This window comes from Haliotis cracherodii, unplaced genomic scaffold (assembly GCF_022045235.1).
Source record: "Haliotis cracherodii isolate W230 unplaced genomic scaffold, xgHalCrac1.p SCAF_25, whole genome shotgun sequence".
Classification (NCBI taxonomy): domain Eukaryota; kingdom Metazoa; phylum Mollusca; class Gastropoda; order Lepetellida; family Haliotidae; genus Haliotis; species Haliotis cracherodii.
In genome coordinates, this window is record NW_027266281.1 from 8,967,111 (window position 1) to 9,039,199 (window position 72,089).

At 39.4% G+C, this 72,089-nt stretch overlaps 2 protein-coding genes and 1 pseudogene across 2 annotated transcripts; 2 read left to right on the forward strand and 1 right to left on the reverse strand.

Moving 5' to 3' along the window:
- The first annotated feature begins 1,165 nt into the window (after positions 1 to 1,165).
- On the forward strand, positions 1,166 to 7,045 carry LOC139472777 (BTB/POZ domain-containing protein 6-like). The gene is made up of 3 exons (XM_071255246.1): positions 1,166 to 1,272; positions 4,083 to 4,375; positions 4,800 to 7,045. The coding sequence occupies exons 2-3, from the start codon at positions 4,101 to 4,103 to the stop codon at positions 5,866 to 5,868; spliced, it is 1,344 nt and encodes a 447-aa protein (XP_071111347.1). The 5' UTR covers positions 1,166 to 1,272; positions 4,083 to 4,100; the 3' UTR covers positions 5,869 to 7,045.
- A 15,525-nt stretch (positions 7,046 to 22,570) lies between these two features.
- LOC139472752 (uncharacterized) lies at positions 22,571 to 30,890 on the reverse strand (annotated as a pseudogene).
- Positions 30,891 to 55,121: 24,231 nt separating this feature from the next.
- LOC139472779 (zinc finger protein 227-like) lies at positions 55,122 to 62,685 on the forward strand. Its single transcript, XM_071255249.1, has 2 exons — positions 55,122 to 55,216; positions 59,680 to 62,685. The coding sequence occupies exon 2, from the start codon at positions 59,932 to 59,934 to the stop codon at positions 62,647 to 62,649; it is 2,718 nt and encodes a 905-aa protein (XP_071111350.1). The 5' UTR covers positions 55,122 to 55,216; positions 59,680 to 59,931; the 3' UTR covers positions 62,650 to 62,685.
- Positions 62,686 to 72,089: the final 9,404 nt, after the last annotated feature.

Sequence of the window (72,089 nt, forward strand, 5' to 3'; positions counted from 1 at the left end):
AACAACATCACGGCGGGGGCCTCTGAAATGGGCTTCACACATTGTACAGGTTGGGAATCGAACCCGGACCTTCAGCGTGACGAGCGAACGCTTTAACCACAAGACTATCCCACCGCCCCTAACTTCATGAGGTGTCCGCAGTAATTACATTATACTTCACTCATATCTAAGGTCAGGCCATTTGTAATAAGGTAATAATTGATTATCTATTGTCAAATAACCCAGGAGCTATAGGATATTTAGTACTTGATCAATAAGATGAAAGTTATATATAGCGTTATTCAGAAATCCGTAATAAATTAATTCTGGCTTTTTGTGTCGAAATACGTTAGAACATAAGGACATTGATAGTCGAAAGTGAAAACAAAATCTCGCGGCAATCCTGTATTAATGATAAATTTTATATGAAACAGCTAAAGCCTTTGCTCATGAGGTCCAAATCTCATTTGACTACGAGAATATCCGTGCCATTGTATAGCATAAAAGACAACTGAAACAAATGGGTTCCCTTTCATTGTGATCGGCAGCTATGTCTATTCGTTGCTTTACGCTGCACTCAGCAATTTTCCAGCGAAATGACGGCGGTCGAGTCTCGACCAGACAATACAGTGATTGACATCATGAGCATCGATCCACGCAATTGGGATACGATCTTGTTTAACGCAATCGAACCACACGCATCCTGCGCTCAGGGCAGATAATTAGCGTGGGCCGATGCTCATGATGTGAAACGGGACTTGTAAAAAACTTATTTTCTGAAATTTGACAGCCACCGAGGGTGACTTTCCTCATCTGCTACACGAAGATTATTGACAAAAGAGATTAATATTCTCCCATTGACTTCTAAATACCCCTGGGATTTTATCGAAAATAAAATACATTGTTTGAACAAAAACTGCTTGAACAAAAGTTCAAGAGACTGTTGAATTTTCTTTGGTCTGCCACAAAAGCATTGTTGCAAGATATTTGAAATACATATACGTTTTCAATTTTAAAGCTGTGGCTGAAACAATATACAGTCCCTTTACAAAATCCCAAACTCCCTTCCCGGCTGGTCGGTCCCAAAATAGCGCAATATAACTATCGTTCCACTTCAGATCACACTAAGATGAATGTGTCGTGCTAGTTGCAATCGGTAGCTTATATGTATTGTTTACTTTCTCTTTCTGAGAACAGGTGGTTCACGTAGGTGTTCTGGGAAACGCAGAGTGACATTAGTACACCCAACGCGACAGCGGGACAGATCAGATTGCTGTGTCAGGGTTACCACGGGTAAGATGGGTTTACAATGTCTCGTAAAACTTTATCAGATATGCATGTCCTTGTTTCGCAGGTTTTATACGTATACATGACTGAATATCATGTCGAACTTTAACAGGGAAGTCTCTCGCCGATACCACAGCCAGCTGCACTCGGCGACTGTAATATTTTCTTCCCGGTGTTTATACAGCAAGTAGTCAGGACTAAAAAGTGAGGTCGCTATATCCGTCAGTTCGTTATAAGCGTGTTCGTTATAACCGTAGATGACTGTATTTTCGCCCGGGTGTTTCTTCCGATGGAAAGCGCTTGGAGAACACCCAGTGTTTGTTTAGACTGTACAGTCATTGTCGTCATTTGCGTGAGCGATGATCAAAGTCCGTTTGTAACGTACAAAGATATACACCGACATGAATTGTTGATCAGTAGCATGCAGTCAAAGTTTGTTTGTTTGTTTGTTTGTTTGTTGTTTAACGTCGCACTCAGCAATATTCCAGCTATATGACGGCGGTCTGTAAATAATCGAGTCTGGACCAGACAATCCAGTGATTGACACATGCAGTCAAGGGACGTGACGTTAAATCGTTAATGTATATAAGGCATGTGTAGTTTTTGCTCTATAGGCTCGTAAAAGAAAAAAGACACCATCAGGTAAAATGATAGACGTTCATATTAGAGCTATATGGCTGAAATGATGCCGATGCAACGTTAAATTTTAACTCACTCACTCATATTACCGACAAATTAAATATGATTGTTTTGATCTGATTGTAAATAGACCCGGAAATGTGAAAATCATTTCGCTCAGCACACTGTTAATCGTTCAGTGCCGAGCTACATTAATATGATCGTTGTGATCTGATTGTGTATACTGTCTGAAATGTGAATAACATAATATTCAATATTGTTTACGTAAGTTTATTAATACATTCCGAGGCGAGATCAAACATGATCTTAAATAGTCTCGAAACGTGCGTGTCGTGTAATGCATATAGTTGACCTCATTCTACCACTTGATATTTCCTAGGTTATATCGACCTTTCAGTCACTACGCCCTACTGTGTTTGTCAGCGCTATGGTTATCTGTGCGTCTCTGTATAGCTGCGGGACAATGCCTGTTCACCAGGAAGTATTTCAGAGCAACTCTGTTTAAAGTCGAGTTCAATATTGTCTATTGATCCTTCGCTATGAGTGTGAGTGAGTGAGTTTGGTGTAACGCCGCTTTGAACAGTATTCCAGTTATATCACGGCGTGTCAGCTTAATGTGGGAGGAAAGCCCGAAGTGATGCAGGTCCCAGAGGTTTACCACTTCAGTGAAACCTACGAGCACGGGTATGGTGCTGACAAACCTAGAAACATAATCGGGGCGAACCGGGATTCGAACCCACAATCATAGGTTTCTGGCGTGCCCAAGGGACGCAACTCTGCACAGCGAATCGCGGCGCCTTAGACGACTGGGCCACCCGTGCCCCCCCCTTCGCTATGAACTTTTAAGGGGGAATGAATGTGCGTCATCACATGGGATAATGAATGCACTTCTACACGACTGAGAGATCGTCAAACGTTTTGTTTATGCAGTTCGTTTTACAAACGAGGACGACCACATGTGCCCTCGCGAGCCTTAAATTTGATTGTTTAACGCCGTACTCAGCAATATTCCGGCCTCTGTGGTCTAGTTGTAGAGCGTCCGCCCGGAGAGCGGAAGGTCCGGGCTTCGATCGCCGGCCGCGTCATACCAAAAGACGTTAAAAGATGGTACTTGTTGTTACCCTGTCTTGCGCTCGTCATTAAGAGAACTGTCAGCTCGGTGTCAGTATACTGTGTCTGAGTGGGGTATACATGTTAATCTGCGGCATGGTATCTCAGTCGGCTAGCACTATAAATCGGCACCAGTCCGAACTAGTACAAGCAGCCACACACACACGTACATGCACGTCGCTATGTAAGTGCAGTAATCTTGGAGGCGACGTCAAATCCCATTTCACCTCACCTCACCTCAGCAACATTTCAGCTATATGACGGCGAACAGTATAAATCGAGTCTGGACCAGATAATCCAGAGACTGACATCATGAGCATCGATCCACGCAATGGGGATACGATGACATACAACAACTAAGTCGGCGAGCCAGTCCACCTGATCCCTTTAGTGACCTCTTACGACTAGCATTGGTTGCTGAAGACCTATTCTACCCCGTAGGGTCCTCCTGGTGCCCCCTCCGGAGTGTTTCAGAGTGTGTTCGCATCCAATAATCTCCCTGATTATGATCACCGTCATAAAACATGCATACTGTTTATTGAGACGTTAACACAACTCACTCATTCACATCACGGCGACTAACGGGATCGGGTGGTCAGGCTCGCTGACTTGGTTGAAGCATGTCATCGATCCCAATTGCTTTGATCGATGTCCATGATATCAATCACTGGATTGACTGGTCCAGACTCATTTATTGACATACCGCTGTCATATAGCTGGAACATTGCTGAGTGCGGCGGAAAACAACAAACCAACCCACCAACCTTCACATCATATCAGGCCCGTGAAGATCCGGGAGAAAATAGGTCTTCAGCATCCCATGCTTACCGTAAAAGGTGACTATGCTTGTCGTAAGCGGCGACTAACGGGATCGGGTGGTCAGGCTCGCTGACTTGGCTGATGCATGTCATCGATCCCAAATGAGTGGATCGATGCTCATGATATCAATCACTGGATTGTCTGGTCCAGACTCGATTATTTACAGACCCCCTTCATATAGCTGGAATATTGCCGAGTGCGGCGTTAAACAACAAGCCAACCAGATCACATCATCTCACTAATTGCAGATATCGGAATCCACCACCATGTCAGGTTCGATAACAAGGGCGACAACTGCATCCCGGGACTGGCAAACAGGAAAGAACAGCACAGAGTGCAACAGATACATGCTTGAGCATCAGCTGGATTGTGACGTCACTTTTGAAGTTGGAGAATCACAAGAGATAATTCGTGCTCATAGTTATATATTGAAAAGTAGAAGTCAGGGCTTGTACGATTGTCTGTCCAGTTCTGCTGATGGAAATCCGAGAACACTTCCATTACCTGAGACCACAGCCCCTGCTCTGCAATGTGTATTAAGGTAGACGTTTGCATATGGATAATGACATCTGGTTTTTTTTTAATTTGAACATAAGCGGCCATGTTTCCAGCTCAAATGCGTTGTGCTTTAGATTAACTTACGGCATCCACCCGTGATGATCCCGGGTAGAATAGGTCTTCAGCAACCCATGCTTGCCGTAAAAGGCGACTATGCTTGTCGTAGGAGTTGACTGACGGGATCGGGTGGTCAGGAACGCTGACTTGGTTGATGCATGGCATTGATCCAAATTGCGTGGATCGATGCTCATGATATTAATCACTGGATTGTCTGGTCCAGACTCGATTATTTACAGCCCGCCGTCATACAGCTGGAATATTGCTGAGTGCGGCGTAAAACAACAAACCAACCAACTTCAGGAAAGGTAACATCCCCATTGTCATGTAGAATATTATCTTCCTTTCAGATATTGCTACACTGACGCCACCGGTCTCACCATTGAGACGGTGATTGGGGTGCTGCACTTGTCTAAGTTATTCAACATTGGAAGGTTGAGGGACTCATGCACCGCCTTCATCAGGTCTCACCTGTCTGACAACAATGTCTGTTACTTCCTGGAACAGGCTCACCACTACCAGGAGGTGGAACTCCGCAGGAGCTGTCTCGAGTTTGCCCTGAGTCATGGAGAGACTGTTATCAAGTCCGACGGTTTCCTAGGCTTGTGCTATGAATGTGTTGAACTTATCATTTCTGCGGACAGTCTCCATGCTAAGGAAGTTACTGTGTACAAAAGAGTTATTGATTGGGGGAAAAAACAACTGCGGCAGCACAACACTAGCACCTCTGAACTGAATCTCCGTGATGGGTTAGGACCATTACTTTTTCGCATCCGTTTTCCGCTACTAGGAATGAATTATTTTGCTTCCATGATTTCCCACCTCGATCTCTTGACAGACGCAGAGAAAGTTAGTATCTTCAGATATCTATCCGGAGCTGACAGATTAGCGGGTCAGTTTCAGATAGCCCAAAGAGTGGGTAGTCCCATCACCTTGAGCCCTGAAACAAAGATGTGTGTTCGGTTCTCGGAGACTGCGGGTCCTCTGGGAGACGAGATGCTCACAACAACTGATGCCAATCGCAGACTTGGACTTGCCTTTTCCTGCAACAGAATGGTGGCTCTTCGGGGTGTTCTTTTGTATAGAGGACGGACGGCTGAGTATGATGTGAAAGTCAAACTTTTCTCCCACTTAGGGGATCCCCTGCATGAAGAGTCAATACAAGTGACAACCTCAGAAGAGCATCAGCAACAGACGTCTCTTGAATTAAGTAGACTGGTGTTACTGGAGGCTGATGTGCAGTATACACTTAGTGTCCAGACATCCTCCTATAGTTGGTATTATGGTGCCAGAGGCAGCATTCAGATTAGGAACGGGAATGAAACATTTACTTTCTACGAATGCCCACTTCCTAGCCACTCTTCCTCCTTGTCCCAGGGAGATTTGCCTGGACTCTTGTACACAGTTGACGTTGTTTAATTGTGATTATCTTTGGAGACCCACCACGAGGAGGTCCGGAGATATTATTTGTTGTACTAGTGAGTTATGTACAACCTGAACAGAGATTGACAAACTGAAATAATATTACAGTAGAACACGGATGTAACGAACACGGATAGTGCGGACAAATGGATACAACGAACTGTTACAAAATCATCGATTTATCTCCTCTATATTATCATATAAAATGTGCGTATATAACGAACAATGTACATAACAAACTGATTTCTCCGGTCCCTTGTAGTTCGTTATATCCATGTTCTGCTGTATCTATCATTGTCTTCCATATTGTTATCCTGACAACATGGTCCTTGTACCACATCAATACAAGCAGTACCATCAAGACGAAATCAGATTTTCCGAACTTTCGGGGTTTTAAAGATAACGAAACCATGCACTTTATATGAATACACAATGTCAGGGGGTTACTCAAAGTACGTGGTCTAGACTACCAGTTGTCGGACTTCCATTTTTGTGGAAGCCTCGGTGGCTGAGTGGGTTAGATCGCTGACTTTGTGTGCTGGCGATTAGGTGCCTCACCCTGGCAGGTGTGGGTTCGAATCCCGGACGGGATTCAACCCAAAAAAGTACTAGAATCTGTACTTAACTAAGAAAGTGTTATCCCAAATATTCCATTAGATACATGTACTTTATAATTTGTGTATTTCTTTTCTCTTTGAGAGTTGCATGTTGTAATATGCTCTAGCAGGAAAACTTTTTTATTGTCTTATTGGCCCTGTGACTTTCTTTGCCTGAAAATCCACATCCTACAACTATGTTATTTTCTCCATCCATTTCAACCATCCCAAAGTGTCTATTTGGATAGACGGTGTGCGCGGAAGCTTCGGAAATGTTCCTTTGGCATCGTATTGATAATGCAAGGATAGAATTGACAATATAAAAATGTGTCGATTTTTACGTCTGCGACCTTTCAGCAACATTGGGTTTTCTATAAAAGAGATGTATGTTCTGTGCTAATAAATGGAGAAATATAGAATATCCCCTGAGTGTCGTTTGATGTCAAATATATCAATGAGTGTTGATGTATTTGATATCAATAGACACGATGGTGATATTTTATTTATCATCCAACATCAGTCTTCTGATAACAGAGGAATTTCATTGGTTTAAGCGTAAAAGGGTGAGGTCATATAAACCCCACCCACGTGGGCCTTTTGAAAACATCGACGCAAGTTTTAATGGGAATAAATATCCATCAAACGATTCCAAAACTTTTCAACAAACGTGTAGGTCTTGGGTTTCATAACCTTCCTGCCATGTCGTCTTCACATCTTCAGAAAATGATACTGTGGAATGTCCGCGATTCATCCAACACTGTCCAACACACAAATTATGGTTCTTCCCTATTCTCTGGACGAGAACGAAATACTGTGGTGTATGGTATATATATGCAGTTTATGAACAGCATTTCTTACAAACACTTGGTACTAGAATCTAGTTTATGAATTCATTTATGATGTAGATAGAGTCGCTTTGCTTCGGAAACGGTTTTTTAATAAACAACTGAAGAAAGATAAAGTTGACCTGGTTCTTTTATGACGGTGCAATGGTATATCTAGTTGGTTTTCTTTTATTAGATCAGTGCGCAATTTTCCACAGGGGCAGGAAAAATTGTGACACAAAATTAAATTTTATATTATTTCACGTCGGAATGGCAATAAATTACGGACAGCTTCTAACACATTCTAAACGAGTTTTAAATAAATATGTGTTCACATTAATTCTTTCATGTGCGTGAACATTTTCAACATTTTTTTAATCAAGCTTATTCAGGTCGCTGGCTACACAGATCATCCCTGTGAACTATACTTCGACATGAACACATGTTTGGTCTCGAAGCTCAAAGCAACAATGTTTCTCACGGATGCATTTTTTCTCCATCCATGACGAGCATCTGTCATCATGTCAATGCCTCGACAATCTTCCTGGTCAGTTGATGTAATACACACAGCCTCATTCACGCCATCACAAGATTCCTTCCAAATACCCACCACGTGATCAGGGGTACGGCCTTGGGATGAATTAATAAATTAACTTGCAGTTTTAGAAAAGAATGTTTGCCTTAATTTTATTTTTAAAAAACATCGATTGCACTGCGAATTTCTTTTAAGAACTTTGCAAGTTCGCTTGTCTTCAATATGAGCAACAAAACATTTTCATGTGGTGCATTATTTGACGGAGAATTGTTCAAGATGATCAGGGTGCTTTTAATCATTTCGATTATGACATTGGTGACTTTTTCGTGGCGAAAGTTCCAATTCAAGATGACATAATTCCGATCGTCAGCTCGAATGCACAAGATGGCGCTTCTCTTCCCGCCCTTGCAAGTGCAACAGAAACTTTTACAAATTCTGTGCCGATTCTTGGGATTAGTGAATCAGTGTCAGCGATATTTCATTGTGGAACCAGATGAAGCCGAATATGTATGTTGCACAGGCAATCCCAGTGAGGGAATGGTGCAGCCACCATGTTGCACAAATTCGTCTATTCGAAAACAGTGTGGCCCAAACTTCTCCACTGAGCTAAATTAACGAAGCGGTAGGAGAGATCGTGGATACTCGGGCTTGAAGAAATGGATGTTAAAGGTTGCAGCAAATGAAGGATTGGTGTGGAAAAAAAGGGGAAAGGGATCCCAGATGGTATTTTAAAACGTGTACGCGATGTGTATTCAAATTCCCTGAACTAAAAATATTAAGTGTGGATCTAATGATCAGTTTCGTGTGTGAAAATTATGTGAAAGGAAAGGAAATCAATAATTAAAGTTGTCTTGGAATATGTATATTAGAGTTATCTTTGATGACGTATTGATAAGTTACTTATGTGCATTGTTATGTTGATACACGTGACATAATCATATATTGTAATCAAGCTGAGAAATATTGTCGCAACTTCTGGTGCTTCAAATTAGGTCCTTCCTAAACACTAAATCTGTGTGATAATTTAAGTTTTTCAAATATAATCTGATTAGTGTGTGGTATAGATCTACCTGTAATCCAAATGACCAAAACTAAACAAATATGTGTAATTTTCGGATTGAAATGAAAGAGTCGTGTCGTCAGTTTCGTATTTATGTATCGTTAGTGTTACATTAACCGAAACTGTCCATTCCAAGGTTAAAGTCGATTATCCAGCCACCTCTCGACTCCCTTCCTTGAACCACACCAAAGGGGGAAAAAATGGATAAAAGGAGATTTTCCCCGCCATGATGATTATTCGGAACTGTGTTTTCTCAATGATGAAATACTTGAAACACAGTTCCGAACTGGGTTAATGACCATTAGTGAATACATTGTAAGGTGATGCGTGGAGTTTCTGTTGATCTTTGATCTTAGTAGGACCTGTTCATCTCTATTTACGCGGAAACGCATATCCAAGGATGGCGGACAAACATCATCACATTTTTTATGCTGGCAATACTATTTGCCCTTTGCCAAAGCAAAGAGATCAGCGGTCATTGTATTCATAGTCGATTAATCATCACCTGTCCCCCATTAGAGGAAGGATGGGAACACACTCTAGACAGAATATACATACACGTGGTGAAAATCAAGATCGAAGGACCATCAACCAAACTGATACTATCCACGAAACTCTTTCCGGACCTGAGTGAGTGAATGAGTATGGATTTACGCCGCTTTTAGCAGTATTCCACCGGGTTCACACATTGTACCCATGTGGGGAATCGAACCCGGGTCTTCGGCGTGACGAGCCAACACTTCAACCACCAGGCTACCCCACCCTCCTTTCCGGACCTGAGGGTTGTTGACGGAGTTGCTGTGTCTTGCGCTTCACTTCTAGGCAATAAACGAGGAATTCTAGTTAACAACGAAACATGTGGTATGTCGTTTGAAATATATTTAAAAAGGCTTCTAAATATCGTTCATAATAATAATGATAATAATCATCATTCCAAAGTGTAGACAAAGTTACAGATGATAAACCAAGGATATAAATTATCTTGAATATATTTCAACTACAATTATATGCAACCACTTTACAATTAATTATGGTTCACATTTGTATTCTTTCTAGAACTACTGTTTCAATGTCCCTTGTTAGGAAACCATACCAACAGCAGGACTACCACCCGGAAGTGGACCACCCCGTCTACCGGAGGACAACTGTCAGGACCACCAGGATCGGAACTTCATCTCCCACTATGGGTAGGAGGGTATCAGTCTTGTTATATCCTTCTTTTCAACTTTTCTTGTATGTAATATACTAATTTACTGTATTTGTTTTCATATATATATATATATATATATATCTGAAACATGCATTAGGGAGACCGTATGTAAAAACCAGCTTTAGGGAGACCAGGTGTATATTTTGTTGCACATATACTTTTATTAAGTTTAATGATGTATTTTAACTCTAAATCATCCTGGCAATCGATAGCTAAAAGATGAAAAAAATATATTAAAAAATACAAAATATACATGTTTTTGGGTCTCCTTAATTTTCATGCATACAGATTCAGCCTGAGGGAGACCAGCTAATATATATATATATATATATATATATATATATCTGAAACAAGCATTAGGGAGACCGTATGTAAAAACCAGCATTAAGGAGACCAGATGGTATATACATTTAAAAAACAGCATGAAAGGGTCCAGATGGTATATATATTTAAAAAACAGCATTAAAGGGACCAGATGGTATATATATTTAAAAAAACAGCATAAAAGGGACTAGGTGGTATATATATTTAAAAAACAGCATTAAAGGGACCAGATGGTATATATATTTAAAAAACAGCATTAAAGGGACCAGATGGTATATATATTTAAAAAACAGCATTAAAGGGACCAGGTGGTATATATATTTAGAAACCAGCATTAAAGGGACCAGATGGTATATATATTTAAAAACCAGCATTAAAGGGACCAGATGGTATATATATATTTAAAAACCAGCATTAAGGAGACCAGATGGTATATATATTTACAACCAGCATTAAAGGGACCAGATGGTATATATATTTAAAAAACAGCATTAAAGGGACCGGGTGGTATATATATTTAAAAACCAGCATTAAAGGGACCAGATGATATATATATTTAAAAACCAGCATTAAAGGGACCAGATGGTATATATATTTAAAAACCAGCATTAAAGGGACCAGGTGGTATATATATTTAAAAATCAGCATTAAAGGGACCAGATGGTATATATATTTAAAAACCAGTATTAAGGAGACCAGATGGTATATATATTTACAACCAGTATTAAAGGGACAAGATGGTATATATATTTAAAAACCAGCATTAAAGGGACCTGGAGGTATATATATTTAAAAAACAGCATTAAAGGGACCAGGTGGTATATATATTTAAAAACCAGCATTAAAGGGACCAGGTGGTGAGTGAGTGAGTGAGTATGGTTTTACGCCGCTTTTAGCGACATTCCAGCAATATCACGGCAGGGGAAACCAGAAATGGGATTCACACATTGTACCCATGTCGGGAATCGAACCCGGGTCTTTGGCGTGGCGAGCGAACACTTTAACCACTAAGCTACCCGCCCGCCCCGGGACTAGATGGTATATATATTTACAACCAGCATTAAAGGGACAAGATGGTATATATAATTAAAAACCAGCATTAAAGGAACCAGATGGTATACATATTTACAACCAGCATTAAAGGGACCAGGTGGTATATATATTTAAAAAACAGCATTAAAGGGACCAGGTGGTATATATATATATAAACATCAGCATTCAAGGGATCAGGTGGTATATATATTTAAAAACCAGCTTAAGGGAGACCAGATGGTATATATATTTAAATACCAGCCTAAGGGAGACCAGATGGCATATATATTTAAATACCAGACTTAATGAGCCCAGATGGCATATACAGTTGTATGTTTAAAAAGCAGTCTCAGGGAGGCCAGGTCATATACAAATATTTAAATACAAGTCTAAGGGAGACCAGAAGGATTATATATTTAAATACGAGACTTAAGGAGGCCAGATGATATATATATATAAACACCAGCCTGAGGGAGACCAGATGGCATATATAAATATATATTAAATACCAGCCTTAAGGAGACCAGGTGAAACATATATTTAAATACCAACTTAGCGCCAAGATGATCGTAACTCCCATACTTTAACATAGGTTTAAAATGGACCAGATGGTATACATACTTAAATACCAGCCTAAAGGAGACCAGATGGTATACATACTTAAATACCAGCCTAAGGGAGACCAAGTGGTATATATATTTAAATAACAGCCTATGGGAGACCAGAAGGTTTATATATTTAAATACCAGACTTAAGAAGACCAGATTGTGTATATATATATATATAAATACCAGCCTGAGGGAGACCAGATGGCACATATAAATATATTTAAATATCGGCCTTGAGGAGACCAGGTGATATACATACCAAAATACCAACTTAGCGCCAAGATGATCATAACTCCCATACTTTCACATAGGCTTACGATAGTCTTATCGCTAAGATTGCTTTGTGCAAAAGTGGGCCCAGATGGTACATAAATTTAAAATACTAACCTAAAGGAGACCAGATGGTATACATACGAGGGGTGTTCATTAAAGATTTCCCCTGACCCACTTCCGATGGACCTAGTGGAATGAAACTTGGCATAGGTACTAGTCTTTCTCCACATAGGAACCACCAAGAGTTACACACTTCTTGACTATGAAGACCTTGCGTGTAAAAGCCCTCATTTTGCGTCTCAAACTAGGACTTGACTTCAGAAATCAGTGTTTCATCATCTGTGAAACGTTTCCCTTCAAAAATGACTTCATGGTTGGAAAGAGGTGGAAGTCAGATGGTGAAAGGTCAGGAGAGTAAGGAGTGAGTGAGTGAGTGAGTTGGGTTTAACGCCGCTTTTAACAGTATTCCAGTTATATCGCGGCATGTCAGCTTAATGTGGGAGGAAAGCCCAAAGTGATGCAGGTCTCAGACGTTTACCACTTCGGTGAAACCCACGAGCACGGGTATGGTGCTGACAAAGCTAGAAACATAAGCAGGGCGAACCGGGATTCGAATCCACAATCATAGGTTTCTGGCGTGTCCAAGGGACGCAACTCTGCACAGCGAATCATGGTGCCTTAGACGACTGGGCCATCTGTGCCCCCCAGGAGAGTAAGGAGGATGTGGAAGGATTTCATAGCCACAGGACCGCGCTTCTGTCTGGGCAACATTGAGAGTTGTGTACTGGAGCATTGTCTTGCAGGAGACGGACACCCTTGGTCAGCATGCCACGCCTCTTAAGCTTGATAGCGGCCCGCAATTGCTGCAGCAGTGAAGCATAATAAGCTCCTGTAATTGTGGTACCCTTTGCCAAGAAATCCATCATCACTACTCCGTGCTGGTCCCAAAACACTGTGAGCATGACCTTGCCTGCAGTGGGTTGGACACGTGCCTTCTTTGGGGGTGGCAACTCCACATGCTTCCATTGCATCGACTGAACTTTAGTCTCAGGATCATAGTGATGGGCCTATTTGATGGATCAAAAAAGTTTGCCTGGTTTATTTGGCACATGCCCAAAAGATCCTTTGAGCAATTGACTCGTTCCTGCTTTTGCAAAAGTGTGAGCAACCCGGGAATCCATCGTGCAGACACCTTATGCATGTTCAAATTGTCATGGATGATTTTTTCCACAGACCCTACACTGATCTTGACATCTTGTGCTAACTGGCGAACAGTTTTATGTCGGTCTGCCAAAATGGCGGTCTCCACTTGATGGATAGTGTCCTCATCAATGGCTGAATGGGGGCGACCAGGGATGGCAGCTGTTTCCACAGATCTCCGACCACACTGGAACTGGCGATGCCAGTATTTAACACTGTCATAAGTTGCTTTCACTTCATCAAAAGTTTCTTTTGGTGTGCGACCTTTCAAATATAAATACCTAATCACTGCTCGGTATTCTACTGGCTGTAAAAGTGGTAAGATTAATAGTTCGGTGCTGCAAATTCAGACATAACCCATAGATATATGTATAATTACACATGTGAAATTTCAACCAAATATGATAACCCTAAGTGGTTTAGGGGAAATCTTTAATGAACACCCCTCGTACTTAAATACCAACCTAAGGGAGACCAGATGGTACAAATGTATATATATAAATGCCAGCCTAAGGGAGACCAGATGGTTTAAATGTTTAAATACCAACTTTAGGGTGACCAGATGGTATAAATATTTAAATACCAGCCTAAGGGAGACCAGGTCATATACAAATATTTAAATACCAGCTTTAGGGAGACAAGAGGGGATAAATAATTTAATACTAGCCTTAATGGGACCAGATGGTTTACATATAAAAATACCAGCCTAAGGGAGACCAGATGGTATATATATTCAAATACCAGCCTTAAGGTTGTTTGTTTGTTTTGTTGTTTGACGCCACACTCAGCTATATGACAGCGGTCTGTAAATAATCGAGTCCGGACCAGACAATCCAGTGACTGACATCATGAGCATTGATCCACGCAATTTGGACTGATGCCATGCATGAACCAAGTCAGCGAGCCTGACCACCTGATCTTGTGTGTCGCCTCTTACGACAAGCACGGTCGCCTTTTACAGCAAGCATGGGTTGCTGAAGAGCTATTCTAGCCTGGATCTTCACGGGTCTCCAGCCTTAAGGAGACCGGATGGTATATATATTTAAATACCAGCATAAAGGAGACGAGATCATATACAAATATACTCTTCAAAAAAAGAAACGTAAATTGGATATTTTTGGCAACAAAAGTACCATTAGCGGACCAAAAGGTGCAAAATGAAGAAGTGTAAAGTGTTATAGTGTCAGTGACAAATTTTCCCGATCTAAATGATCACAAGGACATGCAAATCATTAATCGGGAAACACATACAATTCGAAAAAACAAACCCAGCAAATTAACAAAGGGCCATTGAGTTGCACGTACTACACATGTAGCAGCACTATGAACAGTATTAAAGTGCAGGGTTTTTGATTGCCTGGCATCTGTGTCAATCGAACAGTGTCAGTTTAACAACATGCCAAGAGTAACAGAAGTGCAAAGAAACAACATCACAAGCCACTTGCAGGCAGGGGAACCCCATCAGCTGTAGCCAGGGAATTCAATGTATATGTTGGGGTAGGATGACACTCTATACATCAGTAAAGAAGCCTGACCTCCCCATCCATTTAGTTACCTTCCATGACAAGCATACCTATCTTCATAAAGAGGTAACACCTTGTGGTTTTGAGGAGATATCCTTTTGATGAAAAAAATATAAACAGAATTTCATGGTGTTGCTACACATGGCCTCTGCTTCAGTGTGGTTTCCTTAATAGTCTCCTTTACTTCTGCCTTTGATAATAAGTTGACACATTATTAACTCACATTGGACACAAAGGTTTCTAAAATCATATGCTCTTGATTTAAGAAATAAAACAACAAAACTTTTTCACCAGAAATGGGCTTCACACATTGTACCCATGTCGGAAATCGAACCCGGGTTTTCGGCGTGATGATCGAACCCTTTACCACTAGACTACCTGACCGCCCCAGTAGGATCACCAGGGTACATGGGATAAACCCAACGAAGGTTGCATAAAAACCCATATACCCCGAGTGATGCTGCTACAAATTATAGTATAAATACTTCTAACAGCATAAATTTTTGCTGTACCAAACCTCTTAAACAGTCTTAAACATACATACATTTAGACAATTTGTTGGGAATGTTTGTTTGTTTCATGCAGCAATATTCCAGCTAGGTGATGGTGGTTTGTAAATAATCCAGTCTGAACCAGGCAATGCAGTGATTGATATCATGAGCACCAATCTACGCAATTGGGATACAATGACAGGCATCAACAAAGTCAGCGAGCCTGAACAGCCTATCTTATGACAAGAATAGCCGCCTTAATGGCCAGTATGGATGGCTGAAGACCTTGTTGGGAATGAAACAGGTAGAGCCATTCACTTAAAGAAAACTAACAGAAGCAGTCCACATTCGCCACCACAAGCCATAAATCAACAGAGATCAAGGCTATTTCATCCCACCCGCCTACTATGAACTCATCAAACAATAATCACTTATCCTGTTTATTGGCTTCATGACCCTATTGGCTTTCAGCTATGTGTTTTCTGTCCATCGTGTTGTGACAGCACTATCCCTTTGTTGTCAACACCTACCTATGTTATCCGACTCATGTATACTATTGTTGTTACTGATAATCCTCTACTGTTAATCCTCCACCTACTATATATATTCTGCACTATGTCCCCCATTCTAAAAGAACTCACCGAATAAAATAAAAAATAAAAAATAAATCACCAATCACCCGAAACCAATAATGGAAGGACTAAATATTTTTCAGTGGAACGCCAACGGACTCACCTCCCACGGCCATGAACTAAAAACTAAATTTAAACTAAATAAAGGCCCTCACATTGCTTGTATACAGGAAACCAAATTCTCAAAAAAATCCAAATTCACACTACCTAACTACAACTCAGTTAAAACTGACAGAGCTAAACCGAAAACAAGAAGAGCCGCAGGAGGACTAATCATATTTATCAGGGAAGATATAAATTACGAAGAAATAAAAATAGACACGCCAAACCTAGAAGCCAACGGCATTAAAATCACATTAAATAACCGAAACATAAACATCATAAATATTTACCACTGGGCGGAACAAAAAGTCCAACCTGAGGATCTAAACAAACTACTCCAAATAAGAGATAAATCTACTATATTCCTAGGAGACTTTAACGCTCACCATCCTACATGGAGCATTCATAATAAAATAGATAATCATGGCAAATTAATCTCCGAATGGATAGAAACAAACGACCTAGTACTCCTTAATAGCAACCAACCCACGAGGTACGATAAGATAAACCAAAAAATGTCGGCTATCGACCTAACCATATGCACCGCAGATCTAGCCCAAAGCACTCAATGGGAAGTGCACGACGTCCCGCTAGGTAGTGACCACTTCCCCATAAACATAACCATAGGAAATACAAACGTACCAATCCAAACAGAAAACCAAGAACCAAAATTCCATTACAATAAAGCTAACTGGGACCAATTCCAAGATATCTGCAACGAAGCTAACTTAAACGAAATAGAAAATAAGGATCCAGAAACCTATTGTAAAAACTTAACAGACTATATAATAAACCCAGCCAAAACCTCCATCCCCTTCAAAACATCTAAGACAGGCAAACCGACGGTACCATGGTGGAATGAGGTAATAGAACAGACTAGACGAAAACGTAAATCAGCCTTCAATAAAGCAAAACGCGACTACAAATATTTAAACATAGCCCACGAACTAAACCACCAGGTTCAAAAACTAGACCAAATAGCCAAAAGTAGAGACTGGAAAAAATTCTGCGAAGGTATAAATAACCGTACAGATGCCAGAACGGTCTGGCGCAAAATCAACGCCATTAGAGGCTTAAAACGACATAAAAAAAACCTAACATTAACAACTCAACCAACCCCGCCCAAAAAGCAAATAATCTCGCCAACCACTTTTCGGCCGTTAGCAGTAACAGCAACTTCAGCCAAAAATTCCAAGATAAACTTAAAACAGAAAACAAACCCACAAAAGAATCAAACAATAACAATCTAGAAATAAATCAACCCTACACAATGGAGGAGCTCCTCTACGTAATCCAAAACAGGAAAAAGGGCACAGCTCCAGAATTAGACCTTACCTCTTACCAAATAATTAAAAAACTCCCCCTAAAACTACTCCAGGCACTACTCAAACTATACAATCTCATCTACCTAAACGGACAGGTTCCTACTCCTTGGAAACAGGCCCTAGTCATACCAATCCCTAAACCTAATAAACCAGCTAATCAAGCTAACTCATATAGACCAATATCCCTAACTTCAAACTTATGCAAAGTAATGGAATCAATGGCTAAAAATAGATTACAACATTACTTAACCCAAAATAACATCATAAACCCAGATCAAAGCGGTTTCACTCCTGGCCGCTCAACCCTAGATAACCTCGCCCGACTAGAACAAGATATTAAGACAGGACAACTTAATAAACAATATACCACAGGCACCTTCTTAGACTTCTCTAAAGCTTTCGACATGGTATGGCACGACGGGCTAATACAAAAACTTTAAAAAATAGGACTCAAAGGTCAGATAATAAACTACATCCAGGACTTCCTAAACAATCGTAAAATAACCGTGGGTATAGACCAAACTCTATCGGACCAATGTCCCCTAGAAAATGGCACTCCACAGGGCAGTGTCCTCAGCCCCACCCTCTTCAATATAATGATAAACGATCTATTCAAGGGCCTATCCCCTAAAGTAAACACATCAAAATTCGCGTATGATGGAGCCATCTGGATCCGCACTAAAAGCATGAAAATGGCCCAAAATTTACTCCAAAAATCTCTTAATAAAATACAACAATGGGCTGACAAATGGGGCTTCTCCCTTAACTCAGAAAAAACAACAGGAATAGTATTCAAACATAAAAACATGAAACCCACCTCCCTAATCCTCCAGCTAAACAATCAAACAATCAAATTTCAAAAACAAACCAAATTCTTAGGACTTATTTTCGATGAACATCTCACCTGGGATGCTCACATCCAAAACCTAACAACTAAATGCAGTAAAGACCTAAACACCCTTAGATGCCTAACTGGCTCTAACTGGGGAGCCTCCAAAGATACTCTCCTCTCTCTCTACATATCACTAATTAGATCAAAATTAGACTACGGCTGCGCCATATACAACACCCATAACAACTCCCTATCTAAAAAACTTGACTCAATACAATATCAGGCTCTCAAACTAATTACACGCACCCAACATGGCACCTCCTACACCTCATTTCAGGCCTTAACAGGAGAGATGCCACTAAGTCTACGCAGGGAACAGCTAAGCTCAAATTTCTGGGTCGCGTCCCAATCAAACCCTCTCATCCAAAACTTAATAAACCAAAACATCAGCCCTAAAAACCAAGCTCTAGCTCGTAAACACCCCTTACTTACCCCAATATCCCAAAGAATAACAAACTACCTAAATGAACACCAAATTAAAAATCTTAAACAAAACTGCAAACAATCAAATATCTTCACCCCTAAACTTAAAATACCCAAAATAGACACAACACTAGCTAGCCAAATAAATAAACAAACCGACCCAAACATAGCTAAAACTACCACACTAGCATACATACACGAAAATTGGCCAAATTGGTGTCACATTTACACGGACGGATCCTCAGATCCGACCTCAAAACACACAGGTTTCGGAGTCCATACCACAAAACCAACTAAAACCACACCATCCTTCCGACTCCCAAATAACCAATCAATATTCACGGCAGAACTAATGCGCATGGCCTCAGCCCTCCATAATCAAGAATCCAAAAACCACAAAAAAATTCTAATACTTACCGACTCCCTAAGTGGACTGCAAGCCCTCCAAAACAAAAATACCAAAAACCAACCTAAATTAATAAATCAAATACTTAAAAGTTCCAACGACCTAACTAAGGCAGGCAAACAAATAACCTTCTTGTGGATCCCCGCCCATGTAGGAATATACGGTAATGAAAACGCCGATAAAGCAGCTAAACTATCCCTCAAAATCCCAGAAATAAGCTTAAACTTACCAATTTCAAAATCAGAAATTAAAAAGTGTAAACAAGCAAAAAATCACCAAAAAATGGCATAACCTTTATTTAAACTCAAATAGCCAAATCAAAAAAGTGCTCAGCAAACCACTGACCAAACCAAAAATTCTCCATCCATCAAAATAATCGACAGAGTAATCACTAAACTCCAAACAGGACACACCAACCTAAATAACCACCTAAAAAAAATAAAAAAACACACTACAGGTAACTGCCCACATTGCAAACAACCAGAAACACCAGAACACGCACTCATCCACTGCACATACTACTTCACACATCGAACCGCATTACAAACCACCCTCAATCTAAACAAGGCTCTCACTCTAGAAGCAATACTAAACCCACAAAATAAACTAGAAAACTTCAAGGCCTTAGGCGTATTCTTAATCAAAACGGAACTAATAAAACGCATCTAAAAACATAATAACCTACCAAATCAAAATCACATAAATAAACAAACATCCACCATACCCAGCTCCCCTAGTTCTCCTCCCCAGCCCCATCGGCATCTATTCCAAATCTCAAAATTCCCAAATCATATATAAGCAACCCCTAAAGCCCCCTCTTAGGATTGCACAGGCCACCTTCGCCCCTTTCGGAAACACATTAAATGGCCTGGCCGGGCCTGTGTGCGAAATACGCATCAGTCGGAAAGCGCACGTTAAATCTCCAAAGTAAGTAAGTAAGTACCCCCATTCAGTCTTGCTTGACAACGGTATAAGGATCTATACCCAAACGTCGCTTTTCACAGTATCAAAGACGTTGTTATCCATAAAAATTGTGTCTATCAAGTACTCAATGGACATTATCTGGAGTCTTGCACAGAATTAGTAAAATCCTAATACTTTATTTTGTAAGTCCAGTTGATGCCGGATAAGTCTTATATATCTTAATCTTATAGCAACTTCTGCAAACGTTTGCTAATCCTTTGCCTCATTGTTTTTCTGTCATTGAAAAGTTTTGTTCTGATTTTCTTGTACGCTGCCTGCTTGTCGAGATGTATCAGGCAGTTGGGCCTAGACTGATCAAGGAATGCCATTATTTCCTTTTTACCTGTATAAAAAAGATCACACAACATTGATGAATTGATTGAATTAAAAAAGCAAAAACAGAAAACAGTATAAGCAATCTCAGAAAGAGTAGAATAAAAGTGACAGCATGGGTAAGTATCATTCTGAAATATCTTAACTATCCTGGTCAGTTTGTACATAATCATAGACCTGACCAGGCACACCAGTGGTTGACAGCATTATAGATGTAATCTTAATTTCAATCATTAATGACAAATATATACATGCGCAAATTTATAAACTTCGATAGTGAAATTGTTCAATTAATAAATAAAAGATTTAAAAACATGTGTTAATAGTCTTTGTATTTTTCTTCATTGGTTGAAACATATTTTCCTGCTGGAAAAATATAATGTTGCCGGCAATCTCACAATCTACTCGGTATTCCAAAAATGTATTTAATAAAGTAAAAATATCCTTTATACTTATCATTACTCATACTATTCCTTGGTGATAAGCAAAAGTATGAGTCAGCATAAGATAAAATTATTATATATTTTAACCTGCCACACTATGATGATCAGGCTAACCTACATGCACGTTCAGTCCTATAGGTTTCATTTCGACTTGTGAGTTGATAGGTCAGAACAAGGCAAATACTAGCAATATATATATTTTTCACTTAAGAATTGAATGCAGAATAGAGCCACCCTAGCTCACCTGAAAACATTTGTATAATTCAAACAAAGTTTAATCTTTCTGACCATTTTGATTAAAAACAAAGTTGGAAGCATGCTTGATCACAAATGAGATTAAGATAGATGGCCTCTGTAACATGCACTTAAAAAATATGCATATTCATCATTTCACTTCAAACTTGACAAAGTGCAGGATTTTGCAGCAGTAGCAGTAAAGCTCAGACAAAACTGGAGCATGGAGCTGTTGAATGATACATACATAAGAATAAACTTTGCCCTTGTGATCTCCATTTTCTCTTCCTCTGACAGAAAAGAAATCCCCAAAAAAGTTCTGAATGGACGCTGTATCCATTCTAGTCCATGTAACTGGAATGTTGATTAAGACCTTAGTATGAGGATGTTTGATTCTCAGCTCAGCTTCCACACAAAACATTGGTAAATTCTAAAAACTGAAATCACATTCAAGTGCAAGATTTTCAAACATACAAACCAGTCACAAGTACATGTTTTTACTTGTGTCATAGAAGGCTTTGTTCTCTTTTGGGACCAGAAATTTGATTTTCAAGGTGGTAGGGAAACATTGGCTGATTCTACTCGCCCCAACTTGTTACTTTCCAGATGAGTATATCGTTAATATACAGACTTAACTAGCTATTAAAGATTTACTAGACCTGGGTTTCTGTGACAAAAGTAGACAGATTGCCCAAAAGTTAAGGTATCATAAGGATTAGTAGAAATTAGCCCTTTTTAAGGGTTTTGCTATATATTATCATAAGGACTAGTGGACCAAAACTGTTAGTTTCTATTGCTGTTAATATGGCAAAACAAATGCAAACCACTGACCGGAGACTGCAGCTGTCTTTTGACCCACTGCACTGCCTTGACATTCTACCATGACAATATTCAACATGATACCTACTTGAAATAAGTATTAACTGATCCAGAGGAGAGGTAAATGTGCAGCTATTGTATAAATACATTTGGATTCAAATGTCTGATCCAATTATTTGTAAATGCTAGTACCAATGACATTAATGATGCCAAGTACTAAGTTACACCTTTTTTATTACTATACTAGGGAAAAGTAATGTGTAGCCTAAAGTTTGTGAGTAGGAGTTATGTATACTTATTTGTTTGGGAATGTGTTGCTTTGTGGTGTCTCTTAACTTAACAATAACATGCAACTTAGAGCCTTGTTTGCTGCCATTACAGGCAGCCCATTCAAATGAGTTTGCATTGAATCATGACAGAATGAAACAATAACCTTATATTTTGTTGAACATTAGTTCTCACTGTCAGTGTCAAAAGTGGAGGCATGTGCCCCTGTGGCTGGTTTTGAAGATGTGATGGTAGCTGTTGCTGCAAGAAAGTCAAATGTACAATATATACTAAAGGTAAGAAGGGGTGTACAGGGCATAAATACAGAAATTGTATCTGTATTGATTCATAAATTTAGAATATGTTGTGTACTTGGCACCAATTTCAATTCAGTCTACCTAATGTTCAACAAAATATAAGGTTATTGTTTCATTCTGTCATGATTCAATGCAAACTCATTTGAATGGGCTGCCTGTAATGGCAGCAAACAAGGCTCTAAGTTGCATGTTATTGTTAAGTTAAGAGACACCACAAAGCAACACATTCCCAAACAAATAAGTATACATAACTCCTACTCACAAACTTTAGGCTACACATTACTTTTCCCTAGTATAGTAATAAAAAAGGTGTAACTTAGTACTTGGCATCATTAATGTCATTGGTACTAGCATTTACAAATAATTGGATCAGACATTTGAATCCAAATGTATTTATACAATAGCTGCACATTTACCTCTCCTCTGGATCAGTTAATACTTATTTCAAGTAGGTATCATGTTGAATATTGTCATGGTAGAATGGAGCTAAGGCGCTTGTTTCAAATTATATGAGATATCTCAAACAGTGAGACTACCTCAAGTTTCAAAACGGAGTAGGTTTCTATTCTACATGACTGATTGTTAGTCAAATAGTCAATTTACTTCTGTGATGAAACACTGCACTAAAAGAAGTTAAGGCTTTGAAATCAATAAGTCAATCCTGTCATCACTGACACTAAGGTATAAACACTATTTAATAATACAGATACAGAAGGTTCATACTCCAATCACAATTTCTTACCTCAAAGGATGTAGACCTAGATCTGAACACAATTTTATTTAGTACGTGTGACTTCATGTTTACACTGACAGACATACAACAACCAGCTATATCGCTGAGTAAAATAGTTCCTCAAAAGGAGAGGTGACATGGGCGTATGGATGCACAACTTGCTCTTCAGAAACATCTTACGCAGCACATGTGTTCAAATCATATCCTCATTAGATGAGAAAGGTCTGTAAAGAACTACCTCAGTAAGTCAGTCACAATGACAGCGTGTCGTACCAGACGTCAAAATGGCCAATACGATAAACGTCACGGGAGATATTTCCAAAGTTGTTAATGAACCTGTGGCGGTTACATGTGTTAGTCATCATTCATCAACTGGCCGATCATTGAAAGGTGAATAAAGATGCGTCAAACAGACAAAGGTAAATTCATATATTGCTGGAGATGGTCAATGACAGCCTAGGCATTGATCGAGTCGATACTACGATAGTTTAGATGTGCATTTCTTCGTTTGTTCATTAGGATGGGCCGTAGCGAGGATATTTGTGAACAATCATGCAGTCACGCTCTATGACATTTCTCAAAGTATACTGAAACGCTGAGACCAAAAATAAAGGTTCTAAATGATCAGAAAGAATGCTTGTGCATGTTTTCGTGCTAGGGAATTCCGAGGTTTTTCCCCAGAAATGTGGAAGTACTCCGTCAGTGTTTACGTCATTTCAAGAACATGGTCTCATGAAAAACGTATTAATGTCAAATTGTGTCGTTCATACAGTTATGAACGTCAATTTTGCGGTCATGTGACCGACCTCTCGTCCAATGGAAAAGCTGCATATCGTGTAACCTTCAAATTAAAAAAATATTCAACAGTGAGACTACCTCAAATTTCAAAACACAGCAGGTTTACTTACTGTTTCGTCAAACTGTCATGATTTAGAAGAATTTCCTATGGGTGTTTATAAAATCATGTTTTGTCCCATGCAAACCCCTGTTACATAAATTCTTGTTAAATGATGTCTTAGAAAAAGTTACACTTACCATTATCCATGGCATTCAACATCCTGCCCATCACCGAAACCTCCCGTATTCCCATTGGGCACTGATAGTTGTCTTTGTTGATATGGGCTTCATGGCCCATATGGTCGAGGAAGGCTTTCTGGTCAGTGGGGCTCATGTCCAGGCTTGCGTAATACGTTGATATTCTGTGGCGATTAGGAGTGGCGTTAACCCACACCCCAGCTTGCACACATACATCCCTAACAGAATGCCAGCCAGAGCAATGGCTGGACGAACCTTTCGTAGCAAAAAGGAAGACGTTGGTGTCTTGTATTCCATTTTCTTTTCTTCCTTTAAGGAGTATTTCTGTTGCCGGGATAATGTCCTCTGGTATCAGTACTGGTACGAGTTTTCTACCCTTGCCTTATAAAAAAGAATTTGTGAAGAGTTGGTTTACAAACTGGTCATAAACGATGGGATTTTGTGTTTGCGAACTGAAATCTTGATGACCTAATTTCAACTTTCAACTTTCACAAAGAATAATTTGGAGCTGTTAGTCAATTTAACTGTGACAGTATAGTTAAATACCCAAATGAAGTGAAAAATTATTTTCTTTGAAGAAAATAAAAAATAAAACCTTCTATTATAACACACTATAAGATATGAGTGAATGTATTTCTTAAATCAAGAACCTTGGCAACATTTATATTGGTCATGGAGAAATAGTCATGAATTTTGAACTGCATTTCTGTATTTAGTTATAGTTAGATCTGCAAAAATCAAGAGCCAAAAGGCTCTGAAGCTCACCTGATTTTTTTGTATTGCAATCTTTTAGATAATTTCCAAATGCAAATAAGGATATATGCAAAATATTAGGGTGAGTGAATATTGTTTACTGCATGTCAGCATTATTCATGCTGTCATGGCAATCTGGACTAGACAATCAAATGATTGACATCATGAGCATCGATCTATTCAATTGGTATATAGAAACATGCATCAACCAAGTCAGCAGGCCGTCCCACCTAATCCTGTTAGTCACCTCTTACCACAAGCATAGTTGGCTTTTACAACAAGCAGGTTGAAGGCCTATTCTAACCCTATTCTAACCCAGATCTTCACAGGTATGTCTGCATGTAATTGGATCTAGGCAACAAAAATGATATATGCATTTCTGGTTGAATGACCCTGTCCCCAATTTCTTCTAATCATGTATAATTATTTAACACATGCTTCTCTGTGATAGTAGGTCACTGTGACCTTGTTCTTATACACAAGTCATTCAAAACCTTTCCAGGACCTATAGTTGACTTAATTTCCTGTGATCACTGATACATTTTCAGCAGCAAGTACTTGCCTTACTAATGGGATCGGTGGTCCGGCTTGCTGACTTGGTTGATGCATGCAATCTAAACCCAATTTCAAAGTTTCTCATGATGTCAATCACTGGATTGTCTGGTTCAGATTCAATTATTTACAGAATACTGTAGTGCAGCATTAATAAACAAAACAAACGAACAAAATCATTGACAAAGGAGTAAATGCTTCAACATAGTATGAATATGATCTGCCTAAACTGGATTAATCCCTATTTCTGTCAAATATGTTCCCAAATATATAATGTTAATTATCAAGTTCAATCTGCCCAATCTGGATTACAGCCTGAATTAAACAAGTTAACATTGAAATGGATGCTAACTAATCTCTATTAACCTTTTATACATGGGTGGATGCCATTGTTCATGACTCAAAACTTGTTATTCTATCGACTGCACCACTATCCATTTATTGATATGTTTAATTTGCCAATGTTTCAACAATTTTTCAAATTGCGGGGAAAAAATAAAAAGACTGCATTGCTGTTGCCATGGACACATATAAGATGTTCTGAGAAAATGATTTTGATATGATAATGGACTTTGAAGTTCAGTAACAAAGAAAGATGGACAAGTCTCCTGACAAATGCTCAAATTTCTTTCAGCAAAATGAGCTAACAACTGTTTTGATAGAAACATAATTCTTGTGAATACCAAACTTTTTTTACATCGTTGCCATAATCCTGCATTTGAGGTGTCATCACACATAATGAATGAATTGATGAAGGTAGTTAGTAGTGTGACCCAGAAGCAAGATGAACTCATGATGGGGACAGACAGAAGCGTCGCAGACAACCAAAACATAAAAGAAAAGAAGTGACTTTTATGAACCATATGGGCACCACACACAAGGCAAAACACAGACAGAAGCGTCTTAGACAACCAAAACACAAAAGAAATTTCTCCACTTCATTTGAGACAGTTACTGTTATCTATGCACCTAACATATGAACTAAATTATAATTGTGCAGAGCAACTTGAGATCTTTCTACTATAAGCTTGACTGGTGGTGTATATTGTACAGCAAGTGTTGGAGCATGCAGGAAGCACTCCATATTATCAACCAGGTCAACGGGACCTTCAAGAGGCTTCACAGTGAAGATAGATTACTTTAAGTTAGTAAGGTAGAATGTTAGTAAATGTTGGTACCTGTAAAGAAAGTCGTCAAGTCATCATTGAAGAGCCCCCTTCAAAGGCACCATATGTTGGATTGAGTAGTTTTAGGCTTTGGGATGAGTCATGGGATGAGTCATGAAACCGCATCAGACAGTCGTCTCAAGCCATGTATAGATTGTGTCACTCAATATTCAGATCCTGGCTTATATTATCCAGGACGGGATGGTCAGTCTGGGCACAGTTCAGGCATCAGGCATAGGAATCAAGAAATAGTGAGTGAGTTGGGTTTAACGCCGATTTTAACAGTATTCCAGTTACATCACGGCGTTAATCAAGAAATAGATTCTGTTCACAGTGAAGAAAATTTACAGTCTGATGAAGCCATGTTGATTTGATTAAGAAGCGTGATTTTAGGGCGACCATCACCAGCTCCGACATAGTGATTATGTCAAATCATCAGCTATATAGAAACTTCAAAATGGGCCCAGAATTGAACACTTTAGGACAAAGAATATCACATTCTACACGGGATCCAATTAGTGCATGACTCCCATCTGAGACACAGTCAGCAGCATGGACACAGCTTGGAGGTCAGATGTAATGAGAATTGGGACCCGGTTCATCTGCAACAGCTGACTATGAAAAAAGACACTATTTTTCAGTTAACAGAAGAAGTTCAATACATTATGTTGGGTCTCAAACTGAGTGAGTGAGAGTAGGGTTATTCCACTATTAGCAATATTCCAACAATATAGTTTTTGCTTGTCAATCGGGACAAGAATCAGCTTTCACCAAACACAACTTTTCTGATTCAACTACATCATGTTGGAATATGACCAAATCAAGACAATCATATTGCCAGATTCAGGGAAATCCTATGTCTACTGGAGCATCGTTAGCTCAACATATTCAAAACACTACAGATGTGACACAGATTCATCTACTATGGTGGATATATTGCTAGGGAGTCTGACATACATACAAGTCATAACTTACAGTTGAACATTTCAACTTTGTCTCATACTGGTGTGTTGTCCTAATATTTCGTCTGCAAACATTTTAAGTATCCCATTTGGTGAACATGACAATTTAATGTCTTGAAGGGCATTTTATTTGTTTTCAATCTGCCACTTATCCCTCCCCAGACTCGATCTTTGTCATGGGATGGGGTAGCTTATATATCCTGCCTGGGAGACAAATGGCTACAGAATGGTCTCTCCAACACCTGGAGGTTTTCCATTTATTAATAATAACCAGCATGAAATACTCATATCCTCAACCAATACGACATGTCCGGTTCAAGATCTCCTCCTGAAACAAACACTACCACAGTTTTGAGTCAAAGTCAAAGTTGTTGCCACGATAACTTTTCAAAAATCCCAAACTATCAAAAGGAACCAGTTCACCACTAGACCTATCTATGTGCCAAGTTTGGTTATGATGTCTCTTCTCTTTTACATTTCTGCTCCTGAATCGAAACATTTCAGATGGACAGACAGCACCCATTCCTATATGTGGGTGGTTGCTCAAAGTGCACACAAGGAGTTGTATAATAATACTTAGAAGTATGTATTAAAAAGATAAGTCTTGAGTTTAGCTTTGAAAACAGAAATAGAAAAACAGAAAAAGGACTTGAGGCTGACATTTGGAACAGTGAGAAGCCTCTTCTTCTCAACTACTGATGGTCTGCTAAATAGGTTGGGGCCAATCCATGGCATGAGCTGAAGGTAAATGTCAGTGCCTTACATTCCATCATTGCCAATGTAATGACCTCAGAATGGGAGTGACATGTTCTTCCTTTTTGCATCAGCATTTTGCACTTGGTGCAGGTTGTTGCAGAGATCCTGTCAGATGTTGATAAGTAGACTATTACCATAGTCAATGCTGGATAGTACCACTGATCTGACAAGATGATTTGTAGCCTCAGTTGTTAATAACTGCCCAGACACACTTCATCACTGTCACATCTCAACAAGTTCCCATTTTTGCCAGTTGAATCTGGGAATGATGGTTTGATGATATCATTCTTCCTGGAGTATGATAGAACTCAACATACTTTAATGAACTGCGTTGTTTGAGGATCATTTGAGGGGTGTTCATTAAAGATTTCCGCTGACCCACTTCCGATGGACCTAGTGGAATGAAACTTGGCATAGGTACTAGTATTTCTCCACATAGGAACAACCAAGAGTTACACACTTCTCGACTATGGAGACCTTGCTTGTAAAAGCCCTCATTTTGCGTCTCAAACCAGGACTTGACTTCAGAAATCAGTGTTTCATCATATGTGAAACGTTTTCCCTTCAAAAATGACTTCATGGCTGGAAAGAGGTGGAAGTCAGATGGTGCAAGGTCAAGAGAATAAGGAGTATGTGGAAGGATTTCATAGCCACAGGGCCGCGCTTCTGTCTGGGCAACATGCGAGTTGTGTACTGGAGCATTGTCTTGCAGGAGACGGACACCATAGGTCAGCATGCCACGCCTCTTAAGCTTGATAGCGTCCCGCAATTTCCTGTGTGATAAGTCCGGTAAAAAAGTTTGCCTGGTTTATTTGGCACATGTCCAAAAGATCCTTTGAGCAATTGACTCGTTCCTGTTTTTGGAAAGGTGTGAGCAACCTGGGAATCCATTGTGCAGACACCTTATGCATGTTCAAATATAAAAACCTAATCACTGCTCGGTATTCTACTGGCTCCATTGTCACACCCTACTCGATCATAACACCTGTAAAAGTGGTAAGATTAATAGTTCGGTGCTGCAAATTCAGACATAACCCATAGATACATGTATCATTACACATGTGAAATTTCAACCAAATATGATAACCCTAAGTGGTTCAGGGGAAATATTTAATGAACACCCCTCTTATATCAACAGCTTGAATTACATTATAAGAAGTGGAGTTATACAGTCCAGCTGGAATGATGTCATCGGAAATGAAAATAATGACTAAAAAGCCAGTAGTGATGTCATCAAGTGACTGTCTGAAAGATGGCCACCAGCTGATCACTAGATGTCAGAACCCTCCAGTCCCTGTGGCATATTCAGGCAATGATGTAATAAAGGTTTGGTATACACAAGAATTATCTCATTGTTGATAATGCTAAGAATACTACCACTATTACATCAGAAGTACTCCCTCACATCTCCCTGCTTGGGGCTTCAGCAAGAGTTGTGGGCTAAGACATGACTTCTGAAGATTTAGTTGGGAGTTTTTACAGCCAAAACAAATATAATGGCAATAATATAATTAAGGTAGTATGTTTATAATTATTAACAAAGATAACTATTGTTTCATTTTACTTTAGGAATTACCATGTAGGTAAGCCAATTTGAATTGGCCAATCAGGTACTTCTCGGCCTCATCTTTATTTCTTCAATTTGATCAGAAGGAACCCACACTCCATCCATGGCTTCTTCCCATTCCTTTTCTTACATTCGGGATGGCTCATTCCTACGCCTGCCATTATAAAGGATGAGGCGAGCCACCACGAGGGATCTGAGCCAGGCATAGGAAGGTTGCGGGAATTGCTTTAAGTTGCAAAGCCGCAACACTTCCTTTGCTATGAAATCTCGAAGTAGCTTTAAAGATTCTTCATGGGGCAGGTTGCTCGGCCTCCTAGCTTTGTCCAGGGAAGTGGATATTTGATGATACCTCGATTCTGAAAAGATTTCTGGTGCTCGAAACGCATAAGCAATTTGAAATTTTTCCAATTCCTTAAATTTTTCATCCTGGATATTTTCTGTAAACAGGCCCTTCAGTGATTTAATGCTTCTTTGAATGATAGCATTGAGATTGAGTTTCAGCCCATGTTTTTCTTTTCCATTATCTGATTCAGCATGTTTATTGATTGCTTCTCTTAGTGTTGGCAATTTTTTTCTTAAGAACATGTCTTCTGTTCGAACATGATCAACACTCAGGTTTTGAAATTTGATAAACAGACGGGCCAGCTCCCTCATTTCTGTCATGACACATTTGCGCATTTCTTCTCTTTTCGAAGTTTCCGATTTTCTTAAGCTGAAGTGTTTATACCCGACTTGTTGTATCAAGTCATCAGATTGGCAGAGCTTGCCAACTTCTGTGTCCCTAAATTTCTGCAAAATTTGCTCATGAAACTCATAATCTTTGTGCCTATTGATTGGAACCAAAAATTTGGGGGACACCAGATCTGCTGTGTTGTTGTCACATGTTTTTCTATGACGATAAAAAGTTCTATTTGACAGAAAACGGTTACACTGACTACACATTTTTAATGAATCTTCGTGTTTTGGTTTTCTCTCCCTCATCAAAAGGATGTCTTTTTCTTCTTTTTGATTTCTAAAAAGTTCTAAATTATATTCCACCATTCCTTCTCTCCGTTTTGGATAAAAAAAATTGGTGCGTTCCGTTTTAGTTTTGGTCAAAATGACCTTGACTTCATCAACCATATGGTGCTGTCTTATGATATGTCGATTGAGCTTCCCCCGCTCACAATCTTCTTGCAGAAGGTGCAGAATCTGTCAGGTTTCTGAGAAAGAAAATCTCATTTACATTGTACTGTAAAAAAACAACCAACGATATGTCATTGTACATTGTATCCAAGTGGGTAATCAACCCAGACGTTTGGTGTAACGAGCGGACGTTTTAACCACTAGGCTACCCCACTGACCCAAGTAACATACTAACGACACACCCAAAATCAAACTCTTCACAAGTAATTTCATGAATGAATGACCTTCAAAATGACTGGTATTTTACACAAACTAGACATGTGTAGTGTTTACTCATATTTACTCTTGTGGCCTTGACCATATGCGAAGGACACCCAAAAGAATGTATTAAAGAGATCAAATACTAGCGATCATCTTTAAAATCTCTAACATCTGTTGGGAAACAAAATGTGGCCTTAAAGCTCAACTTCAAGAAAACATATTAAGTAAGCGCAATACCTTGGAGAATAAACGGAACATTTTTGCTCCTTACATGAGCCAAGCTTTACATAATTGCCAAGAACTAAGATGCCATTGTACATGGTTGGCATCTGACCTCACTTTGATAACCACATGATACACTGTAAGCAGACCTGACCTGCTTACTTAAGAAACACTTGTCTGAATGATAAATTACATTGTACTGGATCTGCGTCATGTGATTCATTTTATTGTTTCCAAAATACTCTCCATTATTTCCAGATACAAATGGGACACATTTCTGCATTGATTTGCAGCAGTTTACAAAATAGGAAACACTGCATTATATCATATCTATCATGCTGCTTTGTCCCTCTTACAAAGAAACTCTGCAACCTATTACCATTGCATATCAAATTTCAAAGGAATATTATTATCAAACTATGTTGGAACTGTATAAGCATACCATTTACATCATATTTATGCAAGTAAGGTTCCAAAAGAATTCATTTTCCCACTTCATTTAACTGTCACAAAATACTTTCACATTTCTATTTACACTAACTTAACTAGGTTTTTCCACATATGACTTTGTGACGCAATACAAGAAACCATTTTTGTGCCTATTGATTGGAACCAAAAATTTGGGGGACACCGGATCTGCTGTGTTGCCGTCACATGTTTTTCTATGATGATAAAAAGTTCTATTTGACAGAAAACGGTTACACCGACTACACATTTTTAATGAATCTTCGTGTTTTGGTTTTTTTCTCCCTCATCAGAAGGATGTCTTTTTCTTCTTTTTGATTTCTAAAAAGTTCTAAATTATATTCCACCATTCCTTCTCTCCGTTTTGGATAAAAAAAATTGGTGCGTTCCGTTTTAGTTTTGGTCAAAATGACCTTGACTTCATCAACCATATGGTGCTGTCTTATGATATGTCGATTGAGCTTCCCCCCGCTCACAATCTTCTTGCAGAAGGTGCAGAATCTGTCAGGTTTCTGAGAAAGAAAATCTCATTTACATTGTACTGTAAAAAAACAACCAACGATATGTCATTGTACAATGTATCCAAGTGGGTAATCAACCCAGACGTTTGGTGTAACGAGCGGACGTTTTAACCACTAGGCTACCCCACTGACCCCAGTAACATACAAACGACACACCCCAAATCAAACTCTTCACAAGTAATTTCATGAGCGAATGACCTTCAAAATGACTGGTATTTTACACAAACTAGACATGTCTAGTGTTTACTCATATTTACTCTTGTGGCCTTGACCATATGCGAAGGACACCCAAAAGAATGTATTAAAGAGATGAAATACTAGCGATCATCTTTATAATCTCTAACATCTGTTGGGAAACAAAATGTGGCCTTAAAGCTCAACTTCAAGAAAACATATTAAGTAAGCAAAATACCTTGGAGAATGAACGGAACATTTTTGCTCCTTACATGAGCAAAGCTTTACATAATTACCAAGAACTAAGATGCCATTGTACATGGTTGGCATCTGACCTCTCTTTGATAACCACATGATACACTGTAAGTAGACCTGACCTGCTTACTTAAGAAACACTTGTCTGAATGATGAATTACATTGTACTGGATCTGCGTCATGTGATTCATTTTATTGTTTCCAAAATAATCTCCATTATTTCCAGATACAAATGGGACACATTTCTGCATTGATTTGCAGCAGTTTATATCATATCTATCATGCTGCTTTGTCCCTCTTACAAAGAAACTCTGCAACCTATTACCATTGCATATCAAATTTCAAAGGAATATTATTATCAAACTATGTTGGAACTGTATAAGCATACCATTTACATCATATTTATGCAAGTAAGGTTCCAAAAGAATTCATTTTCCCCTTTCATTTAACTGAAGTCCATAATGAAAGCAAAAAATAATAATACTTTCAGTGCCAAATATCACAAAATACTTTCACACACTTCTATTTACACTAACTTAAATAGGTTTTTCCACATATGACTTTGTGACGCAATACAAGAAACCATTTCAACTTTTACTTGGAACTTGTTTCAATGCCTGAGATAGACTTTCATTACATACTTTCTTTGACGTTGTCTTTGACCATCCTCCAGCATCACTGGCATCCTCCTGAATCATGGTAAGAGGGACACTATTGGGCATCTGCACACAAGAGATGATGTGCAGACTTGCATACATACTGTGGTTTGGGACACACAGGCTAGCTAGACAGTTCAGCTGCAGTGTTATAGCAGTAGTTGTGGTTACATATTAGTAGTAGCTGTAGTAATAGTAGTAGTAGCTGTAGTAATAGTAGTAGTAGTAGCTGTAGTAATAGCATCAGTAATTGTTGTAATAGTAGTAGCTGTAGTGATAGTAGTAGTAGCTGTAGTAATAGTATCAGTAATTGTTGTAATAGTAGTAGCTGTAGTAATAGTAGTAGTAGCTGTAGTAATGGTATCAGTCGCTGTGGTAGTTGTAGTGGTAGTGGTAGTGGTAGTAGTTGTAGTTGTAGTTGTATGTTCTTAATTGAGTAACCTTCTCTGCTCATACTCTCATTTGGGTTTACCTTTCAATTTATTAAACTCATGCTATCTATACATTTGTGAGTAATAAATATCACAATACATTTAAAAATTCTGTTACATACAATTATCATATAATATACCTACATATATTGTGTATTTGTACTACAACATGACTTATTTGTCAAATATGATCTTAAAGAAAACACACACTAACCAGTTTCTAAATGCTAATCTGATAATTGATAATCATCCCCTGGTCTTTGTTTGTAGACACTACATGTGTAACCAAAAAATGATCACGGTTACCAAAACATTTTACAAATCAAACAAATCATTTTTTGACAATCATGTCATTGTTATTGATTGGTTCATTGAAAGCAAATTTATTACCAAACAATATTGTGAATGCCACCTGCAAGAAAATACAGAGAAACCACAAAGCAACACATTCCATCACAACTCAATATAAATGTATTGTGTTTCTATTCTCTAATTTCTTCTTTGGGATCTTCATTTATAGCATTAACTTTCAACATGAATCTAATGACAAGGATCCTGTAATTTCCATGCTTAATTTCAAACTCTGCGGAAATTGTATTTTTTTAACTAAACTGATCTTGTTCATGCCAAAAAAATGGAAGATGAATATAGCTACACACATGTATTTATCTTATTTCAACCTACCAAAGCAGTTTGGCAGGCAGAAAGCTGTAAACAATAAAGTCTGTAAAGTCTCAGTTACAGGTTATTTTACATATACCTAAGTAACAAAGTGTTTCCAAGTATAACACAGTGGAATAGATAGAACACAATATCATAATGAAGATGAATTGAAAAGCACCATACCTGATGTTTTTTCTCTTTGACTGCATCAAAGGGTGGGTCCACTGAAAGGTCTCCTTGAAATAAAAAAGAGGAGCAAAATATCATTTCATTTCAAACACTAGAAAGTGTTTGCAAGGACTTATAGAAACAGAAGCACCATAGTTAGGATGTATTTACACTTCAGGTTTAATGACAACACTTCCACATCAACATTAAGGAAAACAAATATGAAACAAAGTCCTGTGCCTCCAATTTAATAGTTTATATAAGAACAATTATTTACTTCTGGCATTATAAGGAGGTTAGGGCCTGTCATCAATAAGATGTTTTCAGTGCTAGTAACAGCTTTACATATCGATGGACAATGAACCATCACATAAGCTCACACTGACTGTGACAAGGTGTCAAAAGTCAAACATTCACAATTTTTGGTGACAGTAGTCTACTGACCTTTCTCTGAAACTTCGCTTCCTTTTTCGGCATTAAGTATCGCTTGTAAATTGAAGAAAAGACATGAATATTGCAGTAACAAAGCAAACCGTTCTAAGCTTATATTACACTAACAGGAAAGTTAAAATCACCTGCAGTGATATGACCTTGACCTTCAAACTCAACCATAACCTTCCAGGAAAGATTAAACTGAAAGCTTATGCGGTGTTACAAATGTAAAGCTACTGTTACATACTGTAAATACTGTCTGAAGTATAGTTTGGAAGTCTTTCAATGTGCACATGACCTTGACATTTGAGTGAGAGACTTTGGTTCTTCATTCTGCTTTGAACAGTATATCATTACACCTTAGCTTAATGAATAAGACTGCAAAGTCCAAAGCATGTCTCAGATGCTTATTGTGTGGCCAAAACCGCAACCATTGGTGTGGTGCAAACAAACTGAGAAACCTTGACATTTGACATGACCTTCACACATTGCAAGTATGGAAGAAGGTGTTTGAACTGAGTTTATTCACTACTGCTCAAGCTCTGAAACAAATGTAACTTGTGTATGGTTTGAATAAGTGACCCCTTTCTTCAATTTACCGCTGGTTACTGCTCTGCTTATTTACATTGACAATCCGGCCTCTTATATCAATCAATCACGAAAATCCCTTATTTTCTCTAAATAAAACAAATATATCTTTTGATAAGCAAACAATCGATGATCGAGTAGTAGTCTTTACTGTATACCTAGTAGACAATATGGTACAAAAGGTTAAATTGCCTACAAAGGACCCCTGTTGAAAATCTGAAGATTATTATTCTATCATGACAGCCCACACACCGGATTTAAGCAATGATTTTGAATGGAGGTATTGTATTTGCAGGAATTATACATAATATGTATTTTTTAGAGTAAAAATATCATTTATACGTATCCTGACTCGTACTTATTGCTTATATCTCTCTCCGAATAGGTAGTGGAAACGTCCTGTGCTGTTCCCAAAGAACAGAGAAAACACCTTACCCAAACGCACCATCACTCTGCGCATGTGCAGGAGGCTTATGAAGTTTACATTGAATTTGACAGATTTAGAAGATTGGAAAGAATGACCATGGAGAACTATGTCACAGAATTTGAAAAACTTTATAACAGAACTAAAAAGTACACAATGAGTCTACCAGAATCTGTAGTGGCTTTCAAATTACTTGAGAATGCTGGACTCAGTCACACAAATCGACAATTGGTGCTTACTGGGGTAGATTATACTAATGAGGCAACCCTCTCAAACAGATGAGTGTTTCGATGAGAAAGTTCTTTGGGACAGTCCCTACCAGCATCAGATGGTGAAGAGAAGATGATCCCAATATCAGAAATTAAAGTTGAACCAGTCTATGCTGTCTATGAAGAATCTGCACACTACACGCGTAGTAAGATGGGTAAAAGAGGTCAGGGAGGTTATAGAAATTACCAGCATTATGGTTGGCGGGGGAACAATTCACAGTTTAGAGGTTATGGAGGACAGTTTGGTGCACGTAGAAACAGCAGTGATGTGTTTGATGGAAGAGAGTTCAGAATGTCTTTGGACCCCTTCACTGCAAAATTTGTCAGTCAATATTTCATTTTGCAAAAGATTGCCCTGACTCCAATGAAAATATGGACAAAAGAAAACATGGTTGAAAGGAGGAAGAATTTTTACTCTTCACAGGAAACAAAAATGAAGAACTCGAGGTATTAGTGTGTGATACATTAAATACAGCAATCCTAGACAGTGCATGTAGCTCTACAGTAGCTGGTGAGGTGTGGGTGAGGTGTTTCATAGATACTCTTGATGAACATGAACTTGAACAAGTGACAAGATGTCCAAGTGAGACTTTGTTTAAATTTGGAGGTGGAAGGCGTCCAAAATCAATGAAAAAGATTACGCTTCCATGTGAGATAGCTGGGGTAAAATGTACTGTTACGACGGATGTAGGTTGAGAGTGACCTACCCTTACTTCTTGGAAAGCCTGCAATGAAAGCTGCAAAAGTTATCATGGACCTGGAAAATGATAAAGCCTCTTTCTTTGGAAATGAAATTGACTTACAGTGTACCTCATCAGGGCATTATTGGGTCCCATTGGTTCATTCAAGGGTACCTGTGGACAATACATTTGAAGTTTTGTTCACAATCACTGGAAAGACGAAGATAGAAAAGAAGAAAACAATAGTGAAGTTGCACAAACAATTTGCTCATCCGTCTAGCCAACGGTTGGCAATGTTACTGGAAGATGCTGGAGTGAAGGATCAGTCTTGTCATGAATTGGTTGATGAAGTTACTTGTGAATGTGACATTTGCTCAAAGTTCAAGAAAACTCCACCAAGACCAGTTGTGTGCCTACCTTTGGCAACTGAATTCAATGAAGTTGTAGCTATGGACTTGAAAGTGTGGAAACCAAGTGTGTATTTCCGGGACCCGACTGATCTTGCAACAAGATTTAGTTTAGTGATAAAATCCTAAAACCATGGATAGGCAGTGGATTCGGAATTCCGAAAAAGTTTCTGGCAGATAATGGTGGTGAATTTGCAAATGCAGAGTTCAGAGATATGGCTGAAAATCTGAACATTGAAGTTATGAACACTGCAGGTTTCAGTCCATGACAGAATGGGGTGTATGAGAGAAATCATTTGGTTGTTGATAATTGTGTTGAAAAGATTATGGAAGATGACCCGCGTCTGGACTTGGAAACTGCATTAGTATTGTGTTGAAAAGATTATGGAAGATGACCCACGTCTGGACTTGGAAACTGCATTAGTATGGGCTATCAACGCAAAGAATTCTCTGCAAATGGTACATGGAAGGAGTCCATATCAATTGGTTTTTGGCTCAAATCCAAACATGCCTTCTGTACTTACAGATAAACCTCCAGCTTTGGAGGGGACCACCATCAGTGAAACATTTGCTAGGCATTTGAATTCTCTACATTCTGCAAGAAGGGCATTCATTCAGACAGAATCCTCTGAACGAATTCGGAGGGCACCACGGCATAATGTTAGACCATCAGGTACCACTTTTCATGCAGGCGAAAAAGTCTATTACATGAGAGACAATCAGTGGAAGGGACCTGGGAAGGTGTTAGGTCAAGATGGCAAGATCGTTTTTGTTAGACATGGAAACATTTACATCAGGGTTCACACTTGTAGGCTTCATAATGTACAAAACCAAGGACATGATAGACCTGATCAGGTCATGGAAAGCAATGAAGAAGGAAATGGTGTGATCTATCCAACATGTCCAAACGAGCATGAGACACAGAATTTGCATGAGGAAGACTGTGATAATGATCTCTCTGCTGTTGAGAAGAACAAGTGTGAGCATAGTATCCAAGACATAAATGATCCAAGCATCATAACATTTCCAAAGGTGAAAGACAAGGTAAAGTATTTGCCACAAAATACAGACAAGTGGAAAGAGGCTGAGGTGATCAGTAGAGGTGGCAAGGCTACAGGAAAGTATAAAGGGTATTTCAATGTCCGTGAAACTGATAGTCAAGAGCTCAAAACATTGAACTTTGAAACTGATGTCCAGCGATGGGAAAAGGTTGAAACTGACAGTTTCATGTCAGTTGAAGATGTGAATGTTGCCTTTGTCCCTTGTAAACATCATGAGGATAAAGCTGTTAAAATTGCCAAAGAATCCGAACTTAGAAATTGGGAATTGTTTGTTGTTTATGAAGAGGTGCATGATTGTAGTCAGCCATGTATATCTACAAGATGGGTGATAACTGAAAAGGTCAATGGAGAAAAGAAAGAAATCAAGGCAAGACTTGTTGCAAGAGGCTTTGAAGAAAAGCAGTGGGTGCAAAGTGATTCGCCAACAGCAGGTAGAGATACTCTTTGAACAATTTTGGCAATTTTCTGTATGAAGTCTTGGGAATGCAGAACCATTGACATAAAGGCCGCATTCTTGCTAGGGAAAAGCATTGAGAGAGAAGTGTATTTAAGGCCACCAAAAGAGTCTGACGCAGATGGAAAAATATGGAAGTTAAAGAAATGTGTTTATGGTTTGAATGATGCATCTAGAACATGGTATTTCCGTGTTTGTGAAGTACTCAAACTCTAGAAATGCAAGCTCTTTTCTATTGGCATGTCGATGGAAATTTATCCGGTATATTCCTAATGCATGTGGACGATTTCATATGGGCAGGGACACCAGATTTTGAGGGTCTCGTTATTGGAAGGATACGACAGACTTTTAAGATTGGAAAACAAGCAACAGGCATTTTTCAGTACATTGGTTTGGAAATCAAGCAGAGTAAGGGAGAAATCAAGATGGATCAACTTTCATACATTGAGAACCATTGACGAAGGAAGAGACAACTCAATGTAGAAGCTCTATTGGCCAATTAAGCTGGGTGGCAAATCCGACAAGACCAGATATCATGTTTGATGTGCTGGAGTTGAGTGTTTGTATGAAGCAGCCAACAGTTGGAGATTTGATAAGAGCAAACAAAACCATTGAAAAAATAAAGTTGGAAGAATGCAGACTTTGTTTCCAGGAAATGGGGAAGCTACATGATCTTCGTCTTCTGATGTTCAGTGATGCATCCTATGGCAATCTGAGTGATGGTGTGTCAAGTACTGGTGGATTCATCATTTTCTTAACTGGCAAGGACAACATGTGCTGTCCCCTTGTTTGGAAGGCTACTAAAATCAGAAGAGTGGTACGCAGCACACTTGCTGCAAAGGCCCTTGCCATGGTAGATGGACTAGAAGCAGCGAGTTGTCTTGGACATCTCATCAGTGAAATTCTTACAAATGGTTTGGGAAAGAATGTTATCCCTATTGATTGCTACACTGTCATTAAGTCACTCTGTGAGAACATTCACTCAACAAAATCTGTCAGTGCAAAAACGTCTGAGAATAGACATTGCAGGAATAAAGCAAATGCTAGAAAGAAAGGAAATCTCCAAGGTGTGTTGGGTTAAATCAAGTGACAGCTTGCTGACAGTTTGACAAAAAGAGGAGCATTTACGATGAAACTTCTGGACAATTGAACATTTAACATGTGTGATGTTACAGTTGTCGTCTAACTGCAAGAAATAATGCAGTTCATGGACTGAAGTAGCGTTGTGATATGAAACTTTTTTATTAATTCAGTTTTAATTCATGTTGTAAAAACTAAATATTTCATTTCAATCATATAAAACAAAAGATAATATTTCATGTTTGAATGTACAGTTCCTTTTATACTTGTACAGATGTGATGTCAATTTAGAAAACAAGGGGAGTATGTTAATGTGTGGATACGAAACTTCCCCTCGAATACGAAACTGCTGTCTGTGATTTGAGAATGACTTTACGGCGACCATCTTGGTTTGCTCTAGGCAGGCAGTTGAGTGACAACCTGTGTGGGTGCAGGAGGTGTATTGAGTTGGCAGTCGTTTTGAATACAAGTGTATATGAAGAACCTGTGTCTGTCTATTTTAACACAATCCCACTGCTCTGTATGCTCTGAGAATAACAGCTCTCATCCAAAATGAGATAGTTGTTCTGGATACCTCTGTGTGTGTATTCCTTAATAAAGGAATAAATAGTCTCTTAAAACCTTGTCTTCTAGGTTTAGACTTTTGTAGGTATAACCTTAAGGCTCTGACTGGGCATAGTGATAAATCATCTGTATCCTCTGCACCAAGGACGAAGGAAAGAGCCGGAATGTGGAATTGTCTGTCTGGTTGGCCTGGTAACTGGTTCTTTGCAATAACGTCCAATCTTAAGCCAAGGTGCGCTGATGAGTTGTTACCACTGTCAAATGTGATGCGATTGAAGTCTATCGCGTGGATTTCAGACATTCTGGCTGCCGTAGCTAATGCCAGAAGAAATAGGGTTTTCTGCGTCAGGTGTTCAAAGTCGGCCTGTTGGAGCGGTTCGTATGCATCACTGGTTAGGTGTTGTATATTTAGGTCCCATGCTGGGGCTCTAAATCTTTTCTGTTGGTCCTCAAGTCTGAAGGATCTGAGTAGGGCTATCAGCTCGGGGCACTCGTGAAGAGCAACCTCCTCGTGGTGAATGCTGGGTAGCGCTAATAGCTCTTCCCCCGTGTGGAACCGGGGTAGAATATTTCCACAGCACCCCATTGCTGGTCGTAAGAGGCGACCAAAGTGGGCAGCCCGTTTGCCGTGGGTTGCGTCCCTGTGTCGGCGGAGGACGGGAGTCTGGTAGTTGAGGGCACTGGTTCCTGGAACTGTGTTCCTTTGCCCAACACACTACTTAAATCCTTACTTCGCCTAGACGGGTTGTAAGATGGGCCCGGTCTTATCAGTTGGCTGGTCATGCCCAGCCCTGTGCGTAATATTGTGTATGCACAACTGTGTTGTATTTTAATGTATATTTTGGTCTTGGCCGTGCATTACTTGTGTGAATTCTCAATTTTTGATTGAATAAATTGCCTAGAGTCTCACGACAGAAGGCGGTGGCTCATGGGCCAATCTGGTTCTTTCGACCTCTGAGTTCTGTATGTCTTCAATTTCTTGCCATGGGCCGAACCAGCCTGACATTTTATTTGATAGACAAATACAGCTATTCATGTTATTCTTACTGGAGTATAACACCTCTGTATCCCTGATGTTTGCATGTTGGAGATCCGGTGCAGGAAAACATCGCTCTTTGTAGCACTCCATGGTGGGTGGGGAGCAGGGGTGCTGAATACATTTATTTCATCATGGCTCACTATATATCTGGTTCAAACCGCAATGACAAGAAGAGACGTCTAGAAGCTGAGATTTTCTCATCTGATGATGATGATGTTTCCATTTCACAAAATTCAAATTCTTGGGCTCGGTTTATCGTAGTGGAATCACAAAATCAACTACCTTTGAAAATCAATCCCTTTGCCATATCTAAAGCCATTGAAGGGATTTGTGGTGAGGTGAAGAATGTTTCACGGCTCCGGAGCGGCTCTCTTTTGGTGGAGTGTGCACGGAGACAGCAGGCTATTAATCTTTTAAATTGTACTAGCTTTGCTAACACGGAAGTTGTTGTTTCCGAACACAGAACGTTGAATTCGAGTCGGGGGATCATCCGCGACAGAGCTCGTTGCCTGGCAGAAATGTCAGAAGAAGACATTTTGGAAGAACTCAAAGGACAAAGTGTCACATCAGTGAAACGTTTCAATAGAAAAGATGGTGAAAATATTGTTCCAACCAATACTTATTTGTTCTCCTTTTCTCTTCCAACAATTCCTCAATCTATTCAGGCAGGCTATTTTAACATCGGAGTGGAGGTGTATGTCCCCAATCCGCTACGATGTTACAAATGTCAGAAGTTTGGCCACGGCTCCAAATCATGTGATCGTCCGACTGTTTGCCACCGTTGTGGTGGAAATCATGATGGTTCAGGCTGTACAGCAGAGTGAGTGAGTGAGTTAAGTTTTAAGTCACATCGGCAATATTTCAGCCATATCGTGACTATCAAAGGTTAAATATCAGAAATACTTTGAAAACGTTTAAAAACCTGCCAACGATGGGCAGTAAAATAACTAGATTTATCACAGAGAAATATTTAAAACTAGTATGGAATCATAAAATTGATAGTACGATACATAACAATACATTATAAAAACAGGCTATGATCTCCAACAACTGAAGGTAGATCACCATACTGGGGACCATGGGGACTTACAGTACTTTTGCTACCTGCATGGACCCCAGCTGGATTTACATCATCCCTTCAGGTGTTGGCAACGATTAGGGAATTTAGCTGAATTTAAAAGAACATATATGCTACGATTAAAACTATGACAGGAATAACAGACTTCGAATGATATGGACTTACTATGCCCTCTCAGGGGGACAATAATTTTACAGTACTTTAACCCCCGTCAAGGGCACAGCCAATGACAATCTCAGTTCACAATTAGACACTATCAAATTAAGAAACAATTATGTACATCAAAATTTATTTATCAGTTCAATTTCTTTTAAAAATGCAATAATTAAATGAGGACTAATATTGGTAAAAAGATCCTTAAGCGATGATGATTTGAAATATTTATCCCTTGTGATGGAAAAATCAACACAGTCAAGCAGGACATGCTTGACTGTGATTCTTTCATCACAAGGGATACAAAATGGAGGATCCTCACTTTTAAGTAAACGTTCATTCGTATATCTGCTGTGGCCAATGCGACATCGTCGTACAATGACCTCTTCAAATCTGGACTGACAACCCAAGTAGGTGTAACCGATGGTTGGTTTTATAGCATGTAATTTATTGATACCTACTTGAGTGTCCCACTTCTTTTGCATTAGATCACGGATATAAGATCTAATCACGGGTTTATAATCGCTGTATGGAAGCAGAAGTGGTGTCACAGATTTGTTGAGTGCTGCTTTAGCTGCAGCATCGGCCATGGTATTACCAGTGATTCCAACATGGCTTGGTAACCAACAGAAAACGATGTCGTATTGGCCAGTAGCAAGCTCATTAAACAATTCAACAATTTCCATTAAAAGTGGATGCGTGGAAGACATGTTTTTAATAGCTTGAATGCAAGAAAGAGAGTCTGAAAAAATAATGAACTGTTTATGTTTAGTTTGGCTGTTGATGTATTTTAGAGCCGTTCAAATAGCATGTGCTTCTGCTGTGAAGATAGAACAGTTATCTTGTAATCTGGTTGAGATAGTCCTGGACCCAATGACGGTTGCGCTGGCAACAGCATCACAATCCTTGGATCCATCTGTAAATATAGATTTATGAGTATCATACGTGCTTCGTAATTCATTATATTGCTGTTGATAAATTAATTGATTTGTGTCGGATTTCTTTAGTTTACTTAATGTTAGGTCTACCACGGGCTTCACTAACTGCCATGGTGGAGAAGTGAACAGCCGAGTGGGGGCTATGGTTTCAAGATGGATTTGGGCAGCAGAAACATCAGATTGTATTCTTATTCCAAGGGGTGGAATAAGAGATGTCTTTTTATTGTATAGAATTTTGTACAGGGGATTAAAAACACAGTCATACGCTGGATTGGATTCAGTAGAACGTAATTTAGATATATACTGTAAAGATAATTTAATGCGTCGGTGGTGAAGGGATGGCTCATCAGCCTCCACATACAAACTGTGAAGAGGTGAAGTACGGAAAGCTCCAAGACAAAGCCTCAGGCCTTGGTGATGAATGGTGTCTAATAATTTTAAATTGCTCTTACAAGCCCCACCATAGATGATGGAGCCGTAATCAAGTTTAGAGCGTACAAGAGCTCTGTATAGTTGGAGGAGGGTTTTCTGATCCCCTCCCCACTTGGAATTAGAGACAACTTTTAACAAATCTAGGGCTTTCAGACATTTATTCTTTAAGTATTTTATATGTGGTAAAAAGGTTAAATGATGATCGAAAATTATACCCAAAAATTTCGCTTCTTTTACAACTTTAATGGGGTTGTTATCTAATATTAGTTCCGGGTCTTTGTGAGGTTTATATTTTCTGCAAAAATGAATACAGTTAGTTTCAGATTTGGAAAATTTAAAGCCATTTTCTAGACACCATGTTTGGATTTTATTTAAACACAGTTGCATTTGCCTCTCAATCGTATGCATGTTCTTACCACGGCAAGAAACATTAAAATCATCCACAAACAACGATCCATCAATTGAATCGTTTAAAACCTTTGCTAAACTGTTGATTTTGATACTAAACAAAGTGACAGACAAAATACTGCCCTGTGGGACACCCTGATCCTGATTATAACGATCAGACAGGGTAGAACCCACTCGGACTTGAAATTGTCTGTCAGATAAAAACTTGGATATAAATTGAGGCAAACGGCCTCGCAATCCAAAGTCATGTAAGTCTTTTAAAATACCGTGCTTCCATGTAGTGTCGTATGCTTTTTCTAGATCGAAAAAGATAGACACTGCATGTTGCTTATTTACAATGGCAGTCTTAACGAATGACTCCAGTCGAACTAAATGGTCAATGGTACTGCGATTTTTACGGAAACCACATTGAATGTTTGTTATTAAGTCATTTGATTCCAAGTACCATGTTAATCTATTATTGACCATGCGTTCCATGGTTTTGCAAACCCAGCTTGTTAATGAAATGGGTCTATAATTGGAAGGATCAGTATGATCACGTCCAGGTTTGGGTATGGGAACAATTATAGCATCACGCCATGAAGAAGGAAAATCTCCTGACGTCCAGATTTTATCAAAAATCATCAAAAGGGTTTCTAAACAGAGTTGCGGTAAATGTTTTAAGAGTTGATAATGTATATTATCAGACCCCGTAGCAGTGTCATGAGCTTGCCCAAGGGCAGTATTGAGCTCATGAATGGAAAATATTTCATTGTAATCCTCCCCATTGTCTGAATTAAAATTGATTGGTTTCTTTTCTTGCTGCTTTTGATATTTTTGGAATTTAGGGGCGTAGTTCGAGGAGGAAGAATGTTGAGCCAGAGTTTGACCTGAAATGTACAAATTGTAAGGGTCAACATGTAGCATCATCTAAATCCTGCCCTTTTTGGACACGTGAAAAAGACATTTTGACAATCAAATGTCAAAACAACATCAGTTACTTTGATGCCAAAAAACTCTTTGATAGCCGGACACCTTCATCCAAACAATCTTATGCTGCTGCTGCTGCTGTATCTCGCCCTTCATGTCAGACGGACTTGACGTGGACAAATTCTGACCATCCGCTGCCTCTGACTACATCATGTGACAGTCAAACAACTCATTCTGTCAGCCCAGGTGAAATGTCTCCAGATTCTATCATTGTGACTCAGGTTGTGGCCCCATCTACACCCCCTCCTGATATACCAGCTACCAACAAACCATCAACTGGAATGGCAAAAAAAACAAAAGAAAAAACAAAACAGAAAAATCACAACTAAGATCCCCACTCTCACTGACACATCTATAGATGTTCATAATTTCTTTGAGCCTCTGAGATGGATGTCACCCCATCTTCACACCACAACAGTGGTATCTTCACACCACAACAGTGGTGACTCCTCTTCACGTTTACGTGAACGATCTCCGGTAGAACCACCATGAATCATTCGAATCTAATTCAATGGAATTGCCGAGGACTTAGGCACAATTTTAACGAACTGCAATTATTATCAACGGGTATTTGTCCATCAGCAATTTCTTTACAAGAAACGTACCTTAAAACAACCGACAAATTTGATTTAAGGCAGTATATTTCGTATCATTCCTTCTCTCCTCCGGGAGATAAAGCTACTGGAGGAGCTTCTATTTTGGTGCGGCGGGGCGTTGTTCACAGTCCTGTTCCGCTTGACACGAATATGCAGGCTGTTGCAGTTAGACTTACACTGCATATTGCCTTCACACTTTGCTCCTTATACATTCTTCCATCCTCAAATCTTCAGCGTAATGATCTCCAAAAACTGTACGACCAGCTCCCAAAGCCCTGTCTCATCATGGGTGATCTAAATGGGCATAATCCTTTATGGGGAGGTTCTATCATTAATCAAAAGGGTAAAGTCATTGAGGATTTTGTTTCTGATAATGACCTCTGCATCTTTCCCAGTCGTTCATCAGCCCATCTTCACCGGTAATTGCGGGATCCGGGGGGAGAATTTGTATGGGGGAGAGTTTATACCGGGACACCGGCGATTGTAGCGGAAGCCTAAGATCGCGATCTTAAGGATTTATTCTTCCCCGCCCTTTAGGCGGAGAAGTATACGGGAAACGTTATTTTTGTAGCATGTATGTCGACATATTGGTTTATTTGAAATTTCAAGCCACGCAATTACGGAAAGAATACATACAAATCATGTGGGTGGAATGTTGATGCTATTATTTTCCAGCAATAAGAGATACTTCAAAATCGTCTTTATGTAGTTATTTGATGCATCTGACCGTAACTCGTCATTAGCTGACATTATTAAACCATGACTAATTTTCTGATTTTCACGGTGCATACAAAAGAAGAACTGTACTCCTGAGATCATAAATATCAGCATAATATAAAATATGTTCCGAATATGCAACGACGACATCTCAATTTAAATGTAATGTGGCTGAATTCCGCATTCTACATACTAAACTTTCGATTGTTTGGATGCTCACGTTCACTGGACAAATTTGGAATAGTTATATTCCGTATTTTGAATTAACCCAGTCCCCGGTTTTTTTATCAATGCACCGCACAGGGCCACATGTGAAACGTTTGGTAGCATAGTCAAAGCAAAATCGGAGTAGTGTGTCAGCGAATTTGCATCAAGGCTGTCGTATTTTTCAACCGTGTAATGGAATTCAATGTACAGCCGTAGCTCTGATCGCTATCATATATTTTGTGTCCCATGGCTCACATCTATTTGCGTCTGTACCGTGTTCCACTGACCTCGATAATCTTTTGGATGAAGCCACAGCTCTCTACAGTCCCATAGTTAACACTGAAGGCTATGAGGAGTATTAAGGTCATAATCAGCTCCCAGCAGCCACTGCCTCAAGCGATATTGTCTACATAACAGATCAGTATTATGGCCCCGTCACATGTGCTCCAAATATTGATGCAGGGAAAACAAATTTCATAGAATCATTTCAACAAGCAATATTGATGTCCCAGACAATTAATGATGTCTCTGTTGCAATTTTTACGGATTTTGATTCGTATGCATTATTTGACTCTCACCAGCGGAATGATTTGGGTGAGACTGATCCGAATGGACAAGCAGTTTTACTTCTGTTTAGTATTATGGATGAATTTTTTATGTTACATCTTACATCAGGCGACGACTATGCTTGTAAGAGACGACTAACAGGATCGGGTGGTCAGGCTTTGGTTGATGCATGGCATCGTTCCCAATTGCTTGGATCGATGCTCATGATATTAATCACTGGATTGTCTGGTCCAGACTCGATTATTTACAGAACGCCGTCATATAGCTGGAATATTGCTGAGTGCGGCGTTAAACGACTAACCAATCAATCATCATCATATATGAACTCAAACCAGTAATTGTTACAAGTAAACCACATTCTACAACAGTTAATGACAATGGATAAAAAAAACTATATAGAAAAAGACCAAGCAACTCAACTCATCATGATCACAATTACTATTCTTTGAAAGAAAGAAATACAGTAAGGAAACTGACCAAAAAACGTAAAACAAGAGACGAGGAATCTGCCTTATTGATTAGTCCCGGTATTGAAATGTTCTCCAACTACGTGATAATATTTTGAGTATGTGCATCTGTGGTTGTGACAAAAAGACCTTAGCTCGTATGACTTGTTTGCCATATGGAGCCCTTAGTATTTTCATTTACATTATTATAACCAAATGACAAGTGTAAAAAGAATGTGATCTATTATTTGAGTATGTGCATCTGCCAATGTTGTTGGCAGTTTTGATACTATTTCAACATGTTTACATTTGTGCCCGAAATTAATAAAGAAATTAATAAAGACCCAGGCTAGATTAGGTCTTCAGAACCCATGCTTGCCGTAAGAGGCGACGAACAGGATTGGGTAGTCAGGCTCGCCGATTTGGTCGATGCATGACATCATATTCCAATTGCGTAGGTCGATGCTCTTGGTGGCAATCACTGGATTATCTGGTCCAGACTCACGCCTTCATATGCTGGAATACTGCTGAGTGCGGCGTTAAACAAGAAACTATTTTTAAATAGACCTACCCTATGCAAATGTATTAACTCTTTTGCCCAATATTTAAAAAAAAAAAAAAAAAAATTCCACAACCGCGTTGTGTTATTTGTGGTTAATATAGTTATGCTCCTTCATGCCTTTCAGTAACATCATAATTATGCGTTTGTGAGGCATCACATATGGCGGGGAACTTTGATGCTCTGCGTCAATGTTTTCTTGTAATAATAGTAGCGCTGTAGGTGACCTACTTTGGTCATTGACACATAATTCAGTACACTGTCTTATATGGTTTATTTTATAACTTCAGCATAGGTTGATGAATAAATTCTTGATTAAGTCTTGAAACATTGTGACTGATATTTTGTATTTATGTCTTTCCTTAATATTCTTTTACTGGCCCTTTAATTGTAAGGCCTATTGTTGACAGGTACAAGCTATAATAAAAACAAATGTGAAATATTACAACTTGTAACTAAGGCAGTAAGTACATGTTATTAACAACATTATTTTCCGGATTTTAAACGAAACATCTGTGATACACACTTCAACCTTTTCAACATGCAATTTACCCTTTTACACCATTTACATTTGTTATAGCATTGCTAGTTATGATTTACATGTTGTTCCTTATATATTTTGTTTAATCTTACAAATTTTATGGGCCCTTTACACCCTACACTAGTTCATGTCATATTCTGTTTACATCCACGCGCTTGTCCATGCACTGACTAAATCCCGGATGATTAACCAGGACAAACCAAAGAAAGTAGAGAAATTAAATGAAGCTCTCATTAAAGAACTAAAGTGACTTATCCTCACAAGTGGTAGCCTACAAGCGCAAAGATCGCATTGTGCAAGTTGACCCAGAAGAAATAGAGTTTGACCCTCAACAAATTGCTACAGAATTAAATCCTGCTGTTTTGTACTGTGACAGTGAACCTTATACTAAGTGAATCAGTTGTGGGAAAACTATTATAATTATAATCTTTGGCGCAGTTTGACAATTATGTTGTAACAAATTATGACGTATGCTTGATGTATATAAAGAACATGTGTTATTGAAGATATAAACATGGTATTTACAATTTAAACCGACATGTACATTTGAGTAGTGTAGGCGAGGTGAAATGGGGTTTAACGTCGCGTACAAGATTATTGCACGTATATAGCGACGTGTGTGTGTGTGTGTGTGTGTGTGTGTGTGTGTGTGTGTGTGTGTGGCTGCTTGTACTAGTCCGGACTGATGTCGATATATAGCTATCCCACTGAGATACCATGCCCCAGTTTAACATGAATACCCCACTCAGACACAGTATACTAACTCCGAGCCCACCAGTCCTTGTTTTAGCCCTTTAAAGCCGAGCGCCAAACAGGGTAACAACAAGTACCATATATAACGTCTTGTGGTATGAAGCGCCCGGGGATCGAAGCCCGGACCTTCCGCTCCTGGCGGACGCTCTACCACTAGACCACAGAGAGGCGGTCTTTGAGTAGTGAAGGTAGTGTACATTCTTATATACAGACTCTATTGTTATGCTCTTCTGAATATTGCAAAACACACTTTCTTGCATCTTTAATTCACTGAACATACTTTGATGATGGTTAACTAAAAATGGAGGCTTAAATTGCTTATGAACGTTATAGTACAAGCAAAAAGCCTGGGATATTATCCAAAAAAATAAATTGGCCCCGAAAATTCTTGAAAAATAATATTATTTTAAAACAATTCATGCTCATAGTTTTAATGATACAAATGTCTGGTTTTCTCGCTGTAGCTGAATAAAATATCTAACCTCGATACAGGGGGCACGGGTGGCCCAGTCGTCTAAGGCGCCGCAATTCGCTGTGCAGATGATTGTGAGTTCGAATCCCGGCTCGCCCCGATTATGTTTCTAGGTTTGTCAGCACCATACCCGTGCTCATGGGTTTCACCGAAGTGGTAAACGTCGGAGACCTGCATCACTTCGGGCTTTCCTCCCACATTAAGCTGACACGCCGCGATATAACTGGAATACTGTTAAAAGCGGCGTTAAACTCAACTCACTCTAACCTCGATACAAAATCCCATACCATCCAAACATTTGGGTCTGTTTTCTTCATTTAGTTTGGGCCTTTTTTACTAAAACTTGGTTAGATTTTTTCCAAATTATTTGGGATTATTTTTGGCAAGGGATCATTTGCTCTATAAATTTTTGAAACTAATGGAAATGCTCACACTATTGGCTGATATTCTAAAACAGAAATCATGAACAAAGTTTGTATGAATTTTAATGAAATACGACTGTGCTAAAAACAGTATTTGTGACCAGTTGCGTCATTCTAGGGCTAAAACTGTTTGTAGAGCTGAGCACAATTGATTATTAAACGGCGAGTTAGCTCCCTTTGTTTTATCTGGAGTCAAGCTCCTTCTCTGTGCTCCTTCACACTATGGACAGCTCCGCGAATGTGCTGTCGCTATGAGGAGTATGGATCTGGCGTCTGCTCGGTCGCGTCAATATCTGTCCTTTGCCTAGAGCAAGTCTCAGCGCTGTATTTATCGAGAGGTACGCCTGTTGTACACGCGCGTATAGTTCAACTTGACTGTATTTAAAGGGGCACTGATCTAACGCAATTCCCCGGACTGGTTGTTGCCTTTGTTATTGTTTTTTCTCCCGTGAGTACCCGGATGATACGCAACGCAACTGAGCGTGACCAGAGACTGGGCTACCATCTGCAAGGACAGCTAAATAAACTTGGGGGCTGGAGGCAATATTTGTTTTACGCATTTTTGCATAAACACTGATTGGTTAACTGTGATCTATAAAGATTTCGACAAAGGGCGCAAGTTAATTAATTTCTTCAGCCTAAACAAACAGACAGAAAGAACGGCGGAGCTCATCGGAAGCGTCATTTGGAAATACCCCAGATGGTTATAGTTTAATACAAAAAAGTATCCATGCAGTGAAAGCAATTTCGGATTTCGGATTGCGTTTATCATACGATTAATACTCCCTTGTTGTCATCCACGTTTTCTCGTATAACCTTACACTTGTGTATTTGTCGTCATTCACTTGATGCTCAGTTAATGAATTTATTACAGGTACAATTAGTGGTAGCACCACTTAGATTACCTGACAAAGGTTCCCATTTGGCATTTATTGTGTCTGGGGTAATTATTCAATCTAAATCCAGGTTTGAAGTGAGGTGAAATGTGTGTTATGTAATATGCACGTGGCAGCCCAGCAAGAGATGAATGATTAGTTGATTTACTTTTTTTTTTTAAATCAACGGATCGTACCTAGTCATCAAAGGATTAACAGAAAATACGTTGATTGATTAATCACTGTTATCTTGCACAGTGGATATGTCAAAAGTGAGTGTTTACATGTCTAGGTTTACTAAAACAAAGGGAATACACTCATATCATGGCGTGAAGTGCCGATGTAAAAACAACATACTTTGTTCAAAGGGTCAACTGATAATACGTTGATTGGTTGATCATTGTTATCAATCACTCAATGGATTTTTTAGGAACCGTGGACGTTATGAAAATAGTTGTCACGTGGGCTTTCTCAGCCGACCCTTGAGACTTGACACCTATGTGAAACAGCTGAAACAATCCAAGTGATCAGTTGAGAAACGAACAAGGCTTACAATATCCCGAAACGATATATACCTTTTTAAATATTTGATTGTTACAGAGACATGTGACATCGAATATGTTTCTTTGTACAGCTGCAGACGAGTGGGATATTGTTCCTTTGTGTGGATATTCACGGATACATTCCTCGAACAAGGAAGCTGCGTAACATTTATACACATAAATTTGGTAGGTTGTAATTATGGTATTTGCATTTTGTTTTCCTTCATTTGAACCGATTCGTTCTTGTATCTCTACGTCCTGGTTGTGAAATTCTTCAATGCGCGATAGACGTTGTTTTCACAGGTCTTTTCCTTTGTAAGCGTGTATATATCACCGTCATTTTGTGAAATGTGATTCTCTCAGGCAATTTATAAAATGTGTAAATATGTCAGTCATTTTGACTAAATAATCTGTCCAGATTGATTAAGACGATCAAAAGGGCCTACAAACATCACAAAAGATTATTATGTAGGATTAGAAGCCAAACAACATATAAATGTACTTTTCAACGTAACATTTTCAGTCTCTTGGTGATGACATTAAACATCAAAATGTTTGGAATTCGTTATCATAATAATACAGATGGAAATGTTTTTCAGTCACTTTGTAAAATAACTGAATATTTAGACGTTTAAAAATTTGTTACACATTTTGACAGAAAAAAATATACACACTATATAAAAAGCAATGCTCAGGTGAAATATCTACTTTGTGCTGCAAGTCGAAATAGTGTAAACGAATATCGCAAAATTACCAAGCAAGTGACTTATCAAAACTTCGTCACCGTTACCGATGCTACCCACAAAGATACCTACATTTCCTTATTATCTCGAAAACTGTATTTCATTTTGTTGATCAATGTGACCATGCGCCCTTATTACTACCAATAAAAGTGACTAATGCGCTTACGAATGGCGCAGCAGAGGTCGCGAACTAGTCTAGATTTCTGCTATACATCCGGGTACTCACTGGGAAAAAACAATAACAAAGGCAACAACCAGTCCCGGGGAATTGCGTTAGATCAGTGCCCCTTTAAGCTTCCGCACGACACAACGAAATGCGCAGCTAATAGTAGACAAATCCCAGTCAAAATTATACCAGTTCCATAAGTTTTTGTCTGAATAAAATTAATAAAAGCAAACGCAGTATTCTGGGGCACATTTGTCATAACAAATAACGGTAAAAGAGTATTTTTTTTTCTCTAAGACTTAAAATTCGGACTGTAACATGTTTTATGAATGGGCAAATATATATTTAATTCAAGATCATTAAATTTCACACATTTAAAGCCATTGTTATTTTTTTATCTATACCGTTAGGAAGGTGACGACTGAAATCATCTGTAGTTTGATTTGATCTCTTTAGACATCATGGTAATGTATCACACTACCGTAAACTATTAAATAATACACGTTTGTAAAATCCGTGTGACTTGACACTAGAACGTATACATACATATATATTCTTCATACAGATTCGTGAAATATCACGAACGATAGCTGAAGTTCCTTTTCAGAACACAGGTGAAAATGTTGTGCTCTGATCCCTTAGTTTTCGTTTTCTAACTGACTGACTTCTATTGTGCAATATTTTCTGTTGACTCTAGGATTTAATATTTTCTATCAAATTTGTTTGTTTATTTGTTGTTTAACGCCGCACTCAGTAATATTACAGCTATATGACGGCGGTCTGTTAATAATCGAGTCTGGACCAGACAATCCAGTGATTGATATCATGCTTGCCGTAACAGGCGACAATGCTTGTCGTAGGAGGCGACTAACGGGATCGGGTGGTCAGGCTCGCTGACTTGGTTGATGCATGTCATCGATCCCAACTGCATGGATTGATGCTTATGATGTCAATCACTGGATTGTCTGGTCCAGACTCGATTATTTACAGACCGCCGTTATATAGCTGGAATATTGCTGTTCGCAACGCTTAACAGTTGCAGTTGTGTTATGAGTTTAATTATATATTTGTTTCGAACCACAGCATTTAGACGAATGTCTCCTTGCCTATCTTCGGTCGTCGCTATTGCACACATCAGACAGTAGCACTGCGCGCGAGTATTCAATGGGAAGAGTCACGTCCCTTGGAAGAGGCGTACAACTCGATAAAAGTATCGCTACAAAACATTCGGAATGTACTGAGTGCCTCAAACGAAAGATTACAAGCTCCGAGCAGTGCTACAGCGTTCTTAATAAATATCGCAGGGAGTAGCACGCGGTATAGAGGAGTTTTACAATCCTTTCGGAACTATCCGACTCGCTCCGAATGGTATGTAAAGTAATGGCGAGAAAACATTGCTTGCCATGGCGAATCAGTGATTTGCATCAGCATAGATTTGCTTATGGATAGAGTTTACGATTAGGCAGGTAAGTAGCAAATCTGTATCCTATTCATAACGGCGACACGGTCAAACACCAACCGTATGCAGTGCACCCGTGACAACTCGCCGACTCCGAACCCGAGTAATCAATTGGCATCAGATCTGTTCTCGCTATGGCCCAGTTGTCAAATTCGTAAAACGACGGTCAAACTGTTGTTTGAGATTCCAGGGAATCGAGGTAATATTTTGCGACAATTGGCCTACCGTATTGGCTGTTAATAAGCACACAGAGAACTGGGAAACTGACATGGATTGTGCAGTGGCAGAAACTATCATTTTTAGTCACCTAGCCCTTGTCCTTAAAATGATAACATGTAACAACCCTTAAAAATGTCAAATTTCTACCATGATACCTTAACTCTTTGGGCCAGTTTGTAAAGTTTGTTGTAGCCAATTTCTAACTCTGGTGTGGTGTGTGTGTGTATCTGTGTGTGTGTGTGTCTGTGTCTCTGTGTGTGTGTGTGTTAATTATTTTGGCAAAGATTGTACTGTAGCTAACAAAGTTAGTTTACTGGCTAATGACCAGTTACTGCGGACAACCAATTATCGCCAACTCTCTGTTATGGTGCACACGTAGAGAAAAATATTTATCTGAAAATAATTAACAAAACTTACTCTGACAAGCGGGTTGTGTCATGTGACTACTTCACGCGTAATCAAAATTCCAACAACACAATGTAGCACAATCAGTTCTGTCATATCTTATTATCTGACTGTCATTTCTTCCCCAAACTACAAGTCTAAAAACCTATTTGAGCTATATTTCCATAAATGCATAACCCTCATATCACGAAATCCATAGCACATAGTGTTGAGGATAGATAACCTGTGTAATCAAATGTTGGGAATATTGGTTTATTCAGTTTGCTTTGTTTGTTTGTTGTTAAAAGCCGCACTCAGCAATGTGACGGCGTTCTGTAAAATAATCAAGTCTGGACCAGACAATTCAGTGATTGACTTCATGAGCATCGATCCACACAATTGGGATCGATGCCATGTATCAACCAAGTCAGCGAGCCTGACCACCCGATCCCGTTAGTCGTCTTTCACGACAAGCACAGTCGCCTTTTAAGGCAAGCATGGGTTGCTGAAGACCTATTTTAACCCGGAATCTTCACAGTTTGCAGAAGACAAAAAGCATAAAATCTTTGTGCGATACCACTATTTTTATTACCAGATAACATAGAAAATGTAATTTGTATAACTGAAGTGGTGAGCGTGATCTCGTGGCACATGCTGTTTAGATGATGGCGATAACTGGTACAGTTTGATTCCCTGTCGTCGTATTATAACAGAAATTTACAGATTTGTGTTTCCACAGACAGAAACAAGCATTTGCTCATAGTTTCACATAAATTAGAGTTATTGGCACAGTTAACTTTGTTTACAGAATATTTCAGAAATAACATGAAAAACTTGGCGATAACTGGTCGATGACCAGTAATCATTGATGTAGCTGACACTTTTCAGTGACATTTACCAGACACCCCTTCCATATTGAATTGTACTGTAAAAGAAACTGATAAACACCAAGAATATGGACTGTCATGTAAATTACTGTTTTAGTAGGGTTGCTTATAAAGATGACAGATTGATCTAGGAGTAGGTAAGGGGAGCTTATTGGAGCAGGACGGTAATATAGCGTGAGTGAGTGAGTGAGTTGGGTTTAACGCCGCTTTTAACAGTATTCCAGTTATATCGCGGCGTGTCAGCTTAATGTGGGAGGAAAGCCCGAAGTGATGAAGGTCTCAGACGTTTACCATTTCGTTGAAACCCACGAGCACGGGTATGGTGCTTGCAAACCTAGAAACATAATCGGGGCGAACCGGGATTCGAACTCACAATCAAAGGTTTCTGGCATGCCCAAGGGACGCAACTCTGCACAGCGAATCGCAGCGCCTTAGACAACTGGGCCACCCGTGCCCCCTTATGTAGGGTGAATACGGTAAATGCACCCAAAGAACTAAGTGTAACATAAACAGAAATACCATCCAAGACAAGTACCTAGGTCTATTTTGGTTTGCTATTTCTGAAAGCATAACATTTCATGATAATTGCCTTTTTCATAAAATATATCATACAAAATCATATATGGAGAAATGCACTTATTCAGATCACAATGTAGAAATAGAAATATGCAGTAAAATAAAATCCAAACGTATCAAATACGCAACGGACATTACAGATAAGCTACAAAAATTAACTTGTGCGTATCATTAAAATATTGTGAAGTAACCCTGCGTATTCGATTAGTATATCAGTAACTTATTTTGAAATTATAAACGGGCATTCCGTCAACCTTGCCGAACTCCACGATGATAGTTACATCACGATCATTAAAATTTTTGCCATCACACTTTCTTGTGGAAGTATCGTGGTATTTTTGAGTCCTATAAAGTTCTCGAACCCACACGACACCAGTTTGCAGGGACTAGATGAATAGTACTAGTGTTTTTTAAATATTTAACTTAAATACCCACATGTGTAAAAACTTGTGGGTAACAGAAATTTGAATACCCAGATAGAATTACTGATACCCAATGATTTTTAAATGCATGGGTAAAATACCCACAACACCAAAAACTTATTTGGAGCTCTGTTAGCTACTGTTGATAGGAAACGCCCCAACTGGGCCACACATGTAAGAAATATATTATTTTCCTACGGCTTTGGTTGTTGTTGATCCAAAGCTATATATTACCCAGTTTAAAGAAAGAGTGGACAACTGTTCTTTGCAAGAATGGCATGCCTCCTTAGACTTAAATGTATTAACCTTTTACAAGACCCAGAAATCATTGTTTGATTGTGAAAAATATTTATCTCTTCAAATGCCCTGGGAGTACAAACGTCTGTTAACAAAGTTTAGAACTGGCTGTAATTCTTTGGGTGTGCAGCATCTACGTAGGGGTGTATCAACAATGACCGATGATAATGTTGTGTGTGAACATTCCAACGCAATTGAAGATGAAGTTCATGTTGTATATGTCCGTAAACATTATGAAGACAAACGTAAACTAAACTGTTATTACCTAAATTGTCTGAGAATCAGTATTATTCACTTGAAAGCCTGTGTACTTCGTCATATATGAATGTATTATTGCCATTTACCAAGTTCTTAACACATCTTTTAAGAACAGTTCCGCTTGATAAGTAATTTTGTTAATTTGAGTCTGTATATCTTCATGTGGTAACTCAAATTATGATGTAAAAAGTTTTGTACTTTAGGTCACGTGGTCTTTAATGCAAATAAACCTGTCTTTCTGTCTGTCAGTACCATTTATCGCCATCTTTAAAGCAACCCCACATATAAGACGACCCCCCCTGTACAAGCCTTTAAAATCAATGCAAATTTATATACCCCATCTTTAAAACAAATCAGGATGAAGCACGTCTTCATCACATACACAATCCCTACCTTTGCAATAAAAACATGTTTGTCTTACGCAGAAAAAAATAACATGGTTTCCCTTCAGCAAATTCAGAGAAACAAACAGATCATAACAATTAAACTTAATCAATACAAGTTTATATATCCATTCTCTTTCCATTAAAGTTCATTTCAAGGCGTCAATGGCTGTTATATGGCCGTGGTTGCAATAGATAATTAATTATTTACAGACTGTTGTCATATAGCTGAAATATTGCTGAGTGCAGCGTTAAACAATAACAAACAAACCAACCACTCAAGTTTTATCTGAAATATGCAGCATGATGCAGTATTGATTTAAATGGGACATTTTTATTTTCAAAAATGAGACCCGATATTCAGAAAGTTTCAAGCCTTCATAAAATGTTTATGCCCAATGAAATATTATATTTTCTCACATAATTGCCACGAACTGAGTATTCATATTGTATCGGAGGATAGTCCAAGGTTCGTAAGCCTTGAAAAGGCCTTGACAAACACTGTGCTTGACTTGTTGCCCTCTTTCAAATTCGCAAAGGGACACGTAAACATTATTTTGAATAATATATGTAATTACAAGGGCGGTTACGATTCACTCATGAATCCTTTGAATCGATCCGTATCCCTTCATGCATTGAATTAGTTATTCATGGAAATAAGGATCAAATATTTTCGAAAAAATATAAAATGAGTGTTTTTAACCTAAAAATAGCCACAAGAACTAATTATATGCATAAATAGATTTCTTCATAGACAGCACTCTTATATATTTAATTTGACTGTAATGTGGTCACTGGTCATTGTTGCATTTTAGCAGATACTATCGCCGTCTTTAAAACGACCCCACAAATAAGGCGACCCCCCTGTACAAGCCTTTAAAATCAATGCTACTTTATTTACCCCGTCTATAAAGTGAATCGGAATGATGCACATCACCAGCGCATGCACAATCCCTAAATTTGCAATAAAAACGTGTTTGTCTTCCGCAGAAAAAAATAACATGCATTTCTATTCTAAGTCTTATATTTTGTTTTTCATTGCAGGGGAATCAGGCCAGACTGTCTGAATCAGTGTCCTGTTGATGAACCTGACCTTCTTGACTAGTACCACCAGACATGTTGGTGTTAGTGATTCATGTCTTCCGTACCAGTATAATGTCATACAGACATAGGGATCCACAAGATGTGAGTGTTCTTAAAACAGGATAGTCCTATCACATCACACAACTGATCAGAGAAGATTACATATTCAGCAGAATCACGTTTGATCCCCAACAATCTGCAGGTGTTCCCACAATGATCAGATTCCGTGTTCGTCAGACCCGGAGGACATGGCCGTGTGGGGGATGTGGGGCTGTATTCTATAACCAGGCCACACTGAAGGTTCATGTTCGCTCCCACAAGGGCAGAACTCCGTATGTGTGTGAAATCTGTGGACAGAAGTTCGTTGCCTTACCCTTCCTACACATGCACATGCGAACACACCCTGGTCTGAAGGTCAAGGACAGTGGGAAGGAATGTGATGTGTTCAAGAATGTCAAGGACAGTGTTTGCCCACATACTGGTAAACTAGCGTACAGGTGCGGTTTGTGCTTCAAACTGTTTGTGGAAAGAAAAACAGCTGTGAGACATCTTCAAAAGTTTCATAGGATTTATAGAACAGATGCACGAAACAAGAACATCTTGTCTGTGTATGGAAACAAGGACGTCGGTCAAGGTTTTTCAACAAAGGCTATAGCTGTGTGTGGAGGGATTCAAGAAGAGTCATGTTCTGATGGACTTGAGAAAAATGCCTACATAAGTGGGAATACAACGCTAGAGTCGCACAAGACTTCAGCAAATCTTGCGATGTATTCTTCATGTGAGAAAACTTCTACTAAATATGCCACTGACACCATTGACAGATCCGTTGCTAGCTCGGGTCTTGAATTCCCGGTAGACCAAACTGGTCCAATATCCAATTTACATTTGAATGAAAATGAGACTGGAGATTATGCAGACCGAGATGGTTCTGAAGCCATTGACCAAATTGATGCGTATGGATCTGATGTGAACACCAGTAAACCTGTTTTGAGAGATAGTGCTGGACTCCCTGGGGAGAATCCGTGTGAACAGGACTGGGGTAATGTCAGTGTTAATGATGTGATGTGTGTTGAAGGCTCCAAAGACAGCGAGCTGGGCGTTATGGTCATGGCGCTGATCGACAGCAGAGATTCAGAAAAGGATGCTGGTCAACCCGTTTTCGGTGATTTCAATGAAGGAGAGTTGTCCACAAAGGTGAAAACAGAAGTTTGTTCAGGTGACGAATTCAAATCGGTTGATGTCTGGTCAGCAGATAGCGATGATACTGATATATCTGATGGGGAATGGGAGAAATTGAGCCTAGCGTTTGCCGAGTCTCATGCAACAGAAGTACAGTCAGCATTGATTAGCACCAAAGAACATTCACTGATGGGTACTGAGGACCATTCATCTATGAGAGGAACCGAGGAACATCCATCATTTCAAACAGAGGAGGAAACTCAGAACATGCACAACATTGAACCAGTCTCTCCCGAGGTATACCTTGATCACCCAGATGATGAACCTGACGACCCACTGGCCGATGATAATCATGAAATGTCGATTTCCAGTAAGGCAGACTTTGAGAGCGCTTCTGACTTCTGCCACCAGGTCATGCCGAGGCAGTTTACAGACAGAGGAAAAACTTTCACTAAAGCTGCCATTGGTGGAGAGGTTCCACGGAAAAAGACAAAACACGAAGGTTACCAACAGAAATCGTGGACCTCTGAATACAGGAGGAATCTTATGACTAACAGGAGAAAAAACGCACTTACAAAGATCTTCAACTGGAAGGCGTACACAAAGGTTGACGCCAAACAGAAACAGCCCTTGAAATGTCATATATGTGACGGTTCGTTTGTCGACGAGGCCAGCTTGAAGGAGCACATGAGTCGGCATGAGGGCACCAAGACCCACTACCTCAAGTGCAGCCAGTGTCCCAAGGTGTTTTCTTCCAAATACACACTGTCCATGCATGAAAGGATCCACGCTGAATACCGTCCCTTCCATTGTAAAATCTGTGGGAAAGGGTTCTACCAACGGGCCAATATCAAAGTCCACATGCGCGCCCACACAGGGGAGAGGCCTTTCAAATGTGAGATCTGTGACAAGGCCTACAGTGTCAAACTGTCTCTTGCCGCTCACTCTAGGACCCACACGGAAGAAAATAAATTTGCTTGTGATAAATGCAAGTTCTGTTTTTCGAACGAGGAGGATTTGATAAAGCATCAGAAAGTCCATGCGTATCAGAAGTCCCACGAGTGTCATCGATGTAAGAAGAAATTTTTGAAAGCATATCTGCTGGAATTTCATCTGCAGCGAGATTGCGAGGATAAGAGGTACAGCTGTGACCAATGCAACAAACACTTCACTTGTTTCGACTATCTCAAAGTTCACCAGAGAGTTCACACTGGAGAAAAGCCATTCGGCTGTGAGGTTTGTGGCAAGTTTTTCAGCCAATCGGCAAACTTGTCGAAACATTTGAAAATACATAACAACATCCGCTCTTTTGAATGTGACATTTGCAAGCAGACTTTCATCGAGAAAGCGTCGATGATCGCGCACAGACGGATCCACACGGGAGAAAAACCTCACATGTGTGACGTCTGTGGTGTAGCCTTCTCGAGCCCTTCCTCACTGGTCGTCCACCTTCGAGTACATACGGGAGAACGCCCATACGCCTGTGAGATGTGCGACAAGACCTTCACCTCGTCAGGCAAGCTTCGAGATCATGTGCGAACCCACACCGGCGAAAAACCCTACAAGTGCAAGATCTGTGACAAGAGCTTTGCTTTGTCCAATGGTCTGGTGAGACACACTCGGATCCACACTGGGGAACGCCCCCATGAGTGTGATATATGTGGGGAGAGATTCATGAGGAAGGACAGGCTGAGGAAACACATGGGTGGCCATGTGAAGAAACAGGTGGATGCTGCATGGCCACAGACATGATGTTGTAGAGGACACTTGTAGGAGTGGTCATTGTTAAGCTTCAATCTCATTTAAATCAGACCTTAGTTCTTGCTACTGCTACACAAAGATCTGAAGACATCCAATTAGGTGTCACGTCAGAACAACCTTTCATCCAACCAATCAGAGCGTCGCTTACCAGATCATAAAAATGACAGTCGGAATGTGATTTCTAATCATACAACCTCGAAAACTTTTACACGGGGTATTCCGAACGATAGTTACAGGTTTAACGACTGAATCCATACAATCTAGACCATCTATTAGCCATTCGAGAATGTTCTTTTGTTTAGGTTTCAAATTTGTAATCGGGAATTTGTCAAAATATGTTTCTAAGCGTAGTCGCCAGTTTGGAATTAGTGCTGTAAAGCACAAGAAAGCTGCCTTCTGATTGGTCATTCTATTTGTCGGGCAAAGTTCGCGCAAGGTCGGTCTGACGTGACCCGTAATGGGATGTCCTCAGATCTTTGTTTAGCGGTAGCGAGAACTAAGGTCTGATTTTAATGAGATTGTGTTAAGCTTTGAAGTCAAAGCAGGGATAGATTTTTTTTGTCAAATGTGCCACAGGGTACTTATAAAGATGTTCAGGTGTCTCCTTTAGAATTAACATGATTAAAGTGTGGCAGCAAGAATAATAATTTTGATCTTTCATCGAACTCAGCGAATGTCATGTCACTAAGGCTAGATGTCTTTTCTGGTTCATCTAGGCACAGGGAACTTATTGTCCAGGATTCTAAACAAAGTGCCCTCAGCAGGCAATTGGGGAAAATGGGGATATTTATTATATAAAGCCTGTGATAATTTTCCTTTTGTTCAAGTAAATTGGAACAAACTCCTATTTCAGTGTTCTTATCTTATTTTTTTCTAAAGTATTCCCCTTGGCACACTTCAACACCAACGGACACACATAAACATTTGTATGAGTGGCTTGGTGCACATAATAAACAACTTTTCTATCCCCTCTCAAGATCACATACTTTAGCAGCAAACTTTTAGCACCCCAGTACCCGTTGATATAGAATACTGACTTAAATGATACAAATTGCTTCAATACAATTTCCGTTGTGATGGTGGCTCTCGACATTGTATCTTGATAGACAGCTTGTTCTTCTCATATCTTGATAAACAGCTTGGTGTATATATGTTGGTAGACAGCTTGTGTGTATATCTTGATAGACAGCTTGCTGTGTGTATATCTTGATAGACAGCTTGCTGTGTGTATATCTTGATAGACAGCTTGCTGTATGTATATCTTGATAAACAGCTAGCTGTGTGTATATCTTGATAAACAGCTAGCTGTGTGTATATCTTGATAAACAGCTAGCTGTGTGTATATCTTGATAGACAGCTTGCTGTGTGTATATCTTGATAGACAGCTAGCTGTGTGTATGTCTTGACAGACAGCTTGCTGTGTGTATATCTTGATAGACAGCTAGCTGTGTGTATATCTTGACAGACAGCTTGCTGTGTGTATATCTTGATAAACAGCTTGCTGTGTGTATATCTTGATAAACAGCTTGCTGTGTGCTTATCTTGATAGACAGCTTGCTGTGTGTATATCTTGATAAACAGCTAGCTGTGTGTATATCTTGATAAACAGCTAGCTGTGTGTATATCTTTACAGACAGCTAGCTGTGTGTATATCTTGATAAACAGCTAGCTGTGTGTATATCTTGATAAACAGCTTGCTGTGTGCATATCTTGACAGACAGCTTGCTGTGTGTATATCTTGATAAACAGCTAGCTGTGTGTATATCTTGATAGACAGCTAGCTGTGTGTATATCTTGACAGGCAGCTTGCTGTGTGTATATCTTGATAGACAGCTAGCTGTGTGTATATCTTGACAGACAGCTTGCTGTGTGTATATCTTGATAAACAGCTTGCTGTGTGTATATCTTGACAGACAGCTAGCTGTGTGTATATCTTGACAGACAGCTTGCTATGTGTATATCTTGATAAACAGCTAGCTGTGTGTATATCTTGATAAACAGCTAGCTGTGTGTATATCTTGATAGACAGCTAGCTGTGTGTATATCTTGACAGACAGCTTGCTGTGTGTATATCTTGATAAACAGCTAGCTGTGTGTATATCTTGACAGACAGCTAGCTGTGTGTATATCTTGACAGACAGCTTGCTATGTGTATATCTTGATAAACAGCTAGCTGTGTGTATATCTTGACGACAGCTAGCTGTGTGTATATCTTGACGACAGCTAGCTGTGTGTATATCTTGACAGACAGCAAGCTGTGTGTATATCTTGACAGACAGCTTGCTGTGTGTATATCTTGATAAACAGCTAGCTGTGTGTATATCTTGACGACAGCTAGCTGTGTGTATATCTTGACAGACAGCTTGCTGTATGTATATCTTGACAGACTGCTAGCTGTGTGTATATCTTGATAAACAGCCAGCTGTATGTATATCTTGACAGACTGCTAGCTGTGTGTATATCTTGATAGACAGATTGATGTGTGTGTATATCTTGATAAACAGCAAGCTGTATATATATCTTGATAGGCAGGTTGCTACATGTATATCTTGATAAACAGCTTGTGCGTATATCGTCAGACAGCTTGCTGTGTGGAAATATCTTGATCATGTTGATAGTTTGTTAGCGATGTGATGTCTCTTGTTAGTTTGTGAGTGATATGGTATGTTGTGATAATCTGACAACATGCTTGTCATATGAAATGTCTGTTGATAGTTACTTGAGATATGATATGTGTATGACTGTATGCTATGTTATATCACAACAGTTTGGTTGTGATATATATCTATATATCTATCCTGTAGCATGGATCATAAGGTCACAAAATGGTATCTACCGTATTCGATGTAATAAGCGCCCAGGGCGCTCTCAAAATTAGAAATAGGGGGAATATGAAATGTATGTTGATAGTTACTTGAGATATGACTGTATGCTATGTTATATCACAACAGTTTTGTTGTGATATATATCTATATATCTGCATGGATCATAAGGTCATCAAATGGTATCTACTGTATTCAACGTAATAAGTGCCTGGGGCACTCTCAAAATGAGAAATAGGGGGCTCTTATTAGAATATTTTTTTGGTGAGATTAAAAAACGAGGTTGAAAGATTGTAAATTTTGTGGTTTATGCTGACAGCCTGAAATGATATAAAAGAAGAATCTGTGTGTATTATACACTACAGATATATTTTCGAGAATTTAATTGCCCATAAGCAAGGGGCGTATAAGAAACAAGTGCGTATTATACACAAATAAATAAGTCTTGTGTACATAGATCAATCGGAAAGGGTGCTAACTGGGATTGTTCACTAGCCAATATATTAGCAAATATCGCCGTGGGCGCTTAGAGCGGGGCGCTTATTACGTCGTATATGGTATTTTTTTGTAGACCTACCAGGGGGCTGACATTTGGCCCCTTGTGTGAAGCAAATGTCAGTAAAAACATGATGTCACCAAAATCGATCACAACTGAGAGTGGGGTGGGAGGGAGGGGTATGAACAAATGACACAGTTCGTGGGTTTTTTTTCAAATTAAAAAATAATATTTGAACATTATTTATGGATTTAGGGACTGGTCATTCATTTAAAGATAGAGGGAGTCGTGGGAAAGTGTTACATGTATTTGGTAGGGAGGGGCCATGAAATAATGTTAAGTAAGTGGGGGGTGCAATCTCATTAAAATCATATCTTAGTTCTCGCTACCGCCAAACAAAGATCTGAGGACATCCCATTAGGGTTCACTTCAGAACGACCTTTCATCCGACCAATCAGAGCGAAGCTTACCAGATCATGAAAGTGACAGTCGGAATGTTATTTCTAATCATGCAACCTCGAAAACTTTCAAACGGGGTATTCCGAACGATAGTTACAGGCTTAGCGACTGAATCATACAATCTAGACCATATATTAGCCATTCAAGAATGTTCTTTTGTTCAGGTTTCTAATTTTTAAGCGAGAATTTGTCAAAATGTGTTTCGAAGCGTAGTCGCCAATTTGAAATTAGTGCCGTAAAGCACGAGAAAGCTGCCTTCTGATTGGCTAATATCAACTTCATGTCAGTAATTCCATTGGTCGGTCAGAGTTCGCGAAAGGTCGGTCTGACGTGACCCGTAATGGGATGTCCTCAGATCTTTGTTTAGTGGCAGCGAGAACTAAGATCTGATTTTAATGAGATTGGTGGGGGGTGTCAGCAATATTTAGAACAGCCTTAAGACCAATCTCTTGGAAATCAAGTGAAGCTTGCCACATGTTGCAAGGCTTGGACTGTCAGATCCCCTAATCCGTGAAGATCCGGGGTAGAAAAGGTCTTCAGCAATCCATGCTTGCCGCAAAAGGCGACTAACAGGATCAGGTGGTCAGGCTTGCTGACATGGTTGATGCATGTCACCTTATCCCGATTGCGTGGATCGATGCTCATGATGTCAATCCCTGGATTGTCTGGTCCATACTCAATTATTTACAGACTGAGTCATATAGCTGGAATATTGCTAAATATTGCGTTAAACAACAAACAAGCAAAGCCTGATCTTGACAATTGATAAACCTAGATCAATTTAACTACACCGGAGTTGACTAAAATTACAATGGCTTACAACGAACTACGATTATTTTTTCACTTGGGTTTGCTTGTACATGATGTCTGTGCCCAAAAATTTTGAATCTCAGAACTTGTCACTTGACATCATATATCTCAATCTTATTGCATGAAATTCTATAACCAGCTTATTTTTATTTGGTGTACAAGAACAACTGACCAAGAAAACCTGTAATTAGAAAAAAAGTATGAAATGAAATTTAACTAAGAAAATATATGTTGGGTCTGAATTAATTTACAAACAGGTGAGGCGGAACGGGTGGCCCAGTCGTCTAAGGCGCTGCGATTGGCTGTGCAGAGTTGCGTACCTTGGACACGCCAGAAACCTATAATTGTGGGTTCGAATCCCGGTTCACCCAAATTATGTTTCTAGGTTTGTCAGCACCATACCCGTGCTCTCGGGTTTCAACGAAATGGTAAATGTCCGAGACCTGCATCACTTTTAGCTTTCCTCCCACATTAAGCTGACACGCTGCGATATAACTGGAATACTGTTAAAAGCGGCGTTTAAACCCAACTCATTCACTTTAAAAAAGATGTTTTTCGACTGGTATGAAGTATATGTGGTGCAGATGGTGTTGGTGTTGCATCTGTCCAATCGAGACGCTCCTCTTGTATTATCGGAAGTTGCTGTAGTCGAAATAGAAACCGAGCAATCGTCAGGGTATGGTTTCCAGAATCGAAGAATGTAATCTAATTGTAAATTCAGGCAGCTGTGCTCTTAATCGTGCCAGGTATCTTATAAGTGCTGTTTTGAAGTCAGTGATCTGTATGAAGCAACTATAAGTATCAGGCCTCTGATAATCGTTTGGTCTCCAATTTGCACAACGCCTTCAATAAGCAAAGGGCACTTTGTTCGGGATCCATGATAAATCCGCGCTTACTGTCGTGATTAGAGTAGAACGGAACTGGCATTCAACACTTTGTCAAGTCTACCCTGGTTTTTTGGCTCTGTAATCATGGTCATGGTAATCTTGAAATAACAAGCTATAGCCTCTATTAAAATGCAAAGCCTGTGAGATGGCTAAACCAGGGTTAGAAACTAACAGTTTTTGTCCACTAGTCCTTATAATGATAACATATAGCAAAACCCTTAAAATGGGCCAATTTCTACTTAGGATACCTTTACTATTGGGCAGTTTGGTCAGGACTACAGGACTAGTGCCAATTTCTAATGCTAGCTAAACAATACTGCTGAATTCCTGTGATAGTTATAGCTGTTCCTATGCTTGTTGTTAACATGACATCACAACAGGAGATCTTTTCTCGTCTGTACTTGGGAACTTAAGTCGCAGCGTTCAAATGTTCACCAAGAGGAGTGAACAGGCTTACAGATCTGTTGCCATGGTTGCAGCTCAGTTGCCATGGTTGTAGCTCAGTTGCCATGGTTGTAGCTCAGTTGCCATGGTTGTAGCTTAGTTGCCATGGTTGTAGCTTAGTTATTGTGGTTGCACATCTGTTGCAATGGTTGCAGCTCAGTTATGGAGACATCTTAGTTATTGTGGTTGCACATCAGTTGCCATGGTAGGCTTACTGTTAAGTAATCAGAGTACTGGTAAATCATGTAAATAGAGAATTTCACCCAAGTGTCTTTTGATATCAAATTTATCCATACAGCTTGCCGAGGAATTCTTCAACTTTTTTCAATGAGTGTTGATATATATATGATATCAAAAGACACGACGGTGAGATCTTATTTATCATCCAACATCATCTTCCATAGTGATGTCATGGTAACCAATGACATCAAAATGGTCAACAAAGCATTGTGATGCAATTTCATTGCAGCGATATACACAATGTAGATGTCGCTTGATCTCAACCAAGCGATATCTCCTGTGGCAGCCAGTTTTTGATGATAATCTATTTTAATCCCTGAAGTTTTAGTTAGATATGTGTGTATATTTGGCAAAATGTTTGATGTACGTGTTATGTTGTTAAGTTTATGTTTGGTATGTTGAGAAATGAAACAGAGTGCATCTTCAGCTGTGTTCAAACAATGTTACCGTAAAAGGCGACTATGCTTGTCTTAAGAGGCAACTAACGGGATCAGGTGGTCAGACTCACTGACTTGGTTGATGTATGTCAACGTATCCCAATTGTGTGGACAGATGCTCATGAAGTCAGTCACTGGATTGTCTGGTCCAGACTTGATTATTTACAAACTGATGTCATATTTCTGATTGCAGCATTAAACTACACTCACTCAAACAATGTTATGTCACAATTTACAGTGTTTTCAAAATAAAAGACAAAAGTCAATGGGCCATGGTCCTAATGCAATAGTTATGAGTTTAGGCATTGAGAGTCCCTTGATTCAAATATTATAACAGCAAACTGCAAGGATCCAAGGCCCCCCGTTATTTCAAACACGGTTTACGATATCATACTTTTCAGGGTGGCCCAGTTGTCTGAGGTGCCGCGATTCACTGTGCAGAGTTGCATCCCTTGGGCACGCCAGAAACCTATGTGGGTTCGAATCCTGGTTAGCCCCATAATGTTTCCAGGATTGTTAGCACTATACCTGTGCTCGTGGGTTTCATGGCAGTGGTAAACGTCTGAGACCTGCATCACTTAGGGCTTTCCTCCCACATTAAGCTGACATGCCATGATATAATTGGAATACTGTTAAAAGCGGCGTTAATCCCAACTCACTCACTCACTCCTTGTGGATGTCTGCTGCTACTGAGTTCAAGATTACATGTCCCTAATTTTATGGGCGTTTTTTGGCATCTGTGAGTTTACAGTAGCTTTTTAATCAGAATCATTCATTTGCCCTACAAAGTGTTTTTATTGATAGAGATCTTTTTGAAAGTAATACTATTCAACATCCTCGACAATCCTGGGTAATATATCTCGGTTCTATTATGACAAAAAGTTAAAAACCCTTGACCCATTCAGCACCATAGTTTTGTTTTGGGCTAACTGTAAAAACACAAAATATAACTTTTGATTCAAAATATGATTCATGAGTGAGAGTGAGTGAGTGAATATGGGTTTACCTCGCTTTTAGCAATATTCCAGCAATATCATGGCTTCACACATTGTACCCATGTCAGGAATCGAATCCGGGTCTCCGGCATGATGAGCGAACGCTTTAACCATTAGGCTACCCGACCGCCCCTCATGAGGAAATCACAATATAGATATAGGGCAGGTATATCATTACATGGCAGGGATATCATTACATAGGGAAGGCATATCATCACATAGGGCAGGTATATCATTACATGGCAGGGATATCACTACATAGGGAAGGCATATCATTACCTAGGGCAGGCATATCGTTACATGGCAGGAGTATCATTACATAGGGAAGGCATATCATTACATGGGGCAGGCATATCATTACATAGGCCAGGCATATCATAACATAGGCCAGGCATCTCATTACATAGCAGGTATATCGTTACATAGGGCAGGCAAATCATTACATATGACAGGCATATCATTACATAGGGCAGGCATGTCATTACATAGGGCAGGTATATCATTACATAGGACAGGCATATCATTACATGGGACAGGCATATCATTACATAGGGCTGGCATGTCATTACAAAGGGCAGGCATACCATTACATAGGACAGGCATATTATTACATAGGACAGGGATCGTAACATAGCTACTTTAGGCATATGATTACTTAGGGCAGGCATATCATATGACAGGCATATCATTACATGGCAGGCATACCGTTACATAGGGCAGGCATATCATTACATGGGGCAGGCATATCATTACAAGGGGCAGCCATAGCATTACATAGGGAGGCATACAGTTACATAGGGCATATCATTACATAGCAGGGATATCGTTACATGGGCCAAGCATATCATTACATGTGGCAGGCATATCATTACATAGGGCAGGCATATCATTCCATAGTGCAGCCATCTCATTACATAGGGCAGGCATATCATTACATAGGGCAGGCATATCATTACATAGGACAGGCATATCATTACATAGGACAGGCATATCATTACATGACAGGAATATCATTACATAGGGCAGGTATATCATTACATAGGGCAGGAATATCATTACGTAGGACAGGCATATCATTACATAGGACAGGGATATCGTTACATAGGGCAGGCATATCATTACATAGGGCAGGCATATCATTACATAGGACAGGTATATCATTACATAGGACAGGCATATCATTACATAGGACAGGGATATCGTAACATAGCTACTTTAGGCATATCATTACATGGGCCAGGTGTATCATAACATATGACAGGCATATCATTACATGGCAAGCATACCGTTACATAGGGCAGGCATATCATTACATAGGGCAGGCATATCATTACAAGGGGCAGCCATAGCATTACATAGGGAGGCATACAGTTACATAGGGCAGGCATATCATTACATAGCAGGGATATCGTTACATGGGCCAGGCATATCATTACATGGGGCAGGCATATCATTCCATAGTGCAGGCATATCATTACATAGGGCAGGCATATCATTGCATGACAGGAATATCATTACATAGGGCAGGTATATCATTACATAGGGCTGACATTTCATTACATAGGGCAGGCATATCATTACAAAGGACAGGCATATCATTACATAGGAGAGATGTATCTTTACACAGGACAAGCATATCATTACATAGGGCAGGCATATCATTACATAGGAAAGGCATACCGTAACATAGGGCAGGCATATCGTTACATGGCAGGGATATATTTACACAGGGCAGGCATATCATTACATAGGACAGGCATATCGTTACATAGGACAGACATACCATTACACAGGGCAGGCATATCATTACATGGGGCAGGCATATCGTTACATGGCAGGCA

What these genes read in the sequence shown, in the direction of transcription:
- LOC139472777 (XM_071255246.1), top strand. Translation starts at nt 4,101, where the DNA reads ATGTCAGGTTCGATAACAAGGGCGACAACTGCATCCCGGGACTGGCAA. An exon ending in GCTCTGCAATGTGTATTAAG is followed by an intron (nt 4,376 to 4,799) that starts GTAGACGTTTGC and finishes TCTTCCTTTCAG; the next exon opens with ATATTGCTACACTGACGCCA.
- LOC139472779 (XM_071255249.1), top strand. Translation starts at nt 59,932, where the DNA reads ATGATCAGATTCCGTGTTCGTCAGACCCGGAGGACATGGCCGTGTGGG.